At 42.0% G+C, this 64,205-nt stretch overlaps 5 protein-coding genes across 5 annotated transcripts; all 5 read left to right on the top strand.

Annotated features, from left to right (window-relative positions):
• The first annotated feature begins 2,323 nt into the window (after nt 1-2,323).
• Nucleotides 2,324-3,286, top strand: LOC136747059 (olfactory receptor 10J1-like). Its single transcript, XM_066700012.1, has one exon. The coding sequence runs from the start codon at nt 2,324-2,326 to the stop codon at nt 3,284-3,286; it is 963 nt and encodes a 320-aa protein (XP_066556109.1).
• A 9,902-nt stretch (nt 3,287-13,188) lies between these two features.
• Nucleotides 13,189-14,142, top strand: LOC136747058 (olfactory receptor 10J5-like). Its single transcript, XM_066700011.1, has one exon. The coding sequence runs from the start codon at nt 13,189-13,191 to the stop codon at nt 14,140-14,142; it is 954 nt and encodes a 317-aa protein (XP_066556108.1).
• An 11,899-nt stretch (nt 14,143-26,041) lies between these two features.
• On the top strand, nt 26,042-26,995 carry LOC136747057 (olfactory receptor 10J5-like). Its single transcript, XM_066700010.1, has one exon. It carries the CDS (start codon nt 26,042-26,044, stop codon nt 26,993-26,995), a length of 954 nt encoding a protein of 317 aa, XP_066556107.1.
• A 4,576-nt stretch (nt 26,996-31,571) lies between these two features.
• LOC136747055 (olfactory receptor 51B5-like) lies at nt 31,572-32,552 on the top strand. Its single transcript, XM_066700009.1, has one exon. The coding sequence runs from the start codon at nt 31,572-31,574 to the stop codon at nt 32,550-32,552; it is 981 nt and encodes a 326-aa protein (XP_066556106.1).
• A 23,547-nt stretch (nt 32,553-56,099) lies between these two features.
• Nucleotides 56,100-57,032, top strand: LOC136747054 (olfactory receptor 52J3-like). The gene has a single exon (XM_066700008.1). The coding sequence runs from the start codon at nt 56,100-56,102 to the stop codon at nt 57,030-57,032; it is 933 nt and encodes a 310-aa protein (XP_066556105.1).
• Nucleotides 57,033-64,205: the final 7,173 nt, after the last annotated feature.

Below are 64,205 nucleotides of genomic sequence, written 5' to 3'. Positions count from 1 at the left end.
GGACCAGAAAGACTGGGACCTCCATCTGCCCCTGGTCCGAATGGCCTGTTGCATGGCTGTACATGAGTCCACAGCCTGCACCCCTGCACTCCTCATGTTGGGACGGGAACTGCAGACCCCCATGGCTGTCGCTTTTGGACAACCCCCAGACGCACCGACTGTCGACGCCGGACCCGAGTACGCCTGAAGGCTGCAGGACCGGCTCGAGACGGCCCACCAGTTCGCTAGCCAGAAGTTGGAGGCTGCAGGGTTGCAACAGAAGCAGGGTATGACCTCCGCTGCAAGGGGCCACACTTCAGCCCGAAGTGGGTGAAGGGACGCTGCCCGAAGCTGGACAGCAAGTGGGCGGGCCCCTGTCTGGTGCTGGAACGGTTGGGGGAGGTGTTGTACCGGGTTCGCCTCCCCCCCCGAGGCAAGGCGGTGGTTCTGCACAGGGACCGCTTTGCTCCCTATCGTGGCCGGGCCCGCCCCAGCTTCCTGGACCCTCCACCTGCTGACCCTCGGCCCACACCCATTCCCCTTCATCCATCCCCTGTTGCCCCTTGTTTCTCCTCTGCTGCCCCTTCTCCACCCTCTGTTGCCCTTGACCTCTCCCCAGTGGCCCCGTCCCCTGAGCTTCCCTCCTCTGCCCCTGCTCCCCTTGCACACAGCGGGCAGCCCCCAGTGATTTTCCCCCCCCCACTGTTCGTCCAGCCCGGAAGCGGAGGACGCCAGGACGCTTGGCCAAGTTCGTCTGTTCTTCAGGGGCAAGGGACTCGGGGGGGGCTGTGTAGCGATCCTGGCGGGTGTCCATGTGAATGTGCCAGTAGGGCAGCCCAAAGGTGGGGGGGAGGGTGTAAAAGTATGTATGCAGGGTGGGTGAGTCAGTTTGGGGACTCTGTCTGTCTATTTGTGTGTGTGCATGAGTGTGAATGGGTGTTACGTGTGGGGCAGTATTGTGTTGGGTTAGGGAGGAATATTTGTGGGTAAGCGTGTCTGTGTGGCTCCCCCCGTCTCTGGGTGGCTCCCCCCATCTCTGGGTGGTACAGCCGGAGAGCGGTAATTGGACGGGAGGGAGTCACCAGATAGGGGAATATATAAGGGCATGGTGACGGGTCAGTGTTGAGTTGAGCGGGAGTTTAATAGAGAGAAACATCTCTGTGTTTAGAGAATCTGAAGGAAAAAGGGGGAAAGGGAAGTACCTCTGTCCCAGATTAATAAACCACAGTTTTTGTTTTGGAAAAATTCCATCTCGAGTGCCTTATTTTATTAGCAACCTTTAGAAAAGCAAGGTCGCTACAATATATAATTTAAGTGTTAACTTTTAAGTGTACTGAAATTATTTCCTTACATTTTTTTCCTGTTTTAAGTTGCCCGTAATGACACACCACTGCTACAAACAGAGTTAATGAAAGGTCAAAGTTTTCAGCAAATAAATGCCTTTTGGTTGCTCTATTGTTTTGTTTTTTGTTTTGAACCTTATTTTTGAAATGTAACCATTGGAATTAAAATCTGTTTTTAATTCGTTAGACTAAAATAAATTTAAATTACACTCCCTGTGCTGTGATAGTGTTACAATTAGTCAGACAACACTTCAATCGTCTCCCTAGTCAGTTCTGAACTCCCAGCTGGAATTGAGTAGCTCAAAGCAGCCAGGATATAAGGCTCACTGCTGGTGTATCTGACATCACTGAGATCTTCATTGTTTTTGTAATCAGCTCCTTACCAATATCTTTCACAAACAGGTAATTATCTTTTTAAGTTCTTATTGTCAAAAGACAGATCTTAATATGTATCCAGTGTGCACCAGTCTAACTCTTATATAAACTACAGTCAGGAACTAATAACAGGCATGTTTATAAAGAGCACATCTTTAGAATATAACTCATTACATATTTAAAATACCAAAAAAATATATGAAATAAGATATGAAAGTGTCTTAAAATAATTTAAAGTATATTAAATATCATTTACAGCAGATGCTTTACAACTGATTTGATTGCTTGACACATTGTTCAGTACAGTTATTCTAATTTAAAGAGCACTGCTTTAGTGCATACCTCTGTATATTTACACAAATAAATCTATGAAATAAAGAAACTGTCCTAAACTAATTAAAATCATATTCAATATACTTTTCTGCAGATGCTTTACAACAGTATGTAAATATTTAATGCTGTGGATGTGATTTGGTTTCTGGACACTATGTTCAGTACAGCTACTCTAACTTATAACATGGATACATTCAGGATACATCTTGATAAACACCACTGATGGACAAAATTCTATGACTATTTTCAGTGTTATTCTTCCTTATGCAACAGGCCCCTCCCGTAAAGCTGCAATGGAAAATGAGTCTTCCACAAATATTTTCTTGCTCACTGTTTTCGGAGACATGGGTAATTCTAAATATATGTATTTTTTCTTGACACTTGTGTGGTATATCTTGATGATATTGTTAAATGTAATTCTTGTTTTAGTCATTTTCCTGGAAAGAAGCCTTCATGAGCCTATGTACATTTTTCTGTGTAACCTATCTGTCAATTCTCTGTATGGAACTGCTGGTTTCTTTCCAAGACTCTTGGCTGATCTTCTGTCAGACACTCACACCATCTCCCGGGCTGGGTGCTTCACTCAGATATTTGTTATCTACAGCTACGGAATATGGGAATTCACCATTTTAACAGTGATGGCTTATGACAGATATGTGGCAATATGTATACCTTTACAATACAATAGCATAATGACACCTAGACAAATGATTTTACTATTAGCTATTGCCTGGCTGTACCCAGTATTTTGTGAGGTACTGGTTATAATATTTTCTAGCAGACTGCCTTTGTGTGGAAACCAAATTAATAGAGTCTATTGTTCCAACTGGTCAGTAGTTAGGCTATCATGTATTCCAACAACTTTCAACAACATTGTGGGATTATTCCTTGCAGTCACTGTTGTCTTTCTGCCTTTGGGTTTTATCTTATTTTCTTACATGTCAATACTGATTGTTTGTTATAAAAGTTCCAAGGAATTTAGGAAGAAGGCTCTTCAAACATGTCTCCCACATTTAATTACCTTGATTAACTACTCCATAGTGTCGTTTTCTGATATCGCATTAAGTCGATCCGAGTCTGAGGATATCGTCAAGGTAGTTTCTGTCATTCTGTCGTTGGAATCTCTAGTCATTCTACCCATTCTTAATCCCCTCATCTATGGGATGAACTTGCCTGAGATACAAAAAAGGATTATTAACATTAGAAGGAAGAAAATTGGAATGAAAACTGAAGGTCCAGATGCAACAAGACACTAACTTTTGGTTTTCTAAGAGAAAATAGAAAACACATAGTAATGGTAATGGTGCTCGCAATTACATTAATCTAATAAACTGTCAGGTAGAAAAAATAATAATGTGTCAGAAGAAAGACTGAGGTATTTTAAAGTATCTGAAAGTTGTTTCTGTGACATACAGGACAATATTGTAAGACACATTTACTGTATTAACCAACATATAAATAAAATAAACTGTTGTTATATAATTCAAATTTGTGTATGTGGGGAAGCAGTTAACACTGTCTATGAAGTTACTGCTTATTGGTGCTGTATTACCGCATTATACATATTTTACTGTTGTTCCCATTTTATTGTATATAATGTTTTATAAATGCAATAATACAATGTTGTAATACTAGTTTTGAGCCTGATGTTATCATTTTTCAACTTCAGGAGTAATTTTAAAGTATTTACTACTACATTGCAATGATGCATCTACATGTTTTTCTTATACTCTGTAGGTTAATGACTGTGAAATATGTATTAAACATTAATAAAACACCAATAAGCAGTAACATGAGAGATGGCCTTATTGCTTTTTTTTTTTCATTTACAGTTAGGTCCATAAATATTTGGACAGTGACAAAATGGTCATAATTTTGGCTCTGTACACCACCACAATGGATTTGAAAGGAAACAATCAAGATGTGCTTTAAATGTAGACTTTCATCTTTAATGTGAGGGTAGTTACATCCAAATTGGATGACATTTGTGTATGTAGTTCCCCCAATTTTAGGGGCTCAAAAGTATTTGGACAAAGTAACATAATCATGAATTAAATTGTGAGTTTCAATACTATTTAAAATAAAATCCTTTGCAGTCAATGACTGCCTGAAGTCTGGAATCCATAGACATCACCAGATGCTGGGTTTCTTCCCTGGTGATGTTCTGCCAGGCCTGTACTGCAGCTGTCTTTAGTTCCTGCTTGTTCTTGGGGCATTTTGCCTTCAGTTCTGCCTTAGATATATATAAAAAAAACAATCAGAGAGATAGCAAAAACATTAGGTGTGGCCAAATCAACTATTTGGTACATTCTTAAAAAGTAAGAACACACTGGTGAGCTCAGGAACACCAAAAGGCCCAGAAGACCACAGAAAACAACTGTGGTGGACGACAGAAGACAAACCCCTTCACAACAGTTGGCCAGATAAAGAACAACCTCCAGGAGGTAGACGTATCTGTGTCAAAGTCAACAATCAAGAGAAGACTACACCAGAGTAAATACAGAGGGTTTACCACAAGACAGGAAACAGATTAGAGTTTGTCAAAAACAGCTAAAGAACCCTGTACAGTTCTGGAACAACATCCTATGGACAGATGAGACACAGATCAACTTGTACCATAATAATGGGAAGAGAAGAGTATGGAGAAAGGAAGGAACTGCTCATGATCCAAAGCATACCACCTCATCTGTGAAGCATGTTATGGCATGGGCATGTATGGCTGCCAAGGGAACTGGTTCCCTTGTATTTACTGATGATGTGACTGCTGACATAAGCAGCAGGATACTTTCTGAACTGTTTAGGGCTATAATATCTGCTCAGATTCAGCCAAATGCTTCAAAACTCATTGGATGGCACTTCACAATGCAGATGGACAATGACCCGAAGCATAATGCAAAACCAACCCAAGACTTTTTTAGGTGAAGAAGTGGAATGTTCTGTTTCCCATAATTCATTGATTCCACCGACTGCTTATCCTCACTCCCCATTGGTTCATTCAAATCATCAGCTCTCCAAAGTTGTTGCAGCTTAAATGCCAGAACCTGTATTTAGCTGCACTATTTTAGTTTGAAGTTTAAATTTCATATAATTATTACCTTTGTTAGATAAACTCTGTGAATCTATTTATTTTTTACTTTGCATTATGCCCAATTCTTTCTTGGTGGTGTTCCTTGTTACCTGTTTAAGTTTAGCTATATCTCAAGCCCTGTTAAGTAGAGTGACCTGATATTACCGGGACAGTCCCGGATTTTAATGAAATGTCCCAGTGTCCCGACAATTGTCTCAAATTCGTTTAATTGTCCCGGTTTTTAGCTTTCCCCTGTTTAGACTCACTTATAACCTTAAAATATGCAAGGGATGTTTGCATGTACTCGATCACATTTTAAATATATCGGTAAAAACTGATTACTGGTTACTATATGTAAGGTTATATGCTAAGGTTTTCTGGATGATACCATAAACAAAAGTACTTAATGCATCAAAGTTGTGTGCCCCCCGATGCTGGCATCACAGGCAGATGTTTCTTAAATTTACAGACTGCAGAAATAAATCATGACCTTGAAAAAATACTGATAATACAACCATGACCTGACTCATTGACAATTTTGTCAGGACAAGGTTTTTTTTTTTTTTAAGGAATCCCATATAAAATAAAAGTTGATGTCACACACGATGTTATAGATGTGTGATTAATTTATTCACCAGATGCTTATTGTAATTGATTAAGATTATGTAGAGGTTATTCAGGAAAAATGCTAACGGCATTCGTAAGGTGGATGTTAATGTAAATAAAGGTTCAGGTTTAAACAGTTATCTCCTGTCAGGTGAATTTATAAAATTTTGGAGACGAGCATGGGATAATTCAATTTACCTTCACCCACGCTGTTCCTGCCACATCCGGGCATGTTGTCCGTCCCGTGGAGCCGCTGGATTGAATCCTTTAATACCTACTTGCTGGCCCTGGGGCTTAACATGGTGGTTGATGCAAGGAAACAGGCCATCCTACTGCATTGTCTGGGCACAGAAGGACAGTGCATCTTCTCTACGTTGCAGATCACGGATGACAGTTGTAAAGTCGCTACCACAGCTCTCAGGGTACACTTCAGCTCTGGTCAGAGTGTCCTCATGCATTGTTTTCAGTTTCGGCAGAGAGCTCAGAGACCAGGTGAGTCAGTCTTGCAATTTGTGTCGTCACTGCCAGAGCTAGTTCAGCATTGTAAATTCAGGACTTTACAGGACGAACTGATTAGAGATCAACTGATTGAAAAAACATAATGCACACAGCTGAGAGAAAGACTGCTGTTAGAAGATTTAACATTGGAGAAAGCACTCGCAATTTGTAAACAAGTGGAGGCAACGCTCGCTGGTGCACGTAAATTAACAGGGGTGGAGAATGCGCAGTTCAAAAGGTTCAAAATGCAGCTATGGCGAGGTGTTGTACAAACTGTGGCTCAACCAGTCATGAAACTCGGGCTTCCTCTTGTCCAACATAGGGTCAACGGTATAGGAGATGCAACAAACTCAACCATTTTGGTCACTGGTACCATGCTTCAACACCTCCTCCTTCACCTGGCGTGGAACATTCTATGCCAGTCTCTATTAATTCTGTGCTGCAGAAACCGACAGGATTCAAGCAATGTGGGTGCTATGTCAAGGGATGTACTACTTCCACTGCTGGTTGACAAAGGGGCCGTAGTGACATTGCTAAATAAACCCACTTACGACACACTTTTTTCTCATGTGCCTCTGCAGACATCTACTGTCTCACTTTCTGGGTATGGCCACAACCCCATCATTGTCTTAGTGTGAAGACTCTGTATAGGAAAGTTGAAGAAAGTGTTTTGTGATAATTATATAATGTTTTATATTAATACTAGCATTAGAAGTAGCTTGTATACAGACTGAGCAGATTAGCTTTAGCAGGCTAAGCAAAAGGTCAACAAGGTTCATTTGTTAGAAACTCCTGTCAGTAATAAAAGATCACACAGTGCCGAAATAGCCTACAGCTGTTTTGTTGAAAATCTGTTTGTGACTTAATTGTTTCTCCAGATAGGCAGGAACTGTTTCTGTTAATGAGCGATTGACACTAGGTAAATGATGACCGTGAGATCACATCTTCCTAGTGCACATCAAAGACAGACATCTGCTTTTTGGATCCATCACCTCTTCACGGGAAGACAGATCGTAAACAGACTCGGACTTGTACCTTCTGATTGGATGAACTACCATAAGATTTCACGTCACTTTCCTATAAAGCTGCACTCATGTTTGTAAATATTAAGTTCTCACTGAAAGAATTTTCCTGGCATGGGTCTTCCAAGCCGGCTTGATTAAAGTTCTATTTGCTTTATCTCGACGACTTCTCCACTTATTTCCGAGACGGGTTCTACATTACATTACAAGACACATGCCGTGCCAGTTGCTCTTTTCTATGTTTCAGCACATCTCAACTCCTTGGTCAGCTCAATTTCCAGATCTGTTTGAGAGTCATGGTTGTCTCATGGACTTTGTTCACCAGCCTACAGTGAACGCAACAGCCTCCCCTGTCATCCAGCCTTTACGGCGGGTGCCACTTGCTCTCCGTGACCAGGTCTCCCAGAAGCTGCACCATCTCTTGGATGCAGACATCATTGAGCCCATCAATGCATCACCCTGGGTGTCCAATTTAGTGATTTCACGCAAGAAGAATGGGGAGCTGCATCTGTGTGTTGACTTGCGTGCCATTAACAAAGCCATTGTATCTGAAAAACATCCTCTGCCAACAGCCGAAGAGCTCACTACTCATTTCCATGGGTCTACCGTCTTCAGCAAACTCGACCTGCGACAAGGCTATCTGCACGTGCCCCTGGCACCCACCAGCACCCCTATCTCCAGTAGAGTGGCCAGCGGGGCCATGGGAGCATCTGCAGATCAACATATGTGGGGAATTACATGGAGCCCCTGCTCATGCTCGTTACCTGTTAAGAATTTATGATCTGCATTCCAAGTAGCCAGAAGCCCTGCCTTTGAGTTCTACTACCACCCAGGCTTTTACACGCAACCTTGATGCACTATTCGCACGGTGAGGTTTGCCCAACAAAATTACTACAGACAATGAGTCCCAGTTTGCTTCGGCAGAGTTTTCCACCTACTTAAGGGAGCAGGGCATTGCACACATAAGGACAGCAGTGTATCATCCACAGGCCAAGGTTGAACAAAACCTTGAAGAATGGCATCCGCGCTCATCTGTCTGAGGGATATCAGTTTGGTATGGCTCTTCTGCAGACTCTCCTACATTTCCGGGCCACCAAGCACACAACCTCAGGGGTTTCGCCCACCTTTCTTACGTTGGGAAGGGAACTGCAGCTCCCATTGGATCACCTCAAGGTCAACCAGAAAACTCCTCCTCAAAGCGCCTACTCAGCGTTACAGATCCTGGCCTCCAAGCCTGAAGGTATCGGACTGGGTGTGCATCAGATATGATTGTCATCGCCGCAAACTGCCATCTCACTGGTCCAATCCATTTAAGACTGAGAAGAAGTTGGGGCCAGCTACCATCAACTTCACGACGGATCTCAGTGGCATGCAAATCGGTTGCACAGGGTCTCTGACCCTTCTCCAATACCGGTGCGAGATACGGGATGGACGTCCACCTTGGGGCAACCACAAGCTATGGGAAATCCAGACAGAGAGGGGATGCCAGTTCCACCAGTTCCACCAGTTCCACCTGCAGCAACCCAGAGGCAAGGGCGACCTCACAGGGCTACAGTTTCTCCAGCATGGAGAGACTATGTGACTGAGCAGGATCCCAGAATGTTGTTGTCATATTCATAATATTAAATAAATTATTTGTTCTTAAGAATAAGTTCTGCCAAGTTAGTTACAACCAGTTAGATATATATAGGCTGTGTATTTCATACTGACATGGCTGACATGGCTACAGATTTAAGCAACAAAAACATGCAACACCGTTTAATTCTCTCACAGAGAAATAATGGAAAATATCTGGGATACTTAACTTATTGCCAATGTTAATCAGGATCATGATACAGGGAGAAGTCATAAACATTTGTTATTTTTGTAAAATGTGGTATTCAAAAAAGATATATTAAAAAACTATATTAAATGGCAGGAGATATCTGGAAATTAACACTTTTTTCATTTTTTTATTTTTAAACAAATACTATATTGTTAAGTGATGTAATTTTTATAAACATATTGTGGTAAACATATTTCTAGGCTGATGTACAAGGAGAATCAGTCCTCGAAAAGAACAATCATTTATGGCCTGCCCTAAATCACTGTATGTAGTATCAGACCCAAAGCATTCCACTATGTATTAGGGCCTGACAGATATATTGAAGCACCTATAGTTCGTGAATAAACCCCTAATTACAAATACAAATTCACATTTGAGAATTCAGTGGTGCAAAAACCACAAGCACTGGTCTACAAAAGTGATATGAGGCCCATTTACACTGCCATTTCTGATCCGGATCAAATGCATCAGTAGCATTTGATCAGGATCAGAAATGGCAGTGTAAACGCTCGGCGATCAGATCAAATGTACCTCTCAGGGAGATGGTACAGATCCTGATCAAATGCATCGGTAGCATTTCATCCTGGCAGTGTAAACGCTTGACCGGCTCAAGTTCCGGCATGTGTTACAGGTCTAGGGATGGCAAAACACGTTGCCAGATTACTGAAAAATAAAGAGATCGAGACAGTTTACCTTCCTTTTCAGAGCTGGCTTCTTTACTATTTTTCAAATCTGTATATTCATCAGGATACATTTCATAGTTTTCCATGTATGTTACAGCTCACAAACTTCACAATGGCAAACAATGCACCTTCGCCATCTTGCCCTTAAACTCATAGACTAACTTAGGTTTTAACAGTCAAAACAAAGTTATAACCACAAATTAATATCTGATTAAGATAAAGTTGCATTTTGTTCAGATTCATGTATTTCACCATACCGATTCAGTATTTAGTTCACATTTTAACTTAGCACCTTGTTCTTTGTGAACACATGGTAAAGCATTAAATCTTTAAACACTTATTTTAATCATTTTACCAATGGACAAGCAAAATAAATGAACAACACACAGCAGCAGGAAAGAGCAATTTAGCAATTTACCATAATTGTATTTTTACCAGTTTAGTAAGAATTAGATTTAAACCCAGAAAACTAACCTGAAAAATAAAGAGACCGAGACAGTTTACCTTCCTTTTCCGAGCTGGCTTCTTTACTATTTAAATAGAAGGTTCAAACTCACGGTGTCTTATGTCCCAGATAATTATAACACTGCCACCTACTGTACTGATCTCTCAGGTTAGTTTATTATCATATCTAGTACAGTTGAGGTAAAGAGTATGGGACCCAACCTCCAGGTATCCCACAATTCTGTGTGCCATACATGCACTGTGGTGGCATGTGTTTTAGTGACTGGGGAGCAGACAAACACCCTTCACATCAGTGGAGCAATTAGGAGAACACATCCCTACTGCCCATATTATCAATAAAATACTGTTAAAACAAACACTAAATGGCTTGTTATTTTGTTAGCAAAAATATATAATTGTATTTTTATTTTCAATGCTTCTGTTGTGAAAAATATGCAAGTGCATTGGTTTTATTTGTTACAATAATTCATAATGAGATCAATACAATTTTCAATACAGCCCTGTGTTCTAAATGACTAATTTAAAATATACATATAATTAAGGTTGATCTGACATGCTAATGCGGCAGTGTTTTAAAGGCAGGCGGCAGACACGCATCAGTGGAGCACATAAGAGACCCTTCCCTATTTCCCTTATTACAAATAATATATTGTTAAAATCAGTACTAAATGGCTTGTTACTTCATCTTAATTTCAAATGCTTCAGCTGCAAAAAGTAACTTATTTTATTTGTATATGTATTTAAAATGCATCGGTTGCGAAAACTATGCAAATGCATTGGTTTTACTTGTTAGAATAATAATCAATGAGATAAAATTAGTTTTTGATATAACCGTGTTATAAAGGACAAATTTAATATATCCATATAATGAAGATTTGACTTGTCGTGTAAAGGCAACACCACTGATCATAATCAAATGTTCCGATGCATTTGATCCGGATCAGAAATGGCAGTGTAAATGTGCCTATGGTCAGATGAGTCATCCTTCACCATATTCTCGACAAGTGGGCAAGTACATGTGTGGCGACATCAAGAGAATGGTACAGGCCTGCCTACTTGACCCCTACAGTGAGGAGGTCCAGAGGCTCTATTATGCTGTAGAGGGCATTTTCTTTTCATGGTTTGGGTCCACTTGTCCCCTTAGAGGGAAGGGTCACTGCAAAGAATTACAAAGTTATTCTGAGTGATTACCATTATCCTATGGTGAAACATTTCTATCCTGATGGGAGTGGTCTCTATATATGAGTATGAAAATGATGTGAATCATATGCTATGGCCTTTGCAGTCACCAGATCTCAACCCAATTGAACACCTATGGGAGATTTTGGACCAACGTGTTAGACAGCGCTCTCCACCACCATCAAAACACCTCCAGTAGAGTTCCAGAGACACGTAGAATCTATGCCAAGGCACATTGAAGCTGTTCTGGCAGCTCATGGTGGCCCAACACCTTACTGAGACACTTTATGTTGGTTTTTCCTTTAATTTGTCACCTGTCTGTATTTTTGTAAGCTGTGCTGCATTTGAGTATCCATGGTTTTGATTTGTGTTTATTCTCGTCATGACTGAAGATACCGTATACTATGGCATTGAAGAAATGTTTTTGTGAAACGTAAATTCATTTTAAGTTGCATTTCAAAATTAACAATAGTGACTAAAATAAATAAATTACAGTAAATGTTTGCTGAAAATGTTGACTGGACAACAGCAAGTAAAATGTTTCCAAAATGACAAGCAAGCTCAGGTTACAGTGAAAAATCTAAATCTTGTTCTTTGCATATTTTTATATTTTTCCTTTATTTTCCCTTATTCTAATTTATATAATTTATTTTAGGGTTTTTGATTTGTGGTTATTTATGATGATAATTAATGTTAACTTAATAAAATGTATTGTTCAAATGTAAAAATCCTGCCTTCAGTGCCTATCTTTGTCACAATTTCTCCATGAGAGACAAATTTGAGGGATCCATGCTAGAAAATGTCTGATTTCCATGCTATCAAAAAAGTTAATATCGGCAGGTATATCAGTAATGTGTGTGTGTGTGTGTATATATATATATATATATATATATATATATATATATATATATATATATATATATATATATATATATATATACTATACATAATATGAAGGAGCCCTGTTTCGTCATGACCTTTCAAAGAAAATGTGCATTTGCCACAGTTTGAACTAATTGTATTTCAGAACACTTACCTGTTTTTTTATACCTGCTTATTGTCAATCTCTAATTATTTGTATCCCCTGTTGATCAGTGCTGCTATATTTACATTGCCAAAATCATAATAACGTTTAAATGTAAAGTAATTATTTCCTTTTCTTTTTTTCCCTGTTTTAAGTGGCCACTGCTGCGTATAGGATTAATGAAAGGTCATAAGTATTCAGCAAAGAAATGTCTTTTGTTTTGCCTATTTTTTAGTTTTAGTTTTGAAGCTTTGATGTGCTTTGATACTGAAATAGTGAATTAGTCAGACAACACGTGAATCGACTCCATAGTCAATTCCAAACTCCCAGCTGGACTAGAGTAGCTCAAAGCACCCAGGATATAAGGCTCACTGCAGGTGTATCTGCCATCACTGAGATCTTCACTTCGTCGTAATCAGCTCCTTACAAATATACTCCACAAACAGGTAATTATGTTTTTTAATTCTCATTGTCAAAAGAGACCACTGCTTTAGAGCATACCTCTGTACATATATACAATACAGAAAATAAATCTATGCAATAAAGAAACTCTTAAATTAATTAAAATGTTAAGAAATATACATTTCTGCAGATGTTTTACTACAGTATGTAAATATTTAATGTTGTGGATCTGATTTGATTGTTTGACACTTTGTTCAGTACAGCTACTCTAAATGAAAATATGGGTACATTCAGATTACATCATAAAACCCCCTGGTGGAAAACATCTTATGACTATTTTTAATGTTTTTTTTTCTCTAGGCAACAGCCCCCTCCTGTAAGGCAGCAATGGAAAATGAGTCTTCCACAAATATTTTCTTGCTCACTGTTTTCTCAGACATGGGTCATTCTAAATATGTGTATTTTTTCTTTGCAGTTGCGGGGTATCTCTTGATGATATTTTTAAATGTAATTCTTGTTTTAGTAATTTTCCTGGAAAGAAGCCTTCATGAGCCTATGTACATTTTTCTGTGTAACCTATCTGTCAATTCTCTGTATGGAACTGCTGGTTTCTTTCCAAGACTCTTGGCTGATCTTCTGTCAGACACTCACACCATCTCCCGGACCGGGTGCTTCACTCAGATATTTGTTATCTACAGCTACGGAATATGGGAATTCACCATTTTAACTGTGATGGCTTATGACAGATATGTGGCAATATGTAAACCTTTACAATACAATAGCATAATGACACCTAGGAAGATTTCAATACTAATAACTTTTGCCTGGTTCTATCCAGCATTTTGCATTACACTTGTTATCATATTTTCGAGCAGACTGCCTTTGTGTGGAAACCAAATTGAAAGAGTGTATTGTTCCAACTGGTCAGTAGTTAGGCTATCTTGTATTCCAACAACTTTCAACAACATTGCGGGATTTTTTCTTACAGTCACCATTGTGTTTCTGCCTTTGGGTTTTATTTTGTTTTCCTACCTGTCAATACTGGTTGTTTGCTTTAACAGTTCCAAGGAATTTAGGAAGAAAGCTCTAAAAACATGTATCCCACATTTAATTACCTTGATCAGTTATTCCATCGCCACATTTTCTGATATTACCTTGAGTCGATATCAGTCTGAGGATGTCAAGGTAGTGTCTCTCATTATATCATTGGAATTACTAGTCATTCCACCCCTTCTTAATCCCCTCATCTATGGGATGAACCTGCCTGAGATACGAAAAAAGATCATTAGGAAACAGAAAATCTCACTGAGCACAGAAATTCCACATGTAATGAGACACTAACTTTTGGTTAACTACGAAGAACAAGAGGAAATGGACAAATGCACAGTAATGGTCCTGTGGCTAACATTTACTTTAATCTAAAAGCCTATCAGTTAGAAAAAATAACAATGTGTCATGAGAAAGACTGAGGTATTTGAGATCTGAAAGTTTTTCCTGTGAAATGCAGAACAATCTTGTTAAACATCTTTATTGAAATATGATAAACTGCTGTTATATAAAACACATGTATGTGTGCATCGGGGAGGGACATTTTTATTTGTGAAGTTACTTCTTATTATTTATGTATTTATTCATTTGCAGATGCCCTTACCCAGGGTGACATATAGTATACAAGAGCAATTATTACTGATTTATACATTTTGATTGATACATGGAATTTATAGAGACTATACTATATGTAGGCAAAGCAGTTTTAAAGTATAATGATGTGTATATGGTTTTCTTACACTCTTTAATTTCTCTGAAATATGTATATATCATAACTAAAAGAACAATAAGTAGTAACTTAATATAAAGTCATCTTATTTTTGTTTCTCTGCTTCTGTGTGTCTGCTGTTGCATTTTGTTATTAATGTTTTATCTTTGGTCTTTGGTTTGATTTATTCCCAGTATTATCTTTACAATTCTGTGTTTTTATATATCTGAAGACTGTTACAGACTTGTGCCATAAAGAACATAAACTCATCTTAGAAAAGAGACTGGTTATTTTTTGTTGTTTCAATAAAATACATTATTTGTTCATCCTTTGTTAAACCAATGCACTATAACTAAGCAAAATGGCATAAGAGGTAAACAATGATTTTATGAACTGTCCAATAATTCATATTTCATTATATATATATATATATATATATATATATATATATATATATATATATATATATATATATATATATACACTCACCTAAAGGATTATTAGGAACACCATACTAATACTGTGTTTGACCCCCTTTCGCCTTCAGAACTGCCTTAATTCTACGTGGCATTGATTCAACAAGGTGCTGAAAGCAGTCTTTAGAAATGTTGGCCCATATTGATAGGATAGCATCTTGCAGTTGATGGAGATTTGTGGGATGCACATCCAGGGCACGAAGCTCCCGTTCCACCACATCCCAAAGAGGCTCTATTGGGTTGAGATCTGGTGACTGTGGGGGCCAGTTTAGTACAGTGAACTCATTGTCATGTTCAAGAAACCAATTTGAAATGATTCGACCTTTGTGACATGGTGCATTATCCTGCTGGAAGTAGCCATCAGAGGATGGGTACATGGTGGTCATAAAGGGATGGACATGGTCAGAAACAATGCTCAGGTAGGTCGTGGCATTTAAACGATGCCCAATTGGCACTAAGGGGCCTAAAGTGTGCCAAGAAAACATCCCCCACACCATTACACCACCACCACCAGCCTGCACAGTGGTAACAAGGCATGATGGATCCATGTTCTCATTCTGTTTACGCCAAATTCTGACTCTACCATCTGAATGTCTCAACAGAAATTGAGACTCATCAGACCAGGCAACATTTTTCCAGTCTTCAACTGTCCAATTTTGGTGAGCTTGTGCAAATTGTAGACTCTTTTTCCTATTTGTAGTGGAGATGAGTGGTACCCGGTGGGGTCTTCTGCTGTTGTAGCCCATCCGCCTTAAGGTTGTACGTGTTGTGGCTTCACAAATGCTTTGCTGCATACCTCGGTTGTAACGAGTGGTTATTTCAGTCAAAGTTGCTCTTCTATCAGCTTGAATCAGTCGGCCCATTCTCCTCTGACCTCTAGCATCAACAAGGCATTTTCGCCCACAGGACTGCCGCATACTGGATGTTTTTCCCTTTTCACACCATTCTTTGTAAACCCTAGAAATGGTTGTGCGTGAAAATCCCAGTAACTGAGCAGATTGTGAAATACTCAGACCGGCCCGTCTGACACCAACAACCATGCCACCCTCAAAATTGCTTAAATCACCTTTCTTTCAGTTTGGAGTTCAGGAGATTGTCTTGACCAGCACCACACCCCTAAATGCATTGAAGCAACTGCCATGTGATTGGTTGGTTAGATAATTGCATTAATGAGAAATTGAACAGGTGTTCCTAATAATCCTTTAGGTGAGTGTATATATATATATATATATATATATATAATTATAAAGTAGTCTGTGATTCAAAACATACAGTGGCCAATTACTTTTATTGACACAATCCAACTAACGTGACATACATGTAACTCTGGGGGCCGTGGTCTATGGGGAGACAGGAGCCTATCTCCTATACCCTTCCCCTTTAAATGCCTTTCTCCGAACATCACATGAGACAACTATGCATGTCCAACACCATAGTCAACAGCCACCTATCTCTGCAGGCATCAAACTGTGACACAGCATGAAGACATTCAAATATTATCATACATACATCATAGGCTGCCTCCTAAACTGCTCTCTTGCTCCCCTGTAGATCAAAAAAGATGACACATAGGATGCTTATATTTTATTATTATTATTATTATTATTATTATTATTATTATTATTATTATTAATTAATTTATTGGCAGACACCCTTATCCAGGGTGACTTACAAAACATAAGAGCAATGCAAAAATACAGTTCAAAGCATAATACAATTTACAAATTCCAATGTCAATGTCTTGAACTAAATGTGTGCCGGGATCGGGAGCCAGTGGAGGGAGTGGAGCAGTGGAGTAGCAATTGCAAATCAGGGCAGAGAGAATACCAGGCAATCCGCAGAATTCTGGATGAGCTGGAGTGGGCGGGTGGTAGTTACAGGCAGGCCAGCCAGTAGGGACTTGCAGAAGTCCAGGTGGGAGAGGACCAGTGACTGGACGAGCAGCTGAGTTGAGTAATTGGTGAGGAAGGGTCAGATTCGGCGTATGCTGCTCAGGAAGAATCACCAGGTGCGTGTCAATGTGGTGATGTGCTGAGTGTAGGAAAGCGTAGGATCAAGGGTCAATCCAAGGTTCTTTGCAGAAGAAGAGGGGAGAGAGTGTCGTAGATTCCACGGAGATTGAGATGGAGAGGTCAGCAAAAGATGAGGAGGAGTGGGGGAAAAAGAGGAGATTCAATATGGAGAGGTTGAGCTTGAGGTGGATCGAGTGCGTAGATAGCAGACAAACTGGAAGAGATGTGAGAGGGGATGGATGAGAGGGTCAGAGGAGGGAAAAGTCAAGAAGATCTGGGCATCATCAGCATAGAAATAGTAGGAGAAACCATGGGATGCGATGAGGGGGCCCAGGGAGCGAGTGTAGAGAGAGAACAGGAGGGGCCCAGAACAGAGCCTTGGGGTACGCCAGTGAGGAGAGATTGAGGTGTGGACGAGGAACCTCACCATGTCACTTGGTAGGTCCGGTCATTAAGGTAGCTGGAGGACTAGGCTAGAGCAGTTGCAGAGATTCCAAGATCAGCGAGGCAGGAGAGGAGGATGGAATGATTGTCAGTGTCAAATTCTGCAGAGAGATCAAGGAGGATGAGGACTGATTTTAATGTGGTGATTATTAATTTTATTTTAAAGCAATCACACAGAACATATCCCAAACATGTCAGCCTAAATTCTTTGAAAGCCTTAAACTAAGTTAAATATCAATCCTGAATAGGATTCTAGAATTGAACTCCTTATTAATCAAAACCAGAACTTGACCTTTACTATATTCTGCTACATTACATCTCTCTTTTGAATGAAATGAACTCCAATTAATCATGTATACAACAAAACTGAACATCATCATCATCATATCAATGACCATAAGAATCATAACATTTACTTTAGTTTAGACATGTGCGGGGGCTCATGGTGGTCTTGTGGGATACAATGCACCATGTTTTTCACTGTTTTGTAAATTCCAAGGAGTCAGATTTTCTCTCAGTAGCTCCTTTTTACAATCCCAAATTTCCAAGCATGAGCTAAGGTAGTGCTTTATGCTGGAGTGAAACTGAAAGTACAAATCAGGTGCCACGAAGGATGAGCTCAGCACTTGAGCTGACAGAGTTCAGAGTGAAGGTGATAGGAAATCTTTAGAGTAGAGCCTGATACAGGTTTTTTGGGTCCAATGCCGATACCGATAATTGGGGTGCAAAATTTTCCGATTACTGATATATGTGCTGATATTAACTTTTCTTTGTTAGAATGCAAAACAGACATTTTCTGGCATGGTTCCCTCAAATGTGGCTCTCAGAGAGAAACTGGGATGAATATGCACTGTAGACATTTTAATAAACTTTTCTTAGCAGAGCTAACATTACTTTTCATCATAAATAACCACCAATCAAACATTGCAAAAATAAATTCATTAAATTAGAATAAGGGAGAATAAAGGAAAGATATAACAATATGCATGTTCTATACATTAGAACAAAGAACAAGGTATAAGGCTGTACTGTGGAGTAGTGGTTAGGGCTCTTGACTCATGACCGAAAGGTTGTGGGGCAGTGCTGATGTACTATTGAGCAAGATACTTTACTTAGATTGCTCCAGTAAAATGCCCAGCTCTAAATGACATGTATTTGAACAATTTTACACAGAAATATAAAATATACATTTGAACACAGAATAAGATAGTGTTCATTGCTGCCGTTGCTTATATTAATATTTTACACATATCAGGTTCTCTCAGTGCTAAATAATGCCGATACAACAGTGACAAGTTATACTTGAAAGGGAGCTCTTTTTTTTTTTAAATTTAAAAATGTCCTTAAAAGGGTAAGTTATTTACTGCGTCTGTTAAAGCTTTTTGCAATACAGTTATAACTATAGGTACATAAATATAATAACTATAAAACCAATTCATATGCATTTAGTTTTTTCCTGAAGTCTGACCAAGGATTTTATGGTAATTTGAAATACATATTTAGCCAATAGTTTAAGAAAATGTATCAGTGCATTATCGGAGGAATATGTGTCGATACCGATATTTCTGAAAAAGGCCAATATCGGCCGATAATATCGTTGCTCCGATATATCTGTCGTGCCCTAGTTTAGAGCTTGTATGTCAACATCAGGGACAGCTAGATGTCAATGCGTTGGCCAGTTTGGAGAAAATGTGCAACTTTTTGCAGTGTAGCACCTTCCTAGTTTCTTGTCACACTTCCTCTAATGTCATTGCTTTCGGGACTGTGTTGCTAACAATGTATCATAGTGCTCTACTTAATGTAGTCCACATATATAGGTTTATTAAGTGACCTGGAGTATTCATAAAATACAAGTGATTGGCATAATATAAAGTGCCTAAAGAAAGTCTACAACTCTGGAAAACTTTCACTTTTTATTCCCTTAAAGTCTGGAATTAAAATGCATTCACATTTTATTTTATTGAGGAGGTCAAACATTCCCTAACATGCGTGCGACATTTTCAAATTACTATTAAGAAAAATTAAAAGAAACATCAGATCTAAATACCACATAGATTAGTAATACAAAACACGTCACATACAGTAAACATAAAGCTGTGTGTTTAAACTAAAGGCTTTTTCTATGCACACCGGTGTGAAAAGCCATCTTGTCCTATTGAGTGACAGTAAGCAGTGCCTCTCGGCACAGCGGCACCAAGATTTTTGGTTCCTCCCCTTCTCTAAAAGCTCAAGCCCAAATGGTGGTTTCATGCACACCTCTAATGAAGTTGTCATTTGATAGGTTACATCCCCACCAATAGCAGGTTAACAGGCATTTTGTAAACAAAAAAAGGAAGTTAGAAAAAAATAGGTTTGTTTACTTTAGCATGAGCGCTGCTAGTCTGAATATAAAACACCTGTGTTGCCACTGATATGAGGTGGCCGTACCCATCTACTTTCAATTTTTATACACACCTAAGCCAAACTTTTTGGGCTCTGTAATTCACAAGGTTTGAAATACAACATACACCATATATTTCTGGAAACATATTTTTTCAAACATGAACCACCATTTCCCCTCAGCAGTGGAAGCGTGCAAACCCCAGAATACCATTTACAAGGTCAATGACCGCAATCATTTATAATGGTTTAACAACTGTTAGGCTGTGTGTGCACCAAAGCGATTTTTCCTGAGGCCAATTTTTCAATTGTTTGCAATGGGAGCTCCGCGTTTCTAAAATGCTGGCAGCGGGACGCGGCGCTGACCGTCTTTTTCACACTGAGCGCTGGGCGTTTTTTCCTGGTTGCCGAGAGTTGAAAAATGTTCAACTTTGGGTAAAACGCAGTGCTCGTCACTGTCACTTTTTACCCAGCCATCCAATCACAGTGGAGGAGGGGTGGGACAAATACCACAAATACCGTCCTCTATCTCTATGTGCTTCAGCCTTCCCTCTACATTGTGCTGACATTGTACATTCAGTATTTGTTAGCAACACAAACTATCCACAACATTAGGTACTTCAACACATGACTTCTGCGGACATTCCATATCATTGCACTGAAACAGCGCTGCGCCTCCAGAGCGCTCTGAAGCCTCGCAGCCGGGCACTTTCAGACGAGTGCCTGGCATTTTCAGCTGTGGAAAACACTTTGGTGGACACACGGCCTTAGTGTTCTGCTCTTTACTATAATTATATCAGTTTATATTATGACTTATGTCCTATTTGTTATTTAAATAATATTTTACAAAATACGTGCTTGGAAAGGTTTGTGAAAACATAATGTAATTATGAGGAAAGAGCCTGTAGGCACACTGCATGCAAAAGAAAGTCCAAAGTCATCACAAATGACCATTGCATTTATTTCTTTAAAAAAATCAACAGCTCAAGAAGCTCATTTTAATGTTCTCCAGACATAACAAACAGGCGAGCCTGTTAATGAGTAGTCAAGTTTAAAACTATTTAAGTTATTTTATCAAAGGACTTTAAAACGAGGTCTGTGAGCTGCGCTATCCAATCACTGATGAAAGCATGAGCTGTGAAACGTCTGCTTCACCCTTTGCACTTCAAGACCTGATGATTTTTTCAATAAATAAAGGTACCTGTAATTTAGTCCTTTATTCTCCTGTAAGATAGCACTGTACAATGTTTTATCATACTTCTTGCCTTGCATTTCTAGTACTTATATTATTTTGATTTCTGCTATGCTCCCTTTCCCTTGGCCCTTGATTGTGACCTAACATCTTGTCTGCACTCAGCTTTTACAATCCAGGAGGTAAGACCTCATATATTGTATCACTTGTGTAAATTGGAATCTGTAAAATGATTATGCTTTGAATTGCACTGTATTATGTAAATTGGAATTTGTAATGCTTTATGCCTTGTACTGCACTGTATTTTTGCACTTTGTATTGCGCTTATATTTTGTAAGTCACCCTGGATAAGGGGGCGTCTGACAAGAAATAAGTAATATTAATAAATAATAATAATAATAATTTCTCATGGCTTTGGTCAATCTTTTACATGCAGTGTCCGGACAGGATCATTACTCTCATAATCAAATAACTGCATGTTCTGCATTACTTGTTTAGGAAATCTTTCACAGATGTCCGCTGCAGGACTAATGCTGTTTAAACTTTAGCTCTTCAGGTTTAACCATGAACTGATCTGCACTTGGTTTGTTAATCACAAAACATGTAATAACACCAAGCCCTTTGCTTAGGGAAAACCCCCGTTTACTACATAATTCTGGCTGCTTTTTGTTTTGATTTCACTGATAATGTAGTTTATCTTTGAGTGAGAGAGACACTCATTTATCGCCATCAATACAGAACTGCAAATGAGTTTGACTTTAGTGGGTTGATTTACTTCAAAATGTATTAGTAAGTAAAGTAAGTAAGTAAATGTGACAATGCCTACACTAAAATGAATAACTTATGCATCAATTACAAATGGTAAATAATAACCGACTCCGTACTCCATTAAAACATCTAAATAAGCCCATAATTGAAAATAGGAAAAGTTCCCATTTATTTTCGATCTGATGGGGGAGGGGGTTTCTAATGCAATACACATTGTGGCAGTGTGAGAGGCAAGGCTGGGGTCAGGATGGGTCTTTCAGTAGAGGAGACTACAAAACCTCTCCTCCAAGACTCCAAACCCCAGAAGCCAGCAGGGCCCCTGATGGCCATAGCCCCGCCTACCACTCCCCCTATAAAAGGAAGCAGGAAACGAACCAGGGGGTGCATTCTTGTCGGGGGGTAGCTAGGTGCACAGGAGGGCAAGAGTTAGAAGAAGAGTGAGAGAGCAGGTGAGCAGGAGAAAGAAGGGCAAAGTTGACAGTTCATTGGTGAAGATCCCAGTCTTGATGCACAGATGATAACATGTATTTATTTAACATGCCAGGCCTAGAAGGGCCCAACATGGGATCTCTCCAGCAGAGACTATTTGAACAACAGAAGTGGACAGCTTTTAAACAATGCATGACATGTGGGTCTGTGGGCAGGGACAGTCACAGATTTCCCAGAGTGCTGTCTTGAGATCAGGTTTCTGAATGTTTGTGGCTGACTTCCTGAGGAGGGGTGTCATCATGGAAGCAGGTGTTTTCCTGTTGTGGCATACAAACTGCCCAATCAATGGACAATGAGGTAATCAAACACTATAATGTAACATCTTCAGCCTTAAGAGAAGAACAGGAAACCCCAAACAAACGCTAAGCAAACTGGAATTTGTGGGCTATTTATCTGTTTGGGTGTTCCTCTTATCATAATAAACAGAAGTCAAAGTGGAGAGGAGAATGTCCAGAGGATATGCCCTCAACTGCCTGTTGCTAACTTGACAAATCTACTTTGCTCAGTCTGCATATTATTATTTCTAATATAAAATATTGCACAGCTTATATAAAACATTAATATTGGCTCTTCACTGGCTTGAAATCCCTTTTGTGGACCTGGACCATTCTCCCTCTCGAACCCCAGACTGTCTGATAACCTCCCCCTGGTAACGAACTTGGATTACGAACCTGCCTTATCCCTTTGTACTTTGGTCTGCCTGGTGTTCAGCTCTACCACCCGGGCATTTACTGTTATTATTGTTATTAGTGTTTTGTTTTTAGTTAGACACTGTTTATGTTTATAATTTAGTTAGTGCTCGAACAGAGCTAGGTTTTGTTTTGTTTGTTTTGACACTGTGCCTGCCATTGAGGGAAGCAATAAAACAGTGAGCCTGTTTTGTACCCTCTGCCTGCCTCCCTACTGTGTGTTTCAAGACCAGACCCTGCCTACAAACAAGCCCTTTTTATAACAGGCCCCCCAACCTGCTACAACATTTATACTACTTTACATACATTGTATATGTACATTAATCAAGCAGTACTAGTTTTTAATTTGGGGATGTTATGCAGGTACAGTTCCTGGTTATTCCATACCTCAGTTATCACATACCAATTTTATGGTCCCAAGGTTATATCAGAGTTTCATTGTACTTCCAGTTGTAATTGGCAGTTGGTTTGTTTTTCACTGCCAAGTTGTGAAATTCCTCTCAAGAAACTTGTTAATTTCCGATTTGACCAGGCTTGATGACATTTGCTTTGTTACTGTAGATATGTGGCATTTGAAATTTGGTGAAGGGGAGCTGGCTGCTATACTCTCAGATAATTCACATAAACAACAATAATAATACCCAGATATATCATGAATTAAAGGTTTTATTTTAGATAATATGATAGTAGAAATTGTATAAGCAAACACGTTTTTGTATTTGCATACAAAAAAACTAGAACAAGTGTTTTCTAAATTGGCACAGTGACACAGAAGCTGAAAGAATACCTGACCAGGTTACAATGCTCCTTCATTCCTTTTATGCAATTATAATCTAAATAGTTTGGATATACATTGTCTGATATATTATTTTCTTACATGTGCTTCATAAAATGATCCCTGATGTTTCTAAATCGCAGTATACAGTCTACTGCATTCTACTGACAGTGGAATGCAGGAGGAAGAGTCTCTGCTCTGCCTCTACATTCCAATCTGAACACTCAGAGCGGCTGAGCAGAGCTGCATTTCGGTGCCGTTTCTCGCCAAAAGGTGGACTCGCACCATTTGACAATGTTTTAGAGTGTAGTTCACACAAATCGACAAAAACTATCAACTATCCCATCCAAACATTAGACAAGGGTCTTGTACTATGATAAATGTGGTAGTTATATATAGGTTTACTTTTATTAAGTTTTAAAACGTCTTTTTAATGACACTAGGTAAACAAAATCCAAGGTGATGGATTTGATACAAAAATACATGTTTTTGGTGCATAAAAAGTCATTTATTAGGGGTAAAGTCACAATTTAGTTTTTTTGGTATTGCATATATCTATGTTAAGGCATAATCTAACCATTTAACTGTATAACAGCTTAAAATAATTACTTTTTTAAAATCGATCGACCACCCTACTTTTACTGTTTCCAATTATCTACACATCCTACCCCAACAAGTTAAAAAAAAGTATTCTAGAAATTTGTAGATTTTTTTTTAAATAAAAACTGAAATAACTTGGTTGGATAATAGTCTATGCCACTTATAATAACAATCTGAAATTAGCTCAGGTGTAACCAATCGCCTTACAAATCAACACCAAGTTAATAACCAGATACACATTAATTTCAAATTTCATATAATTGGCAACTCAATTCAGAATTACAACCTTCTGCACACAATGCATGTTACAATAGACATGTTATACACCGGCTACAAATCAGAAGCATTAACATGAGACTGTACTAAGTACTATGTACAGTCAAAGAGAAAAGTGTTCATCCACCTAAACCCAGTTTACACAGGTGACTTTATACTTTGCATGTTTACTATATTAAACAATACCATTAAAAAAGTCATACTTTTACTATACTTATAATATGAAAGGTCATGCATATTAAGCAAATATAAGACTTTTTTGTCTCAAATGTAATTTGTAAAATTTTACCTAGGGAGGGCAACTCAAATGTATTGTTTAATTGGTTAAACAGAAAGAAACATAAATTACTCTCCCTGTGGTTTAATTACAAATAGTGGAATTAGTCAGAAAACTAATTAATCGACTCCCTAGTCAGTTCTGAACTCCCAGCTGGACTAGAGCATCTCAAAGCAGCCAGGATATAAGGCTCACTGCAGGTGTATCTGCCATCACTGAGATACTGATTGTCGTTGTAATTGGCTTCTGACCAACCCCTCTTTCAAGTCAGGTAAAATTGTTTTGTTGTTCTCTGAAGCAAAAGACAAGCCATAGTGTGAAAATATTTAGGGAAAGAATTAAGTATGTTCAAAAGACTGACTTAGAAGTAAATGTGTAACTACTTAAATATATCCTTGGGGCATCTTAATTTCGGTGTATATTATTTCAGGGTAATATGTAGGCTAAATCTAAAGAAAGAAGCATTTATTAAGAAAAGAGATATTATATACTTAATGCTGTCTGATATATTTGATTATGTTAAAGTTTAATTTACTTATTTATTTTACAATGAAAGCAAGTACTTTTTCTAGCATAAAATTAGACCAGCATTTCCCAAACTAATTTGGCCATTTGTGCTTGGAATATATTGATGGAATATATACATGCTGGGGGTAGTGCTGCACGTATTGCACCAAAGCCAATTTATAAGAGTTAGATTTATTTTTGTTTATTTTACAAATAACAAAATATAAGATGGGGAAGAATTAAGGAAAAAAATTCCTAATTGGAGGATAGTTGGCAACCCTATAATTAAGTATAACAATAAAAAATATTAGTAATGATGCTGGAGAGTTTTATCTTCATATCAGGTGCAGTATTGCATCCTAAACATGGCCTATTTCTACACTATACTATAATTAATGCATTATACATATTAACATACCTACAATCTAAATACTATTCAAATACCTTAATTGTTTTCTCAAGGAACAACTACATGGAACACAGTTTGGGAAACGCTGAACATGCTTGTTGAGAAAACTAATATTTGAAAGTGTTTTAACTTTATTTACAGATTTGAATTTTTAGGAAACGGACGAGTACAACCCTTTCCCTTAAACAACAATGGAAAATCAATCCTTTACAGCTTTCACATTCACCATTTTTGGGGACATAAGTCATTTTAAATATGCCTATTTTTTCTGGACACTTTTAGGTTATCTCCTAATTATATATTTTAATGTAATGCTTGTGTCAGTAATATTTCTGGAGAGAAGCCTCCACGAGCCCATGTACATCTTTATATGTAGCTTGTCTCTTAATTCTCTGTGTGGAACTGCTGCTGTATTCCCAAGACTCTTGGCTGACCTTGTGTCAGACACTCACACCATCTCCCGGGCCGGGTGCTTCACTCAGATATTCTTTATCTATACATATGTAGTAGGGGAATTTACAACTTTAACAGTGATGGCATATGATAGATATGTAGCGATATGTAAACCTTTGCAATACAATAGCATAATGTCACCTAGGCACATAATTTTACTATTAGCTGTTGCCTGGCTGTACCCAGTGTTTTGTGAAGCACTGGTTATAATATTTTCTAGCAGACTGCCTTTGTGCGGAAACCAAATTGAAAGAGTATTTTGTTCCAACTGGTCAGTGGTTAGACTGTCTTGCATTCCAACAACTGCCAACAACATTGTGGGATTTTTTGTTACAGTCACAACGGTTTTTCTGCCATTGGGGTACATTTTATATTCCTATATGTCTATTCTGATCGTTTGCTCTAAAGATTCCAAAGATTTTAGAAAGAAGGCTCTGCAAACATGTCTCCCACATATCATTACTTTTTCCATCTACTCCATCAGCACATTTTCTGAAATAGTTTTGAGTCGTTTCGAGTCTGTCATCAAGGTAGTGTCTATCATTGTATCATTGGAATTTCTAGTCATTCCCCCACTTCTTAATCCTCTGATCTATGGGATGAATTTGCCTGAGATACGAAAAAGGATTATAAACAGACTCAGAAGTAAAAAAAATACAATTACTACATTTCCCCCGACAGCAAGAAACTAACTTTTACAGTGCAATAAAATAAATTAAAATAACAAAATGCTCATGGGATATATATATATATATATATATATATATATATATATATATATATATATATATATACAAACACACACACACACACTACAGGTCAAAAGTTTTAGAACACCTCCATTTTTCCAGTTTTTATTTAAATGTACGCAGTTTAATGTCTCAATGTACTCTGAAATTAAAGCACAGAACAAATAAACAATTGGAGATAAACGAAATGTTAAACTAAATGTAACCCTTTAAGCTGACAAACCCCTCTGGTAATTACTTTTCACCAGTATATTATCCATCTAAGATATTAATGTTTTTTTGTTCCAAATTGTGTAACATAGTCCATTATATTTGTTTCAGTACTCTAAAGGTTTTGCAAGCATGTGCCAAAGACTTTTCTTGCAAGACAGTTGTAGTCTGTAACTTATTTTATATTCAAAATAATTAAGAAAAAAATGTTTTAAGGGATGTTCAGCTTCCTGGCTTTTTTTCCAGGTTTTTTGTATCTGTTAATTTTGATTGGGACTATTTGATGAACTCAGGCAACACTTGTGGACTCTGTTTCCTATTGTAATGCATATCTTAGAGATCTTTGAGATGTCACTCACAATTAAATGTCATCTGCAGATTAGATAAGAATTGAATCATAGATGGAATTACATTGTTATTTCTTCATAGGTATGTGTTTTAGAAATACCCCTTCAACACCATAACAATCAATGGGTGACACATCCTTCACAAGATCATTCCTATTCAATTTATTTGGCAACATGGACAGATCTAAATATATATTTTTTCCTGGTACTGTACTTCATCATTGTACTACAAGAGCCTGTGTAATTGTTTCTGTATAACCTGTCTGCTAATTCTCTGTGGGACTGCTACTTTCTCCCAGCCTGGGTGCTTCACTCAGATAATTGTAATCTTCAGCTGTGTGACAGGTGAATTCACCATTTTCACAGTGATGGAGCATGATACATACAGTCAGAAATAAGACATAAACCTTTGCAATATAACACTTGTATGTCAACAAATAACTGCCCTTTTCCACAGTGCCAGGCATGAAGAATCCAATTAGAAAGACTATGCTGCCCAAACTGAACACTGGTCAGGCTTTTGTGTGATGTGACTGCTCCTACGGACACTCTCAAGGATGTTTTTGGGATTTGTTTTAACTGCCCTTACAGTGATTTTGTCCTGTTTTATTTTATATTCCTATATGATAATACACCTTATCTGTCAAAAAAGTTTAAAGGAATTCAGAAATAAAACCCTGTAAACATGTTTCCTGCATTTACTTACATTTGTGAACTGCTCAATCACTTTATTTTCTGAGATTCTGAGCCGACTTGACTCCATGCCTCAATCTGTTATCTTGTCCTGAGAGTTTTTCATCCTTCTGCATCTTTTGAAGCCCGTCAGGTATGGTCTAAACTTACCTCAAGTACTGCGAGTTGCAAGATTGATAGATGTTTTGTGATTCATATGGCATAACAACAATTGTAAGATTTTTCATAATTAATCAGCTGAAAATATTCAAATTAAAAATGCTAGTGTTATTTGTATGAAGCACCTAGATGTTTTTTTGATTTTATTTTTAAATATAAGTATCTCCTTTACTTACTGAGCAATACATGATGTGCCCTACAGCCTAGAAACTCATGGAAACTGAACCCAAGATGTGCAACAAGCTCATTTTCTGGATAGGAGCTCCCAGAGGCTGTCAGACAACTGCCCAAGTACTAGCAAGCAGGGTTAGGTGCTGCACATTCAGCTAAGGCATCCTGTGCGTAGCATGCAATAATGGACATTGTAGCTGCTGGTTGGTGAGTTGTTGGTGACACCTGTTTCAGTCCATTCACTCTGTGCTCTGGGCCTCCAATTTGAGAAAGGATGAGAATTGTAGATGATGTCTGATGCCTTCCTCTTTCCTGTGCTGATGTAGGCTGTTGTTGCGGTATTGGTGCTGTCTAATAACCAGCCTGTTCCCAAATTAGTGCATGTGGAAAGGAAATTAATTTTAGTCAATTCAATAAATTAATTTTAAAAGACTGCGTGCATTCAGTTGGTTCTTTTATTCTTCAGGCACTACACACACACAAAAAAATGAAATGTCATTGTAGGTTTTAATTAATTCCCTTGTATTAAGGTTACTCAACAAATGCATGTTTGCAGAGACATTTATTCAGTTGTATTGTATTTATTAAATAAAGTGTGTTGTTAATTTTACTTAATCAGTGTTTTAGTCAATGCAACTGTGTTGAGTAAAACCCAAATCTTTCCATACAAGCAAAGTAGATTGTCCTTCTGTGAGTACCGTAAAGCCTTACACGATCCCAATCCTGCACATCAATTGAATTCATCAGGATCCTTCGAAATATTGGTAGGAAAAACTCTTATAATGGAATAATAGTAAAACAATTGGTATTTACACGTTTTTGTGCAATACTAGCACATTGGAACCTCAGTGCTGGCTAGTCAAACTATACTAGCTAGTTATGTTTTAAATGGAGTAACAAGTGGACTTCACAAACAACTAATGTAGCTAACATTATTAGTTAATCAGATCATTGCTCTAAAGTTTTCAAAATGTCAATGCGTGAGATTTGTCACATAAAAGAAATGTGGTAACAGACTCCCATCGGTTAAACCAGGAGTCTAGGGTGTGCGTGCCTATGTGTTGAGGGGGTTGCAAACAAATGTTTTGGCCAAATGTATGAGTTTGTTAGTATTGACCAATGGAAAGGATGTTACTATGGCTGTCAGCCCTAGAGATGTTATATTTTGTTACCCAATATTGAGATACGAAAATACCGGACCCCTAGTGGGGGGGATTGTGAAATGTCAACCTAAAGGGGCTGCTGGCAATTAGACTACAATTGGGGGGGGGTTGAGGGCAAATTGTACACTGATTACATTTTTAATGACATATTCAATAAAGTACTTAAAATAACCGGACATCTTCCTAAAATACTGGACAGTGGGGTCAAAGTACATACACTACATGGCCAAAAGTATGTGGACACCTGCTCATCAAACGTCTCATTCCAAAATCATGAGCATTAATATGGAGTTGGTCCCCCCTTTGATGCAATAACAGCCTCCACTCTTCTGGGAAGGCTTTCCACCAGATGTTGGAAAATTGTTGAGGGGATTTTAGCCACAATATAATACAATAAAGTGTAAGGTCCATCCTTCCAACACTGAAATGTAGTATTTCAGTTCAGGATAAAGATTCTGAATATTATGTAGGTATAAGGCTAATTAATTGTCATATATGAACCAAACCACGTTTAAGGCAAATTCCACAATATATGCATTTCTCGCCATGAAAATATATGTAAATACAGAGGGATAGGTACCGTCAAAGCATTTATGTTGCATAGATGATGATAAGCAGAACAACTTCCCCCACAAGATAATGTAGTAACACAGTGATCAATCTGGCTAGGGGCAGATGATTCATCAGCTAAACTGTCAATTCATTGTTTCCAGTATGTGCAGAAATGTTCAAAGGTGTTTTTTTATAGTTAGAAAACCTTTATTTATTTATTTTGTTATTTTGTTAGTGGAAAAAACAAAAACACCATGGTCTTATTTAGTATTTACCCTGTGGACAACTATTCAGACATACATCTCATTAGGCAATTCCTTAGACAATAATTAATCACCATGCATATTCCCAACACATAAAACCACAGCAAACCACTCCAGAACAAAACCTATAAATACAATTCTGTCAACACAAGGTATATTCATCTGACATTCAATCCTGTGTAGAGGATCTGGCAAGGTAGGTAATGAATGCGAATGAGAAATAGATCTTTTAACATTAAGCTATGGTGAGAAGTAACTTGCATTCAGAACTTAATGAGTGCATTGATTTAAAACAATCTACATAAAGTTTTGCATCTTTAGGTGATACATCAGTGTGTGATTTATAAGGTTTATGTGAGAAATGTTTAACTGTCAATAGTGTAAAAATGTCAGTCTCTGTTATGTTTGTGATTTAATAATTATATAATAGCTTTATGTGTGTGTTTTTTGTATGTTATTAATTTAAATAAATGCATATGTGATTGTAAAACAATTGTCTGTTACAATGTACATGTGTTTAAATATCAGACATGCATTAACCTTTAAAAGGCAAGCTATCTTCATTACAAGGAAATAACGGATGCAAGTAGAGAGATGGCAAATATGTGGATTGTGGTTGCCCAAAGTCTATTAATTGAGGGTTGCAATGTTTTGTGTTTTTTCCACTGAACATGCAAACCTAAGATTTATACCAGTTATGAAGCAATATGGCCCATGTTTGTTAGCCTGGTCTCTTTCAAATGCAGCAATCGGTAAACAATCACATATCATCTTGAAGGACATTGGTATATCATTATCCACAATGTTGTGTACCCAGTTGAGTTCACTTTGTGTTGCTACTCAGACAGTGAATTTCTCAACCATGTCTACACACCAATTTCTCTACTACTTGGTTGTCTGCAGTAAATACATTATTCTTTTGATTTGGTTTTCATATTTACAGGTGTTATCAACTTCAGCAATGGAGAACTCATCCTATGTGTTTACACTTTCTGGATTAAACAATATAAGGGGAAATAAAGACACTTACTTTAGTTTGACACTGCTAGCTTACCTTTTGATCATTTTTGTTAATTGCACACTAATCGTGACTATCCTTCGGGAGAAATCCCTCCATGAGCCGATGTACATCCTCCTCTGTAACCTGTGTGTCAATGGACTGTATGGAACTGCTGGTCTGTATCCTAAACTTCTGGCTGATCTTCTGTCAGATACTCACGTGATCCCATACACTGCATGCTTCCTTCAAGTGTTTGTTATCTACTCTTCTGTTTTGTGTGATTTCTCAACTCTGACAGTGATGGCATATGACAGGTATGTAGCTATATGTAGACCTTTACAGTACCATTCTGTCATAACTACTCAGGCAGTGGGAAAATTAATTCTGTTTTCCTGGCTCTTCCCCTTTTTCTGCATATTAGTATTGATTTCATTGACAGCTAGACTAACGTTGTGCGGATCCCACATTGAAAAACTCTACTGTGAGAACTGGGCGATTGTTAGGCTTTCTTGTGTACCCACAACAACCAACAATGTGTATGGGTATATCGTGATATTTGTGTTTCTGGCCCATGTATTTTTCATTCTTTATTCCTATGTGAAATTGATTATTGCCAGCAGTAAGTCTAGAGAAGACAGGGGTAAGTTTATGCAGACATGTTTGCCACATTTGCTCACACTAATCAACTTCACTGTGGCTTTATTTTTTGACACAATGTACAGTCGATACGGAACAAAGGATTTTCCACAGAGTCTGCGAAATTTCCTGGCTCTGGAATTTCTCATCATCCCCCCTCTCTTCAACCCCCTTGTTTATGGTTTAAAACTGACTCAGGTACGAAGAGCCGTGCTGAGAATGTTTAACAAACACAACTCTGCAGACATTTTGCTTGAAGGAAATAACAAACACCATGCCACCATTCTCTCAAACCCAAAAAGATGATTTTCAGACAATTATAATTTTTGGCATATACAGTGGCTCTCAAAAGTATTCACCCCCCTTGGACTTACAACATGAAATGAGAATGGATTTAATCAGGAGTTTTTGACACTGATCAACACGGAAAATGTCCATAATGTCAAAGTGAAAAATATAATCTGCAAATTGTTCTAAATTAATTACAAATACAAAACAGAAAATAATTGAATGCATAAGTAATCACCCTCTTCAGTCAATATTTGGTAGAGGCACCTTTGGCAGCAATTAGAGCCATGAGTCTATGTGAATAATTCTCTACCAGCTTTGCTCATCTGGACACTGCAAGTTTTGCCCATTCTTCTTTGCAAAATTGCTCAAGCTCCATCAAGTTGGATGGGGACCTTTGGTGAACAGCAATTTTCAACTCTTTCCATATATTCTCAATTGGATTGAGGTCCGGGCTTTGACTGGGCCACTCCAGGACATTGACATTTTTGTTTTTAAGCCACTCCAGTGAGGCTTTGGCTGTATGTTTGGAGTCATTGTCCTGCTCAATCACAAGGCGGGTTAGCCGTCCCACCTGTAGCTAGGGGAACCAGGGTGAAGGTAGTGCTTGTTTCATTATTTTGTTTGTTCTGGATGGCGAGAAGACCCTGTGCTTTGTTTACTTTCAAACCAGAAAGGTAATAAATTGAGTCTTTTGTTTTGAAGAACAATCTCTGTGTCCGAATACTTGCTGGCCTTGTAGCCCCATTTCTGATAGGTGACGCTCAGAAGGCATACCATGACCTGGACCACAGTGCTGCTGCCGACTATGATCAGCTCAAGGCAGAAATCTTGGCCCGGGCAGGTGTGACCACTGCTGTCAGGGCTCAGCGTTTTCATGCCTGGAGTTTTAAACAGGAACAAGCAACCAGGTCACAGATGTTTGACTTAATCCACTTGGCAAAACGGTGGCTGCAACCCGTTGTGCATGCTGCTACCAGAGTTGTAGAAATACTTGTGATGGACAGGTTCTTGAGAGCTATGCCTGCCCCTCTGAGGAGGTGTGTGGGACAAAATGAACCCTCCTCCCTGGATGACTTTGTTGCAGTCGTGGAACATTTTCTGGCAGCAGAGGAGTTGGCCTTTTACCCAAGCCCCACTTCAGTGAAGAGTGTCCTACGGTCCACTCGGCTGAAGCAGCATCCTGACAAGACTCCGGGTAAGCCAGAACAGAGGGGAGTGGAAGAGCGGCCGATGGCTGTGAAGGGACTGGTGGTAATTGGGGACTATAGGGGAGTTGGTATGTCACTACTGGAGGAATGGTATAAAAATTACAAGTGTTTTAAATGCAATGAGTTTGGCCACATAGCAATACAGTGTCCCAACAAAATGGAACCGATGCAGTGTAATGTAGGTGAACAAAACTACTGTGGCCTTGTGACTGAGGCAAATGTGGCCCTAGCTGACCATAAGTTTATAGTAAAACTTCTAGTGAACGGGAAACCAGCTCAAGCCCTCGCTGATTCTGGAAGTGCGATCACAATGGTTTCACTTAAATATGTGAAGCCTGAACAAGTAGACAATAGTCTTAAAACCAGTATCACCTGTGTACATGGTGACGCCAACTATTACCCCACTTGTAATGTTATCATTGATCTTAATGGCAGAAAAAAAGCTAGAGAGTTTGAGTTATACCCAAACTGCCACATGAGGTGATATTGTGTAGAGATTACCCAGGTGTTGCAGATTTGGTGAAATTGAATTTGGTTTGGGTTTCCCCAGTAGTACAGGGCGAGAGTGACCCGCAAGAGGGCTTCATCAAAGTGTTCCCATTCACTGGGCAAGAGCTTTTACCTCCTGAGAGTAAAGTATGTAAAACACTTAAGGAAAAACGAGCTGACAGGTATCAATGGAATAAGAAAACTTTTGTCCAGGAGGTGGTATTGTATGGAAATGGTACAAAAAGAGTAATGAAGGGTGTTGGCACTCAATGTGGGCCACAGGACATACTTGATGAGACCGGGGCTACACCAGTGTTAATGGAAAAATAAAGTACTGATGGGTTTGAGCAGTGGGTGGTACCAAGCGGACAGTTTGGGAGGGACCAAGCTAATGATCCGACTCTAGTGAATGTCAAGAACCAGATTGCGGAAATAAATGGTATTTCCGTGGAGGGCGCCCCACACAGGGGTGCAGTGGCCTATTATGTGATAAAGAACGACCTGTTGTATAGAGTCACACAAATAGGAAGTGACCAGGTAGAACAGTTATTGGTTCCTCAGCAGTACCGTAATACTGTAAAACACCTGGCCCATAGTCATCTATTTGGCACCCATCTCGGAGTTGGAAAGACCACACAGGGCATACTGTAAAGATGTTGAACGTGTTCGCAACTCATGTCCTGAGTGTCAGAAAACCAGTCCCCGAGCTAAGTTACGGGCCCCGTTGGTACCTTTGCCAATCATAGAAACGCCCCTTTGAGCGGATTGCAATGGACTTTGTCGGTCCCCTAAGTCGGTCCGCTAGGGGCCATGAATATGTTCTAGTGGTCCTAGACTATGCCACAAGATATCCCGAGGCAATACCCTTGCGAAACATGGCCTCGAAAACCGTAGTGAAAGAACTGTTTCACTTGTTCACACAGGTAGGTGTGCCAAAGGAAATATTGACAGACCAGGGGACACCTTTCGTCTCATGCCTGATGAAAGATCTGTGTGATTTTAAAGATTAAAACAATCCACATCTCAATTTATCATCCACAAACCTATAGGTTGGTGGAAAGGTTCAATAAAACCTTAAAAAGCATGTTAAGAAAAGTAATTGATAAAGATGGGAAGGATTGGGATTTGCTGCTTCCATATCTAATGTTTGCTGTTAGGGAAGTGCCTCAATTGTCTACTGGGTTTTCCCCGTTTGAATTGTTATATGGGCGTCAGCCTAGGGGGATCCTGGACATTGCAAAAGAGCTGTGGGAAGACCAAGGGGGGCAAGGTAAGAATATCGTTGAATATGTAATGGGTATGAGAGAGAGAATACAAACCCTGACACCTATAGTGAAGGCCCACCTCGAGAAAGCGCAAGCAGAACAGTCTAAATACTACAATGCACAAGCACAAGTTAGGACATTTCTCCCCGGGGATAGAGTAATGGTTTTGGTTCCGACCTCGGAGAGTAAGCTATACAGTGGGGGAAAAAAGTATTTGATCCCCTGCTGATTTTGTACGTTTGCCCACTGACAAAGAAATGATCAGTCTATAATTTTAATGATAGGTGTATTTTAGGAGCGAGAGACAGAATAACAACAAAAAAATCCAGAAAAATGCATTTCAAAAAAGTTATAAATTGATGTTAATGAGGGAAATAAGTATTTGACCACTTCGACTTAGTACTTGGTGGCAAAACCCTTGTTGGCAATCACAGAGGTCAGACGTTTCTTGCAGTTGGCCACCAGGTTTCCACACATCTCAGGAGGGATTTTGTCTCACTCCTCTTTGCAGATCCTCTCCAAGTCATTAAGGTTTCGAGGCTGACATTTGGCAACTCAAACCTTCAGCTCCCTCCACAGATTTTCTATGGAATTAAGGTCTGAAGACTGGCTAGGCCACTCCAGGACCTTAATGTGCTTCTTCTTGAGCCACTCCTTTGTTGCCTTGGCTGTGTGTTCTGGGTCATTGTCATGCTGCAATACCCATCCACGACCCATTTTCAATGCCCTGGCTGAGGGAAGGAGGTTCTCACCCAAGATTTGACGTACATGGCCCCGTCCATCGTCCCTTTGATGCGGTACAGTTGTCCTGTCCCCTTAGCAGAAAAACACCCCCAAAGCATAATGTTTCCACCTCCATGTTTGACGGTGGGGATGGTGTTCTTGGGGTCATTCCTCTTCCTCCAAACATGGCGAGTTGAGTTGATGCCAAAGAGCTTGATTTTGGTCTCATCTGACCACAACACTTTTTCACCCAGTTCTCCTCTGAATCATTCAGATGTTGGCAAACTTCAGATGGGCCTGGACATGTGCTTTCTTGAGCAAGGGGGCCTTGCGGAGGCGCTGCAGGATTTCAGTCCTTCATGGCATAGTGTGTTACCAATTGTTTTCTTGGTGACTATGGTCCCAGCTGCCTTGAGATCATTAACAAGATCCTCCTGTGTAGTTCTGGGCTGATCATTGATACTCAATAAGGTGAGATCTTGCATGGAGCCCCAGACCGAGGGAGACTGACAGTTATTTTGTGTTTCTTCCATTTGCGAATAATCTCACCAAGCTGCTTGGTGATGGTCTTGTAGCTCATTCCAGCTTTGTGTAGGTCTACAATCTTGTCCCTGACATCCTTGGACAGCTCTCTGTCTTGGCCATGGTGGAGAGTTTGGAATCTGATTGATTGATTGCTTCTGTGGACAGGTGTCTTTTATACAGGTAATGAGCTGAGATTAGGAGCTCTCCCTTTAAGAGAGTGCTCCTAATCTCAGCTCGTTACCTGTCTCAGCTCGTTACCTGTATAAAAGACACCTGTCCACAGAAGCAAGCAAGCAAGCAATCAATCAATCAGATTCCAAACTCTTCACCATGGCCAAGACCAAAGAGCTGTCCAAGGATGTCAGGAACAAGATTGTAGACCTACACAAGGCTGGAATGAGCTACAAGACCTTCGCCAAGCAGCTTGGTGAGAAGGTGACAACAGTTGGTGTGATTATTCGCAAATGGAAGAAACACAAAATAACTGTCAGTCTCCCTCGGTCTGAGGCTCCATGCAAGATCTCACCCCGTGGAGTTTCAATGATCATGAGAACGGTGAGGAATCAGCCCAGAACTATATGGGAGGATCTTGTTAATGATCTCAAGGCAGCTGGGACCATAGTCACCAAGAAAACAATTGGTAACACACTACGCCGTGAAGGAATGAAATCCTGCAGCGCCCGCAAGGTCCCCCTGCTCAAGAAAGCACATGTACAGGCCTGTCTGAAGTTTGCCAATGAACTGAATGATTCAGAGGAGAACTGGGTGAAAGTGTTGTGGTCATATGAGACCAAAATCGAGCTCTTTGGCATCAACTCAACTCGCCGTGTTTGGAGGAGGAGGAATGACCCCAAGACCACCATCCCCACCGTCAAACATGGAGGTGGAAACATTATGCTTTGGGGATGTTTTTCTGCTAAGGGGACAGGACAACTGCACCGCATCAAAGGGACGATGGACGGGCCCATGTATCGTCAAATCTTGGGTGAGAACCTCCTTCCCTCAGCCAGGGCATTGAAAATGGATCGTGGATGGGTATTCCAGCATGCCAATGACCCAAAACACACAGCCAAGGCAACAAAGGAGTGGCTCAAGAAGAAGCACATTAAGGTCCTGGAGTGGCCTAGCCAGTCTCCAGACCTTAACTCCATAGAAAATCTGTGGAGGGAGCTGATGGTTCGAGTTGCCAAATGTCAGCCTCAAAACCTTAATGTATTGTTAAAATGTGCTGGAAATGTTCAAAAAGTACTGATACACACATTAGATGGCACCATGTGGCCATGAGAGGTAAAAGTTTCCCATGTGCAGGTTTTAATGAACACAACCTTAAGTAAGCAAATTAAATTTGCATATAAAAGCAACACAAGTAAAGCAATATATGCATATAAGAACAATACAACCATATGTAAACAAATCCAATGTGCAGGTGCTGACATTAAAATAACAAGGCAGGAAAAGATGGTGCAGCGCTGAAAAGACTTTGAAGTTTCACTGGCCAGTGTCAAAAGTCTGCCTGGAGCCCTAAAAAGTGTTATATTGACCATAAATAAGTGCTTTTGTTTTTCTTCACTTTTTTATTTTCTGAATCTCCAGTTTGTGCTGAGTGTTTCCATATAAGACACTTGGCTCTAGCCCTTGTAGTTACAGAGGTATAAGTAAAAATATGACAACAATAAAATCAGGCGAAAATGGGGGGGGGGGACCTCAGAGGGTTTGAAAGCATACAAACTACAAAATCAGTTTCTGCATTGTTGATCATGATTAAATGCACTATATTTCAACACTACCACCTTTAACCAAGATAAATAATAGGTTAATTATGAATTATGACATTTTAGGATTTTATGAAAAAATAAAATCATTTTTTTCCTAAAAAGAACTAGTCAAAATCCAACTTTGAAAACAAACTGTATGAAAACTGGATAAAAGCTGAAGCAGTTATGATCATCATTTTATGTATTATATAGTAAATGTTTCCCCTTCTTTGCAAGGCAATATCTCCATGCAGCAACATCTGATCTTAACAGTCTTGGTATCAAGTCTCTAGTCTGATCTGGCTATAATAATGCTATACAGAAAATAAAAAGCCTGTCATTGATATTTAAAAACAATTATTTTGAAAACAACCACAGTTAATGTGTCATACTACATACAAACTGCTACTTCAGAAAATGACAGCCTACTTTTCAGTACATTTAAAAAGTAAATGTAACTATTTACAAAATAGTCATGATAGTGAATTTACTTTCCAGTGGGCTCTTTGGTTAGAGGTAATCTGAGGAGAAGCCTTTTCTCAATATGGTCTCGAGGAAGAGCGCTCCAGCGCTTTCAAATAATCAAGCTGGGAAAATGTTTGACAATATCAAATATATTTATTATGATAATTAGTCATACATATGATATTTTAAAGTTGTATCGGTCCATTTAGTAGAACAATTTGTACGGATATCGCATCTGTCGGCATTTAGTCAGTGATAGAAAATATAAGAAACTTTCCAGTAAATTAATAGTTAAAACTTGTTTGTATTATGTTTTCTCTGCTCAAACTTATCTGTGCAGCAGGTGGAAACAATTTCTGCTTAGAGTAGTGAACCGAAATTTTCTATAACATGTTCTTATCAGTACAGTGTGTACTGTGTCCTTAGTAGCAGCGTTTCCATGTCTGGACTAATTACAAGGAATACCTTATGAAATATTGTTTCCCGTGCTCTGTACTGTGTCCTTGATATCAACACCTCCATGCCTAAACTAATTAAAAGAAAATCTTATGAAATATTGTTTCCCCTGTCTTGTAACTGCCCTGGGACATATGCCAAGAAAATATCATCCAGGTTCGGGACTGCCCTGAAATGCCTGTGAAATACCGCTTGTAAATGTATAAAAGGCTGTGTGAAGCTTTCAATAAACTGAAGAGAAACTATTTGACTTCAGTGTCGGTGACTTTCCTTCCTGAGCGCTCGTCTCCTGCTGAAAAGTCTCCACTGTTGCTGGAAGCACTGACTGGGGTGCCTGATTCACTGGGGAACCGGAAGGGTTGCTTCAGCTGAAGCGTTGTCCGACTCTAAAGGTTCATGATCCATCTCCCCCACCGTAACTGCTGTCCAACCCTGCCAACGTTATGCCGACGTCGGTCATCCTCCACCTCCACGACCTACTGCTGTCCAACCATATGCCGACATCTGCGATACATCACCCCCGATAGTGACTGTTGTCTAATCATGCCAACCATATGCCGAAGACGGCCCGACTTCATGTGCTATCTGGGTAGTTACAATGAAAAAGACTCATTGGATTTAAGAGAGCCCAATAAAGTAGTGGTGATCGACAGTGACCCTCTTCCACACATGGAAATTCAAGGAGAAAATATGTTTTCCACACTGGAATTACTTGGACTTGGACTACCAAATGCCACTACATGAGGACAGCAGGGACCTCATGGCATTTATTACTGAAGATGGATTGTTCCCTTTTAAAAAGGTGCTGTATGGACTTGCCTCAGCACCAAGCTGTTTTCAGAAAATGATCTCAATCATCTTAAACAACCAGCTCAGAACACAATGTTATTTAGATTGTGCATGGAAAGCACAATAAGATCATTTACAGGCCATATTACACAGCATCAACAAGGCAGGGCTAAAACTGAACCTTGCTAAATGTCACTTTAGACAGAACCGTCTTTCTTGGGACATATAATTTCACTCACGCTACTGAAACTGGACACTTATGCATTTAGCGATTTCAGCAACTTAACATCAACGGCTTATGACAGGTATGTGGCAATATTCAAGTCCATAGAATATCATGCAATAATGACACCTGTGAACACTGTCAGGTTACTGCTGTCCAGCTGGCTCTTTTCTTTCAGTTGTGCTCTTGTCATGATTCCACTGACAGTTTGAAAGCGTCTGTGTGCATCCCATATTGATGAACTGTACTGTGAAAACTGGGCCATTGTGAAGCTGTGATGCGAATCAACACTTTTGAACATTTTAGTTGCATACCTGTTGATGATTAAATTTTTCCTCAAGGTAATTTTTATCTTCTATTCATATTCTATAATAAGTTAATTCGTGTAGCCAGTGTCTGATAATGCTGGTCAACTTCATCACCGCCATTCTCTTTGATGACATGTACAGTCGATTCGGTGTGAGGGGAATGTCCCAGACTCTGCACAATGTCATGTTGGGGGAATTTCTAGTCATCCCTTCTCTGTTCAATCCCATTGTATATGGCCAGAAGCAGCACCATGTGCGGAGCAGGGTGTTGAGGACGTTGTACAAACACAAAGTGACTCGGAGCCATGGACCAAACTGGGTTGGAGGAGAAGGGAAAGGTGTGGCTCTTTCTTTCTATTTTGGTATTAGAAATCCTGCAGTGATGTACATTGTTTTTAAGGCTGTGCGATATGACGATATATATCGTATGACGATAGAAAAACGTCTATCGTTTCATATTATGCTATATCGTTTATATCGTGGTGTCGCAAATTGCAATCTTTACGGCAGTATTTTTCGTCATTAGGACGCTTTGCGTTCTTCCCGGTTCTTCCACACGTGTCGGATGCGGCAAGAAATGTCCATCAGAAACAGACAGACATGAGGAGAGAGACCTGACACACAATAACCAACACAAACAAGAGATACTTTAATGTGCAAGCGCACACGGTCCGCCCCGCTCTCGTCGCCGGGCTGAACTCGATCTGCAAGCACCCCCACCCACTCTAATTTAGACTGATATCATTTGTATATAAACAATAGTTGTATTATTATTATTATTATTATTATTATTATTAACTATTTTGTATTAACAACGTGCTGTACTTGTAAGTAGAATCGAGACGCGACAGTCAGAAAGAAATGTCTCTGTCTAGCAGATGTTAATGCGCCACTATAAACCCGGCTGTGCTAAATCTTCCTGAATCTGTACCATTTTACAGCGCATGTGTGTGTGTATATATATAGATATAGAGATAGATAGATAGATAGATAGATAGATAGATAGATATAATATATATCCCATAACAACATAACACACGTAATAGTAATCACACAACACTTGCCCTGTAATGTGTTGCATTCTGCATATATTTACCATGACAGCCTGCATGTAGTATTTGTTAGTTTTGCTTATTGGAGGATTAACAAAATACTTGTAGTTTGAATGTCTTTGGTCTTTTTTGTGGCTTGATTGGATAAAAACAAGAAATATCGAGATATACATCGTGTATCACCCAAACTTCTAAAAATATAGAGATATTATTTTTAAGTCATATCGCCCAGCCCCCAGCCCTGTTGTTAACCTCAAGTTTTAAAGAACAAGGTTTCACAAATGACATCTATTGTCAGGCCCGGTGTAATGTTGTAATACTTATTTTAGTGACACTTTCATAGTTAGTAGTGATAACAGAACTGCATACTTGTAGAAAATATATCAAAATGCAAAGCAGTTGATGTTCTACTTAGTATGTAGAGATGGAAATTGAACATGTGGGTATTATCTCTTTAAACTCAGCCCCATTGTTTTCAACCCGGATTGAGATATAAAAACCGGTTTTGCAACGTGCAAAATAACGCATTGAAAACCATGGTGTTAACTATTTCAGGGGGCAACGACTGGAAAGAGACATTCCAGTGCACAGTTAACAGTCTGTTTTTATTTATGGTTGTATGTGTGATGCACCAGAACAAGTTCCTAACTGTTTTTTATTTATTTTTTGTGACAGAATGACAATACATACTTACATGCATGCATAAATACATACATATGAAAGTTTCAACATAGCATGAAGCGTGTCCATGGTCATTGCTTGTCCCTTCCACTGAGCTATTAACTATGACTATATCTTGTCTACAATTATTAGCTCACAGAGCTCATAAGAAATAATAATAATTATTATTATTGTTGTTTGGACAGTTATTGCACTCTACACCCGACAACAGCAACCCTGATACAGGTGAAGATGCTGCAGGGTGACCGAGCTCACAAAGACACAACTTCCCCCCTCATACGTTCTCCATATGAGCTAATATAACCATGAGTGCATTCACTTATCATAGAGCCACAGAACATACATATACATCTATTCTAATTTCTTATTATTTCAAATTTTATTTGTGACTAATTCCAATAGTGGAGTCATATACAACTAATTAAGACAGTTATTTGTGGCCGTAAAACAGGTTTCACAATCCAATACTAATCTCCGCTGGCACAGTGGTTAAGGAACAGTGCTATGAGCCAGGTGTTCTGGGTTTGGATCCTGAAGTGTGATTGTAATTTTTATTTTTTTATTTTTAACATTTATATTCCCAAAGTTAAATGACAACGAACAATTATAACGTGATTAATAAGGCTTTTATACAGATTCTCTTCATTTTCAATAACACAGTACAGGGTACGTTAACTCCTAACAAATGTATGACAATGCAAGGAAAATGAACTCACTCATTTGAGTGGATCATTAATCGAATTCAGCCAAATTAATGTAAGTAATGTAGTAATAATAATAATAATAATAATAATAATAATAGGACATCCAAATACGCATTGAATTTAATAACGCTTAAGTAAAATAAATAAATCATCCCATTTATAACTTTTTTGAAATGCGTTTCTGGATTTTTTTGTTGTTATTCTGTCTCTCACTGTTAAAATACACTTACCATTAAAATTATAGACTGATCATTTCTTTGTCAGTGGGCAAACGTACAAAATCAGCAGGGGATCAAATACTTTTATCCCTCACTGTATTAAGCTGTTTTTAACTATTTACTCTTAGTTTACAGTAGCTAGTGTCATATTAGTTCAAGATTATGTACAAATGCACTCTCATGAAACACGGTGTAAAGAATTACTGTACCATATGCTACATTCAGGTAACTGCGTTTAGAAATTCCATTAATTCAATGATGGAGGACCTCTGTAGTCCAACCTGGTGCCTAATTAAAATGATAGGTTGTGAATGCCACTCCAGTTATCTGAAAAAGGAAGCACTGCCCAAGGGGGAGTGGGTTCTTCACACTTCCGTAGGAACTGGATCGAAACATCACTCTATCAAAGCTGCCATTGGCCCCTGTGCTCATTCTATAAAACGTAATGTCAGCACAGATTCGTCCTCTTTTGCCGGGAGCAGGACTCCCACGCGACCTTGCAACCCTTGGGCAGTGCTTCCTTTTTCCGATAACCAGGGTTGCATTCGCAACCTATCATTTTAATTTGGTCACTGCCCAAGGGGGAGGGGTTACTGTTTAACAAAACCATGGCAAGGGAGGAGGCAGCAAGCTGATAAGGGAGCCTGCCCCGAGGTGTACCGCTAGGGGGCCTCGGCAACACAACTCCAGACAGTAACCTTAGGGGCCCCGTAGGGCCGCACCTGAGCCGCCCAGGAGTGAGGACCGTAGTCACGCTCTTACCGGGAACTGTCTAGAATCAGCATATACAAAGCGAGGCCGGCTGCTCTACTAGTGCAGCTAGGAGCGAGGCCGAATCTACTTGCACAAACAGTTCTCGGACAGAGGACCATAGTGGGCAGTGTGTGGACAAAGAGATCCACGTCCGCCCTGCTGAACGAGCTCCACAGCTGCTGTATCACTAGCGGGTGGAGGCGCAATTCCAAGACCGGGGGGCCTTCCTGAGAGAGGAGGTCCGCCACCGTGTTGGACAGGCCTGGGAGGTAAACCGCTCTGATGGAGCGGAACCATGGCTGCACCCACAGAAGCTGACGGCGTGCTAGACAGTACAGTCTGCACGACTGGAGACCTCCTTGCCTGTTGATATAGGCAACCACCGCTGTGTTGTCCGTTCGAACCAGCACATGTCTGTCCCATAGGACTGGCAGGAAATGAGAAAGGCCAAGGAGTACTGCTTGTAACTCCAGGATGTTGAGATGTAGGGCCCGTGCGGGCTCCATCCACCAGCCTTGGACTCCACGTCTGTTGCAGACTGCTCCCCAACCCTGCTTGGAGGCATCTGTCATCATGACTGCTTGGTGATAGACTGGCCCCAGGGGCACACCGAGGGTCAAATTGTGAGGGCTCCACCACCAACGGAGAGCCTTCCAGCACGCCGGAGTGACTGACTCGGCATGCTCGATCACGGCGAGGGTGCATCCTGAGAGACCTGAACCACCACTACAGCGGTCTCAATTGGAGGAGGTCGAGGGGGAGAGTCTGTGATGCAGCCGCTAGGAGGCCCAGCAGCCTCTGGCAAAGGGACACCATGGCACAAGCTTTCAGGCCGAAGAGGGGGAGACGTGTGTATTGAGGCAAGCATGGCAACGAAATCGAGGCAGTCTGAGGAACTGGAGTTGACATTAGGCGGCTCTTCTCTCGATTGGCTGATTTTAGGCCACATCTCCAAATTGGGCCTCTGGGTCAGTCATATAGATAATTGAGGATGCAGACCCCCTGGCAATGCAAGGGGGCTAACACGACGTCCATGCACTTGGAAAAAGTGCATGGGGCTAGCGACAGGCCGAAGGGGAACTCAGACGCTTGGCCCTTGAAGGTGAAGTGAAGAAACTTCCTTTGCGCCTGCACAATGGGGATGTGAAAGTAAGAATCTTTCAGATTCACCGTGGTGAACCAGTCGCCGGGGTTGATGGCCTGGGACATGGTGCGCAGGTTGAGCATCTTGAAGCACAACACCTTGAGGTGGCAGTTCAGGCGACTACCATCTTTCTTGGGCAATAGAATCCCTCGTGCTGCCATGGCAGGGGCAGTTTGCGAATTGCTCGCTTCTCCAGGAGAGCGTGAAGGGCCGCACACTGTAACGTGTCCCTCACTCCCGTCCACACCATGCCTTGGAAGGGGGATAGACATGTTTGAAACTGCAGGTAGTAGCCAACTGATATAATTTGGAGCACCCAAGAGTGTTGAGTGCTGCGTTGCCAATTTGTGAGTTGCAGGAGGGTATAAGGGTGGGCCAGAGGTTGCTGGAACGTCTCAGGGACGGGGCTTGGGTGGTGGAGGAAGTGAGGTCGGGCCAGGCCTCCTCCTACCACAAGCTGCCGTGGGCCACCGGAGGACAGGGCGGCAAGCCTGGGGGGGGCGCCTGCCTCCTAGTGAGACGCTGGCGGAGATCGCTGGGCCTGTGGTGCAATGGGTTAAACCCGGGCCAGCTGCAGGTACTGCGCCCTCTCTTGGAGGGTGCGTGACAGCATCTCCTCCACAGAGGGGCCAAAGGTGAAGCCCGGCGAGATAGGGGTGTCCATGAGGCGGGTCTTGTCCGCCTCAGGAACCCATCGTGCCTGGGACAGCAAGAGCTGGTGGCACGCCACCACAATGGCTGCCAGGGATCGCCCAGTCGCCCTTGCCCCCTGGCGCATCACCATGATGAGCTGGTCTGCCACCGCTGCAATCTCAGAGATAGAGGGCGGGGTTGAGGAATGCGCCATCGTTTTCCCAGGGCTCTGCCAGCAGGGCTAAATATAGGGCCAGCAGGCTCTCAGTCTTTCTGAGGCAGGCTGCTTGGGATCCTGCAACATATGCCTTTCGGAGCAGCGTCTCACACGACACTGCCTATTGGGGCAGGCCAGGTCGCGTTGCTCCGTGGACAGCGAAGGTAGGGTAGAATTCACTGGAGAAAAAGACCAGGTGAGACCAGGTCCTCATCCATGAGCTCCACCTCAAGCTCCAGAGACAGGCGGTCCTCCTCCCAGGTGGCCTGTCTACTGCCCTCATGGGGATGGGGCAGATAGACTCCCCTCAGACTCCAATGGCACGGTGTGAGCCGGCGGTGGAGCGTCATGGTGTGGGGGGGGTGGTGACTGTTGTGCTGCCTGCGCGGCCAGGAGAGCGCAGATGTGGTCCATCCTGCTGTTGGCAGGCATGGATGAGGCATGGATGGCCTCATCACGCTCCCTGTCCGTGGAGCCTGACCTCCGTTGCCGACGGCGCGGCTGGGAGGAGGCAAGCGACGACTCAGAAGAGGGGGAGGGAGCCTGTGGGCGTCGCCCCGCCGCTTTTCCCTGTCGTTCATGTGCACGCGTGGCTGTAGCGGCGCACACCACAGGTACGTCATGGAGGAGGGGCTCGGGGAGAGGCGGAGATCCAGTGCCCCCCGAGACCCCCCGTCACTCGCCGGAGTGGGAGACTTTTGGGCATGGTGGTGATTGCGGCGGCACCAGGTGGAACGATGGACCTCACGTGCGTGAACACGGAAACGTGCAGCAGAGGCGCCAGTCAGTGTTTGCACCAGGGGCACACAACAACTGAAACGCTTCCGTGATTATGTACATGGGGGCACTGTGACACAAACCAAATTCAACCTTGCTGTTGCTGGACTGAACACTGTATATCAAGCACCAGGTGCTTGATACAAGCACCGCGTAGGCCAGTAGGCTTAACCACACCATGTGTGCCGGGGTTTCCGGGGACACCGGGGTCCAAGGGGGCCGAGGGTAGTAGACCACTAGCCGTAGCAGGATCTTAACCGAGGTCTGCACACACAGACAAGGAGGCTAAGCAGAGCTCGTTTTCAGCTAACTGAGAGAGTGAGATCTCCTACAGCTGCAGTTGTCGGCTGTAATGTGGGCATAAGCCGGTGGAGGAGCACCTCACATGGGCGAGATCTCTTATGTCACACCAAGGCTCAGGCTGCGCAGGAAAAAGTGGAGGGCTGTGGAGGAAAAAGCTCTGTGAACAAAAAACCAACACAGCAAGAAGTCGGAATATATAAGGCAGTATATAAACACGACTATTATTTTTAAAGTGTTCAATTTGTAGCCGAAACTGAAACCGAAAGCACACTGGAGCCCCGGAGCATGAATGGAACAGAGTCGGATTAGCTATCAATAATAACTAATATAATACAAATAGACACAGACAATAATAAACGGTGGTGAACAACACAGCTGTGAAGGCAACCAACCGATTAATAATTGTTAAATAACATTAGGGGTCTAATGCACAGACAAGACACAGAACTCACGTTCTAGAGTCCAGACAAAGTGGCAAAAGAGGACAAACCTGCGCTGACGTCACGTTTTATAGAACAGGAAGTGGGAAGGGACCTGTTCTGAGTGACATGCGCAGGGTCCAATGGCAGCTTTGATAGAGTGACGTTTAGATTGGGTTCCTACGGAAGTGCGCAGAAACCCCTCCCCCTTCGGCAGTGCTTCCTTTTTCAGATAACCGGGGTTGCATTTGCAACCTATCGTTTTCCATCTTGACATTTTGAGCTCTCTACGGGAAGTGTGTTGCTTCTACCAAAACGTGGATGGTCTTGTTTTGAGCAGTAGACTGTCTTGTTCCAGAATATGTCATAATTTTCAATATTTTCTCAGATTTTGTATCCCCCCACCCCCCCATTTCAGAAGTTTTCAAATCAGAGAACACTTGGCAAACAACACAACAGTGAAGAGTACACATGGGATTAAAGAGAAGCACACGGATTTGGTGCCCTTTTAAGAGTACAAGAGGGGTTTGTCAGATTAAGGGGTTACATTTTCTTAAACAAAATTATTCCATTATTTATTTTTTTATCTCCAATTGTTTATTTGTTCAATTATTTAGAGTACATTGAGGCATTACACTGCATACATTTAAATAAAAACTAGAACTATAGTTCTAAAACTTTTGACCGGTAGTGTAGTTATGTGTCAGCGGGGAGATTAATGCTGTGCATTTACAGCATGGAACATCAGATCACTGTGTTTATATGCTTTATTGACCCATCGCTGCTTCTCGCAGGACTGTCTTGCTCTTCCACCCTCTGGGTTCCCTTCAGTTTCAGACACTGTGATTGGGTCATGGTGCCTCTCGCACTGCCCGCCTACCTTGGAAGCCACGCCAGCAAAACATATCTCCTCCCCGTTCGCAGGTCCTCATATTTTAGATTTAATTCAGTGAGGAGCTGAGCTGCGAGATTCCCTTCTACGACTCTTCCGCAACTTTTCGCGCTTGCACCATTTTTGATTTAATCCTGCCCCTAGTTATAAAACCTAAATCTCAGGTTTTTATTATTGTACAAAGTCTTGTCTTTCCATCATTAAAACTGTTTTCCATGTTCCACATTTGAAATCACTCTGCAGAATTGGATTTTGTTCTGCTTGCTTTTATGCTCTATTTCCAACACTAGATTGTGGCTTTTGTGTCACAGAGGATTCTTCATTCTACAGTACCTAATGCAAACCAGCTATCAAGCACTGTCTTCTTCTCTTATGATTGGCAGTTGGGTCCATGTTATGAAATGCTCCAGACCTAACCACTGTAGATTAAATTACTCAAATGCAAGTTGGCTTCCTATCCTTTGGATCTACAGAGCATATTTGGGGTCATTATAAATGTCGAAAAGGCATATTGTCTTTTACACAACCCTGACACAGCTGTACCTGCTGGGGGGTGGGGTAGGGGTGAACTGCTTATTTGTAATGTTTTCAAACTCTGGCTAATTAACCCAATTTTACAGAGCCACAGACTTAAAGGTCTGTTTTCAGGCTGCACATCTCAGTAGCCTCCCTCCTGAAGGAGCTCTAAACTCCTGTCTGACTGACTCTCATGTGATCTCATACGCTGGATGTTTGATTCAAGCATTTGTGATCTACACTTCTGTTCTGTGTGAATTTACCATTTTAACAGTGTTGGCTTATGACAGGTATGTTGCAATTTGCAAACCTTTACAATACCATTCGATCATGAAAACTCTTAACTATCAGTAAGTTTCTGTTGATATCTTGGAGTCTTCCTTTCTGTAATTGGGATATTATTAAATATCAGGCTTCCTCTCTGTGGATCTCAAATTGACAAACTATATTGTGATAACTGGTCAATTGTAAAGCTGTCTTGTGTAGACACAACTACTAACAATGTCTATAGTTACATTGTAATACTTATTCATGTGCAGAGCTAAAGTCGGGGTCCTTTGTTCAAGCTGATTGAAAGGAGCACTTTCTTATGTTTTTGGAGGACTTTCGTTCACCTTGTCAGACTCCATTTTTGGGTGACGTTAGCTATCATTAGCTAGATCAGTGGTTCCCAAGCTTTTTGCATGGCACCCTCCCTCTACAGTGTATCCAGAAAGTATTCACAGTGCTTCACTTTTTCCACATTTTGTTGTGTTACAACCTTATTTCAAAATTGATTAAATTAATTATTTTCCTCAAAATTCTACAAACAATACCCCCTAATGACAGCGTGAAAGAAGTTTGTATGAAATCTTTGCAAATTTATTAAAATTAAAAAACGAGAAAAAAGCACATGCACATAAGTATTCACAGCCTTTGCCATGACACTCAAAATTGAGCTCAGGTGCATCCTGTTTCCACTGATCATCCTTGAGATGTTTCTACAACTTGATTGGAGTCCACCTGTGGTAAATTCAGTTGATTGGACATTATTTGGAAAGGCACACACCTGTCTATATAAGGTCCCACAGTTAACATTGCATGTCAGAGCACAAACCAAGCCATGAAGTCCAAGGAATTGTCTGTAGACCTCCGAGACAGGATTTTATTGAGGCACAGATCTGGGGAAGGGTACAGAAACATTTCTGCAGCATTGAAGGTCCCAATGAGCACAGTGGTCTCCATCATCTGTAAATGGAAGAAGTTTGGAACCACCAGGACGATTGGGGGAGAAGGGCCTTAGTCAGGGAGGTGACCAAGAACCCGATAGTCACTCTGACAGAGCTCCAGCGTGTCTCTGTGGAGAGAGGAGAACCTTCCAGAAGAACAACCATCTCTGCAGCACTCCACCAATCAGGCCTGTATGGTAGAGTGGCCAGACGGAAGCCACTCCTCAGTAAAAGGCATGTGACAGCCCGTCTGGAGTTTGCCAAAAGGCACCTGAAGGACTCTCAGACCATGAGAAACAAAATTCTCTGGTCTGATGAAACAAAGATTGAACTCATGTCTGGAGGAAACCAGGCACCGCTCATAACCTGGCCAATACCATCCCTACAGTGAAGCATGGTGGTGGCAGCATCATGATGTGGGGATGTTTTTCAGCGGCAGGAACTGTGAGACTAGTCAGGATTGAGGGAAAGATGAATGCAGCAATGTACAGAGACATCCTTGATAAAAACCTGCTCCAGAGCGCTCTGGACCTCAGATTGGGGCGAAGGTTAATCTTCTAACAGGACAACGACCCTAAGCACACAGCCAAGATAACAAAGGAATGGCTACAGGACAACTCTGTGAATGTCCTTGAGTGGCCCAGCCAGAGCCCAGACTTGACCCCGATTGACCATCTCTGGAGAGATCTGAAAATGGCTGTGCACCGACGCTCCCCATCCAACCTGATGGAGCTTGAGAGGTCCTGCAAAGAAGAATGGGAGAAACTGCCCAAAAATAGGTGTGCCAAGCTTTTATCATCATACTCAAAAAGACTTGAAGCTGTAATTGGTGCCAAAGGTGCTTCAACAAAGTATTGAGCAAAGGCTGTGAATACTTATACATGTCCTTTTTTTGTTTTTTATTTTTAATAAATTTGCAAAGATTTCAAACAAACTTCTTTCACATTGTCATTATGGGGTATTTTGTAGAATTCTGAGGAAAATAATGAATTTAATCCATTTTGGAATAAGGCTGTAACATAACAAAATGTGGATAAAGTGAAGCGCTGTGAATACTTTCCGGATGCACTGTATACATTTGGGTCACAGCTCGTACCCCCCCCCCCCAACGTTCATATTTATATTATCATTTATATTTTGTAAAGCCCTAATGCTTAACAAAGATGAATACACTAACATACTTGTCTGCATTTCACTTTTCACACTTGCATTTCGCTATTTATATTGGTAATACCAGAAACTTTCTATGCAGGAATCTATTCTTTCAACCTATTCTTAATCGATCTACTCACACAAATTAATGAAGCCTGAATCAACATAGTGTCACTGTTGTATCCCACACATCCCGCAATTCACAAGCTCACCACCAGAGGTCATCATCACCAGAATACTAACCATCACACCCCCCAGCAATCAGCCACTTAACATTCCACGGCACCATGTTCTATCATCCTCAAACTCCCATTGGACCAGCACTCTCCTTCACTACCCTCTGCTCCCCTCTGCTACACATATAAACCCCTCTGTGACTTCCTTTCTCTGTTAAATCTTGTCTTCATTCGTGTTGTATTTCTAAGTATTCCCTTTGTTATTGATTGCCTGTTTACGACCTCCACTTGTACCTCAACCACCGATTCCCGGATTCTCCCTACCAACCTGTTCGCCTGATCATTGACCCCCTGCTTGCCTTATTGACCACAACTTCTGGATTTCCCTGGACATTACTGTTTGCCGGCATTGACCCCAGCCTGTTCCTGACCACCTCTCACTCCACACCTGGGTTCCCCACCACGGCAGTTCTTCGTTACACATAGTTGCAGTCCAATAACTGATAACATCCAATAACTGATTTCCACTCTCGTGAGTAGTTTGTTTTTAATGTAAGTGTGGAAAAAGTAGTTTCATAATGGAATCAGTTTATCCAATGCAATTTCGGTGGGGGCTGCAGTGGGGGTGCGCCCCACAGTTTGGGAACCACTGAGCTAGGTATTGTAGCCTGCCAGAGGGTAGTGATTTCAAGCCTCACTAAGAGGCGTGGGCCTTTTAGTAATGCAGTAAGATCACTGCACTGTGGTACGGGAGAACAGAGTTCGAGTCCACGTCATAGCCGCCACTCCCGAAACCTTTACATTATTAAGTGCATATTCGATTGGTTAACAGTTTTGATTTGTCAGGCTAAGCTCTTCATCAAACTTAAGTTGGAAAAATGTTTGTAACTAGGAGGAAAGTGTGTTGGCAGTCAGACATTTTGCAATGAAGGAAGTCAAACTTTTTTATGGATTTGACAAGGTGAAATTAAGATAAATTTACAGATGGTTGGCAACCCTGCAGTCAAGTAATTTGTAAAATATATAAATTCCCACATATATAAATGCGTTATAAATATCGCAGCTGCAGATTATTAAGCACAGCTTTATATAAATTAAAAAAAATAAAACGCTGGTATTGACGATAAATTATAACAGACTGTATACACAGCCCTAGTTATAAAAAAAAAACTAAATCTCAGGTTTTTATTATTGAACAAAGTTTTGTCTTTCAGTTATTAAAATGATAGGTTGCAAATGCAACCACGGTTATCTTTTGAGTTGGAAACACTGCCCAAGGGGGAGGGGTTTCAATGCGCATCTGCAGACAGTTGTACAATGTATCGAAGACATTTGTCTATCAAAGCTGCCATTGGCTCCTGTGCTTGTCACTCAAACAATACCCTTCCACTTCCTGTTGGTATAAAAGGTGAAGTCTACACAGATCTCCACACTCAACTTAAGTAAGGAGCGGACAAGCTCTACTGTATTTTCCAATGAACACCACGGGGTGCAGGAGCCAGCTCATGCACCACACACGAGACACAGGAGCAAGTTACACACTGCTGACAGCAGCTAGCAGCAACAGACACTCTAAATCACTATATACACAGTGGGGCAACAAGAGCCAACTTAAGTGCCTCCTGCTGGACACAGCAGCAGCGGCCCTCAGCACAACTAGCATTGCTAGGGTGGGGCCACAGAATTGCTAGCTAAGGAAATGGCGGGGTACAGGATGTAAAAAACACATGCACCCCTGCCTACAAAATGAACTATATACAAGTAACTTCCAAGATAGGAAGGGAAAACAGTTCTGTGTCACTTCTCCAAGCACGCTCAATAGGGGCAGACAGCGATAGAAAAGCCAGGAGCCAGTGCCTGATAGGCTACTGAAGCTCAACTGAAGCCAACACCGGATTCCCAATTGAAGGAACCGGTCCTGTCACGTACATTCTGTAGAACTGAACAACGAGACCCAACTTGTAGACACACAGATGTCTGCCAGTGGGGTGCCTTGAAGAAGGGCCCATGACGTGGCTACACCTCGAGTCAAGTGGGCCACCAGGTGTTCAGGCACCAGGGCTCCAGCCGACACGAAAGCCATGGTAATGGTGTCCATAATCCAGTGCAAGAGGTGCTGCTTTGAAAGTGCATGGCCCCGTGTCTGCACTCTCCAAAGGACACAAACAATTGGTCTGAGCGCCGAATGTCCTTTGTCCTCTAAAAATCACCTGAGAGCCAGCACAGGCACAGCAGGTTCAGCCTACTCTCTTCCTCCAAAGAAAAGGGAGGAGGATAGAAAGCCATCAACTCAATAGGCCAGTTGATATGGAAAGGATAAAGCACGTTCGGGAGGAATGCAGGATTAGGCTGAAGCGTAACCCTGGAACCATCTCCCACAAAACAGACACGAAGGGTGAACGGACAAGATGTGTAACTCTCTCACACGTTTTGCAGATGTGATCGCAAACAAAAACACTGTCTTCATTGATGCTAATCTGAGGTCAACTGATTACAAGGGCTCAAACGGGGCCTTGGAAAGTGCATCTAGCACTACATCAAGGCGCCATGCAGGCAGGGAAGGGGCGCGGGTAGGCTGCAGCTTGCATACACCTTTCAGCAACTGTGCTGCCAAAAAATGTGACCCCGGAGGAGATGGCAGCCAAATAAACCTTGAGTGAGGACGGGGATTTGCCCTGATCCAACAGCTCCTGCAGGAATTGCAGGATGACAGCTATATGGCAATTAACTGGGTCATGAGACTTCTCCTGACACCAAGTTTGAAAAGTCCACCGGCAGTAGGAGTACTGCGACCTCGTAGAGGGAGCGCTCACTGACTGAATAGTGGCCATCAAACGATCAAGCCCAGAGCTGGAGCAGGCCTGGGTTGGGATGCCACAGTGCCTGCACCTGAGACAGCATGTCTGCCCACAGGGGAAGCTGCCAAAGCTCTCCGTCCAAGAGGGAGACCAGGTCTGCAAACCACAGTCTGCGGGGCCAGCAAGGCGCTACCAGCAGAACTGTTGTTCCTGTCTGATGGAATGCATCGTGCATGGCGCGTCAATCCCCAGGTTCCCCGATTTGTCTCGGCGCACCATAGTGGACAATGTGTGGACTCCGCCGAGGTGCTTTGCCGTTGCGGCTCCAAAGCTGTTGAATCACTTCACGGATTGTGCTTTTCTACAAGAGAGCGGCGATATCGATGCAAAGCACCACACACTGCAACGGGTCCCTTACTCGCGTCCACACCATGTTAGAAAAACCACCAGCCAAAGCAGGATTCAACTTGGAAGGACCAGTACCATGAATGAGTGAGCACAGAAGAGCTCAATCCAGAAAACTGGAAGAGCAAGACCTCCTACAGCTGTAGTGGCAGGCACAAGCCAGTGGAGGAGCCCCTCTTAAGACAGACTGAGGCTTAGGCCGGACGGCCAGCCTCGGCTATTACTGCTGCTGCATGTGCTCTTGCTGTGGAAGAAAAAGTCCTGTGGACAAAAACCAACATAGCGAACTAGCCTGAATAATAATAATAATATAAAATGACTAGTAGACGTATGTGAAAAGCTGAAATGAGCCAATGCGCCAACAAACTTCCGTGGCGCGGACAGTACAAACCTGCATGGCTAATTTTAATTAATTAAAATATAGCGATCACGAATGTAGCGAATCGTTGGGGGGATGGTACTATTTGTACTACCAGCCAGACGAAAAACACAATTTCTGTTTTTTATTCAAAAACACAGATGCTCTCACCTGTCTTGACGAACCAAGGGTTCTGTTGTGCTTGCTTTTATGCTCTTTTTCTTAAATTTGACCCAAATTTCACTTACATGCTAGAATTCCAACACTAGATAGAGGCTTTTGTGTCACAGAGGATACATCATTCTACAGTACCTAATGCAAACCAGCACTGTCTTCTTCTTTTTGGCGGTTGGGTCCATGTTATAAAATGCTCTAGACCTAACCACTGTATATTAAATGACTAAAATGCATGTTGGTTTCCTATCGTATGGATCTACAGAGCATTTTTGGGGTCATTGTATACACAAACCTGACACTGCTGTATCTACTGTAAATTTCATATATACACCATTTTGTGTCGGGGAAAAAACTGCTTTTAATCATCTTATTTGTAATGTGTTCTACCTCTGGCTAACTATCCCAATATTTCATTAGGTCTCTGTTTTCAGGCTGTGATTCTCTGTAGACTCCCTCCTGAAGGAGCTCTATATATAAAGCTGAAGTACAGACTAAGGAACAGGGACTCATGCTCTCTCTGCAGCAACCCTTTCTCAGATTAACATCTGTGAGTATTTCCATCATTCCTGTCATTACAGAAGAAAATCTCTAGAAACAACAGAAGTTAACTCTAACATTATGGTTCATTGTGGTGCTTGTTATATTGTCACCATATTATTGTTATTATATTTCCACTTAATTGATCTCCTACTTATGTATGGAGGGACTTATTGGTACTCTTTGCTTCTTTAGGTACAGGGTTATTTGTATATTCCTGAAACATCCCTCAGTGCTATGCAGAACTCGTCCAGTGTTACAGTCTTCACACTCCATGGATTAAACGAGACGGCATCTCATGAATACATATTTTTTGCTTTTACTCTTCTGGCTTATCTTTTGATATGTCTATTCAATTTGACACTGATCATTACAATCATCATTGAGAAAACCCTCCATGAGCCTATGTACATCTTCCTCTGTAACCTGTGTGTCAATGGACTGTATGGAACTGCTGGTCTGTATCCTAAACTCCTGGCTGACTTCCTCTCTGACTCTCATGTGATCTCATATGCTGGATGCTTGATTCAAGCATATGTGATCTACACTTCAGTTCTGTGTGAATTTACCATTTTAACTGTGATGGCTTATGACAGGTATGTGGCAATATGCAAACCCTTACAGTACCATTCTATCATGACATCTCAAACTATCAGCAAGTTTCTGTTGATTTCTTGGATTCTTCCTTCCTGTGAAACAGCAATTGTCATTTTGTTAACAAACAGACTGCCATTGTGTGGATCTCACATTGAAAAACTGTACTGTGATAATTGGTCAGTTGCAAAGCTATCTTGTGTAGACATAAATATTAACAATGTCTATAGTTTCATTTTAATACTCATGCATGTTTCTCAAGCCCTTTTAATTCTATATTCTTACATCCATATTGTTAGGGCTTGTGTAAAGTCTAGCGAAGAGATGACAAAATTCATGCAGACGTGTTTGCCCCATTTAATATCTGTAATCGGTTTCACCATCAGCACAGTGTTTGATGTAATGTACAGTCGATATGGTTCAAGCAACATGCTACAGGCTCTTCGCAACTTCCTGGCAGTGGAATTTCTAGTCATTCCTCCTCTTTTAAATCCCCTCATATACGGCTTGAAACTGAGTCAGATTCGCAGAAGAGTTATGAGGGTGTTCAGCCGAGATGTACATATTCTGAAATGAGACTCTAAATATTACCAACATCTGAATCTAACTTCTCCTAACTTGTTTCATTTGCTCTCAGAATATGTAAATACGTATATATATATATATATATATATATATATATATACATACATACATACATACATACATACATACACACACACACACAGTGCATCCGGAAAGTATTCACAGCGCTTCACTTTATCCACATTTTGTTATGTTACAGCCTTATTCCAAAATGGATTAAATTCATTATTTTCCTCAAAATTCTTCAAACAATACCCCATAATGACAATGTGAAAGAAGTTTGTTTGAAATCTTTGCAAATTTATTAAAAATAAAAAGCAATAAAAGGACATGTACATAAGTATTCACAGCTTTTGCTCAATACTTTGTTGAAGCACCTTTGGCACCAATTACAGCCTCAAGTCTTTTTGAGTATGATGCTACAAGCTTGGCACACCTATTTTTGGGCAGTTTCTCCCATTCTTCTTTGCAGGACCTCTCAAGCTCCATCAGGTTGGATGGGGAGCGTCGGTACACAGACATTTTCAGATGTCTCCAGAGATGTTCAATTGGGTTCAAGTCTGGGCTCTGGCTGGGCCACTCAATGACATTCACAGAGTTGTCCTGTAGCCATTCCTTTGTTATCTTGGCTGTGTGCTTAGGGTCGTTGTCCTATTGGAAGATTAACCTTTGCCCCAGTCTGAGGTCCAGAGCACTCTGGAGCAGGCTTCCGTCTGGCCAATCTACCATACAGGCCTGATTGGTGGAGTGCTGCAGAGATGGTTGTTCTTCTGGAAGGTTCTCCTCTCTCCACAGAGACATGCTGGAGCTCTGTCAGAGTTACCATCGGGTTCTTGGTCACCTCTCTGACTAAGGCCCTTCTCCCCCAATTGCTCATTTTGGCGGGCCGGCCATCTCTAGGAAGAGACCTGGTGGTTCCAAACTTCTTCCATTTATGGATTATGGAGGCCACTGTGCTCATTGGGACTTTCAATGCTGCAGAAATTTTTCTGTACCCTTCCTCAGATCTGTGCCTTGATACAATCCTGTCTCAGCAGTCTACAGACAATTCCTTGGACTTCATGGCTTGGTTTGTGCTCTGACATGCAATGTTAATTGTTGGACCTTATATAGACAGGTGTGTGCCTTTCCAAATCATGTCCAATCAACTGAATTTACCACAGGTGGACTCCAATCAAGTTGTAGAAACATCTCAAGGATGATCAGTGGAAACAGGATGCACCTGAGCTCAATTTTGAGTGTCATGGCAAAGGCTGTGAATACTTATGTACATGTGCTTTTTTGTTTTTTATTTTTAATAAATTTGCAACGATTTCAAACAAACTTCTTTCATGTTGTCATTATGGGGTATTGTTTGTAGAATTTTGGGAAAATAATGAATTTAATCCATTTTGGAATAAGGCTATAACATAACAAAATGTGGAAAAAGTGAAGCGCTGTGAATACTTTCCGGATGCACTGTATATATACACTCACTTAAAGGATTATTAGGAACACCATACTAATACTGTGTTTGACCCCCTTTCACCTTCAGAACTGCCTTAATTCTACGTGGCATTGATTCAACAAGGTGCTGAAAGCATTCTTTAGAAATGTTGGCCCATATTGATAGGATAGCATCTTGCAGTTGATGGAGATTTGTGGGATGCACATCCAGGCCACGAAGCTCCCGTTCCACCACATCCCAAAGATGCTCTTTTGGGTTGAGATCTGGTGACTGTGGGGCCAGTTTAGTACAGTGAACTCATTGTCATGTTCAAGAAACCAATTTGAAATGATTCGACCTTTGTGACATGGTGCATTATCCTGCTGGAAGTAGCCATCAGAGGATGGGTACATGGTGGTCATAAAGGGATGGACATGGTCAGAAACAATGCTCAGGTAGGCCGTGGCATTTAAACGATGCCCAATTGGCACTAAGGGGCCTAAAGTGTGCCAAGAAAACATCCCCCACACCATTACACCACCACCACCAGCCTGCACAGTGGTAACAAGGCATGATGGATCCATGTTCTCATTCTGTTTACGCCAAATTCAGACTCTACCATCTGAATGTCTCAACAGAAATCGAGACTCATCAGACCAGGCAACATTTTTCCAGTCTTCAACTGTCCAATTTTGGTGAGCTTGTGCAAATTGTAGCCTCTTTTTCCTATTTGTAGTGGAGATGAGTGGTACCCGGTGGGGTCTTCTGCTGTTGTAGCCCATCCGCCTCAAGGTTGTACGTGTTGTGGCTTCACAAATGCTTTGCTGCATACCTCGGTTGTAACGAGTGGTTATTTCAGTCAAAGTTGCTCTTCTATCAGCTTGAATCAGTCGGCCCATTCTCCTCTGACCTCTAGCATCAACAAGGCATTTTCGCCCACAGGACTGCCACATACTGGATGTTTTTCCCTTTTCACACCATTCTTTGTAAACCCTAGAAATGGTTGTGCGTGAAAATCCCAGTAACTGAGCAGATTGTGAAATACTCAGACCGGCCCGTCTGGCACCAACAACCATGCCACGCTCAAAATTGCTTAAATCACCTTTCTTTCCCATTCAGACATTCAGTTTGGAGTTCAGGAGATTGTCTTGACCAGGACCACACCCCTAAATGCATTGAAGCAACTGCCATGTGATTGGTTGGTTAGATAATTGCATTAATGAGAAATTGAACAGGTGTTCCTAATAATCCTTTAGGTGAGTGTATATATATATACACTGATCAGCCATAACATTATGACCACTGACAGGTGAAGTTTGATACAAATGGAAAATGGACACAACTGGAAATTGGGCTTCAGGGCATTTAAAACAGAAAACAGGAGACACTTCTTCACACAGAGAGTAGTCACAATATGGAACAAACTCCTCAGCGATGTAGAAGCTGAAAGTTTAGGAACATTTAAAAATAGACTGGATAGGATCCTTGGATCACTTAAATACTAATGGACACCAAACGAGCACGATGGGACGAATGGCCTCCTCTTGTTTGTAAACTTTCTTATGTTCTTATGTTCTTAAGTGAACATGTGGGGAGCGAAGGCTGGTCCGTGTGGTCCGATCCAACAGACGAGCTACTGTAGCTCACATTGCTGAAAAAGTTAATGCTGGTTCTGATCGAAAGGTATCAGAACACACAGTGCATTGTAGTTTGTTGCTTATGGGGCTGCATAGCCACAGACCAGTCAGGGTGCCCATGCTCACCCCTGTCCACTGCTACAATGGGCACGTGAGCATCAGAACTGGACCACGGATCAATGGAAGAAGGTGGCCTGGTCTGATGAATCACGAGTTCAAGGTGTTGACTTGGCCTCCAAATTCCCCAGATCTCAATCCAATCGACCATCTGTGGGATGTGCTGATCAAACAAGTCTGATCCATGGAGGCCCCACCTTGCAACTTCCAGAACTTAAAGGATCTGCTGCTAATGTCTTGGTGCCAGATACCACAGCACACCTTCAGAGGTCTAGTGGAGTCAATGCCTCGACGAGTCAGGGCTGTTTTGGCAGCAAAAGGGGGACCTACACAATATTAGGCAGGTGGTCATAATGTTATGGCTGATCGGTGTGTGTATATATGTGTATATATGTGTGTATATATATATATATGTACTGTGCAAATGTATAAGGCAGGTGTGAAAAAATGCTGTAAAGTAAGAATGCTTTCAAATGTTAATAATTATGTTTATCAATTAACTAAATGCAAAGTGAGTGAACAGAAGAGAAAACTAAATCAAATCCGTATTTGGTGTGACCACACTTTGCCTTCAAAACAGCATCAATTCTTCTAGGTACACTTGCACAAAGTCAGGGATTTTGTAGGCATATAGTCAGGTGTATGATTAAACAATTATACCAAACAGGTGCCAATGATCATCAGTTCAATATGTAGGTTGAAACACAATCATAACTGAAACAGAAACAGCTGTGTAGGAGGAATAAAACTGGGTGAGGAACAGCCAAACTCAGCTAACAACTTGTTGCTCACTTCATAGTGTTGTTCACCACTGTTTTCGCTACACATCATCTCTGTCTTGTGTGTGTTTAGTTATTATTGATAGCTAATCCCGAGGTCCGGCTGCGCTTTCGGTTTCAGTTTCGTTCACAAGAAGAGCCTTTTAAAAATAATAGTGGTGTTTATATAGTGCTATATATATTCCGACTGCTTGCTGTGTTGGTTTTTTGTCCACATGGCTTTTTCCTCCACAGCAGGAGCGCTAGCAGCGGCAGTAAAATCGTGTGTCGTAAGAGATTTTGCCCGCGTGAGGTGCTCCTCCGCTGGCTTGCGCCCGCACTACAGCCCGCAGCTGCGGCTGTAGGAGATCTCGCTCTCTCAGTTCGCCGAGAATGAGCACTGCTAGCCCTCCCGGTCCGTGCGTGCAGGCCTCGGTTTTAGATCCCGCTACGGCTGGTGGTCTACTACCCTTGGCCCCCGCGGACCCCGGACTCCGCGTCACCCGGTGTCCCCGGAAACCCCGGCACACGCGGTGTGGTTAAGCCTATGGGCCTACGCGGCGCTTGTATCCAGTACCTGGTGCTTGGTATACACAGTGTTCAGTCCGGCAACAGCAAGGTTGCGTGTGGTTGGTGTCGCAGTGCCCCCGTGTATATAAACGTTGCCGGGTGGAGACACACAGCGGTGGGCCCGTTAGGCGCTCCACTTGTTGCAGAGGCGTTCCAGTTGTTGTGTGCCCCTGATGCAAACACTGATCGGCGCCTCTGCTACACGTTTCCCTGTGCACGCGTGTGTGCGCTCGGCGATGAGCTCCACTGCACCTTGCCCGCCTGGAGTGGGGAAGTCTTATGCCCCGTCTGTCTGGGCACCGACAGCGGGCGCGATTTGGCCGCGACTTCCAGGTCCGCTGCGGCATGCCCGGAGGTCCGCCATCTTACCGGGCACCGCCGCCGCACTTGCCGCCGCGCCCTGCGATTCCCGACTCTGGTGAGTGACAGGGGGGGCCTCGGGGGCGCTGAATCTCCGCCTCTCCCCGAGCCCCTCCGTCCCCTCCTCCAGGATGGTAGTGCTGGGGACAGCCGCGCCTCCTGTGCCGACGTCCCCACCTACTCCCGCTGCTGCGCCGGCTGTCGCTCCCACACCTGCCACGGCAGCTGCCCCACCCGCGACAGCCGCGCTGCCCCTGCCTGACGTGCCCGCGAACGACGAGGAGGAGCGGTGGAGTGGTGGAGTGATGCCCCCGGGCTCCCTCCCCCTCTTCTGAGTCTTTGCTGGCCTCCTCCACTCCGCGCCGTCGGAGAAGGAGGTCAGCCTCAGCGGACAGAGAGCGTAATGAGGCCATCCTTGCTCTCGAAAGCAGGATGGACCAAATCTGCGCTCTCCTGGCCGCGCAGGCAGCGCAAGCAGCGCAAAAGGTGCCGCCCCTCCCCATACCATGACGCCCAGCCGCTGGCTGACACCGCGCCGGTGGAGACTGAGGGAAGTCTGTCTGCCCCATCCCAGGAGGAGGGAAGCAGACGGGCCACCTGGGAGGAGGACCACCTGTCTCTGGGTCTTCACGAGGACTCGAGGCGGAGCTCATGGAGGAGGAGCTGGTCGCTCCCACCCCTCCTCCTCCGTTGAGCGTGGACGCCTCCTGCTCCCACGGGACAGGACAGGGAGTTCTGGGCAGTCATCCAGAGGGCTGTGGAGTCTCTTCAGCTCCCCTGGCCCTCTGCGGCAGCTTGCCGGCGGTGAGGCCCCCCGACCGCAGCTCCCAGGCCACAGCCCAGGCCATAGGCCGGACCACAGCCTAGGTCACAGCCCCGCCCACCTGCCGATCTCCACCAGCGTCTCACTGGCAGGCAGGCACCCCTCCAGGGGACCCAGCCTGACCCCGCCTTCTCCACCACCCGAGCCACGCCCCTGAGGTGTTCCAGCAGCCTCTGGCCCACCTTTACACCCCCCAGCAACTCTCCAATTGGCAACACTGCACCCAAGACTCTTGGGTGCTCCAAATTATATCAGTTGGCTACTCCCTGCAACTTCCAGGGCGTGGTGTGGACGCGAGTGAGGGACCTGTTCGCGTCGAAATCGCCGCTTTCCTGGAGAAGCGAGCAATCCGCGAAGTGACCCCGCCGGGGCAGCATGAGGGATTTTGTTCCCCATACGTTTCCGCCCCATCTTGGATCTGAGGCGCCTGAACTGCCAATTCAAGGTGCTGCGCTTCGAGATGCTCAACCTGCGCACCATGTCCCAGGCAATCGCCTGTCGCTAGCGCCACGCACTTTTTCCAAGTGCATGGACGTCGTGTTAGCCCCCTTGCGTTGCCAGGGGGTCCGCGTCCTCAATTATCTAGATGACTGGCTGGTTTGTTCTCACTCAAGGGAGAAGGTTTGGATACACACAGACCTGATTTTAGGCCGCCTCTCCGAATTGGGCTTTCGGGTCAATCAAGAGAAGAGCCGCCTGATGCCAACTCAGCAGGCACAGTTCCTCTGACTGCGTTTCGATTCCGTTGCCATGCTTGCCACGCTGGCGCCAGAGAGAGTTGCCTCAATACACACGTGTCTCTTCCTCTTCCGACTGAGAGCTCGTGTCAGGGTGTCCCTTTGCCAGAGGCTGCTGGGCCTCCTAGCGGCTACATTACAGACCCTCCCCCTCGGCCTCCTCCAGTTGAGGCCGTTGCAGTGGTGGTCTCTCAGGATGCACCCTCGCATCCTCACAGTCACTCCAGTGTGCTGGAAGGCACTCCGTTGGTGGCGGAGCCCCCACAATTTGACCCTCGGTGTGCCTCTGGGGCCAGTTTACCACCGAGCAGTCATGACGACAGACGCCTCCAAGCAGGGTTGGGGAGCAGTCTGCGACGGACGTGTAGTCCGAGGCAGGTGGAAGGAGCCAGCACGGGCCCTCCATATCAACATCCTAGAGTTACAAGCAGTACTCCTTGGATTGTCTCATTTCCTGCCAGTCAGACATGTGCTGGTCTGGACGGGCAACACAGCAGTGGTTGCCTATATCAACAGGCAAGGAGGTCTCCAGTCATGCAGACTGTACTGTCTAGCACGCCATCTGCTTCTGTGGGCGCAACCATGGTCTCCGCTCCATCAGAGCAGTTCATCTCCCAGGCATGTCAAACACGGCGGTGGACCTCCTCTCTCGGGGAGGCCCCCCGGTCTCGGAATGGCGCCTCCACCCGCTTGTGGTACAACAACTGTGGAGCTGGTTCGGCAGGGCGGAAGTGGA

The sequence above is a fragment of the Amia ocellicauda genome, chromosome 3 (assembly GCF_036373705.1).
Source record: "Amia ocellicauda isolate fAmiCal2 chromosome 3, fAmiCal2.hap1, whole genome shotgun sequence".
Taxonomy (NCBI): domain Eukaryota; kingdom Metazoa; phylum Chordata; class Actinopteri; order Amiiformes; family Amiidae; genus Amia; species Amia ocellicauda.
The sequence above is the reverse complement of the archived record's forward strand: the minus strand, read 5'-3'. Positions and strand labels throughout refer to the sequence as shown.

Coding starts and splice junctions, on each gene's coding strand:
- LOC136747059 (XM_066700012.1), top strand. CDS start 2,324: ATGGAAAATGAGTCTTCCACAAATATTTTCTTGCTCACTGTTTTCGGA.
- LOC136747058 (XM_066700011.1), top strand. CDS start 13,189: ATGGAAAATGAGTCTTCCACAAATATTTTCTTGCTCACTGTTTTCTCA.
- LOC136747057 (XM_066700010.1), top strand. CDS start 26,042: ATGGAAAATCAATCCTTTACAGCTTTCACATTCACCATTTTTGGGGAC.
- LOC136747055 (XM_066700009.1), top strand. CDS start 31,572: ATGGAGAACTCATCCTATGTGTTTACACTTTCTGGATTAAACAATATA.
- LOC136747054 (XM_066700008.1), top strand. CDS start 56,100: ATGCAGAACTCGTCCAGTGTTACAGTCTTCACACTCCATGGATTAAAC.